The sequence below is a fragment of the Caretta caretta genome, chromosome 16 (assembly GCF_965140235.1).
Source record: "Caretta caretta isolate rCarCar2 chromosome 16, rCarCar1.hap1, whole genome shotgun sequence".
Classification (NCBI taxonomy): domain Eukaryota; kingdom Metazoa; phylum Chordata; order Testudines; family Cheloniidae; genus Caretta; species Caretta caretta.
This window is the reverse complement of record NC_134221.1, coordinates 18942779-19014867: the sequence shown is the minus strand read 5'-3', so window position 1 is coordinate 19014867 and position 72089 is coordinate 18942779. Positions and strand designations below refer to the sequence as shown.

Below are 72089 nucleotides of genomic sequence, written 5' to 3'. Positions count from 1 at the left end.
AGCTCATTTCAAGTCACTCACCAACCCCCACCTCCCATCCCCATAACCTCCCCTCCTCTATAAGAGATTGTTGATTGTAACATCCTTAAAACCTCATTGGAAAGGTGAAAATGGTCTCAGTGGCAGGTGCTGTGCAAATCACCCAGATTCATTACCCGACTAGGAGGGGGGTTTAGGAAGATGTCAGAGAATTTTTGAAGCACAGCGTTCAATGTGATCGGATTTGCAATGACTTTTTAAATGTGTTTTCTTGACATGCACGTTGGCATCTCTCTCTCTCCAACTTCCCTATGTGCCATTGATGGAAATGTCAGCTGCCATTTTTACTGCACTTGTTTGCCAAGCACAAAGCCTGGCTGTGGCACTTCTATGAGTGTTCATGCAACACAGACCCACAGAAATGCAAAACCCTGGGCGTGTTCCTTTTTCTGCAGAATTTACTACATCGTAGAGCCTCTTTCACTGGGACTGCCCTTTGCTTCTCTTAGCTGTGATGTATCTGCCGTGCCTTCTAGCAGCAGCAGGGAACGAAAGAGCACAGCGTCCAACTGTAGGTGCTGTACATGGTATTTGTAGCATATAGGATTTGGGTAGTTCCTCTCTAAAATAGTTTGTGAGCGCTCTAGTGGCTCTCACAGTTTTCTGTGCTCCAGAAGCCACCAGAACCCTGCCAGAGCAGCAGTGTAAGCAAGGCCCTAGGCCTTGCCTATTGTGTGAAGTTAGTAAATATGGTTATTCGGACCCAACTGCACCCCTTATGATTCCTTTGCATTATATTTACATGAAGAGCACGAGCTGCAACAGTGTTCAAGGGTGACTCCTCACCCCAGGGCAACGCTAACACTCTGCCTTCCTGTGACACCTTCCACACAAGAATCAAAGAGGAGCTCCCCGTAAACACCCGCAAACCAACCTCATTATCCTCCTCAAAGCACTTTTCTGGGATCCCTAGAGAAACGCCTGACAGCACTTGGGCTGCTGAGGTGTGCAGAGACCACTGGACATCATGCTGACCAATACGGCCTCATTGTTTCCTTGAATCAGCCATCTGGCTCTATCCATTTGTTGTCTCTTGTCCTATGGTCAGACTGCTAAGTTCTTTGGAGCAGGGCCCGTAGGGTTTGTAGGCACCATGGTAACACAAACAATAAAAAATGCAGAGTCCCCTGGGACAGATCTAGGTTGTAGCAGAACCAGATCATCTGATCCCCAAGTCTATCCTTTAGCAACTGCTAGGATACTTCCCTTCCAGGCTTCAGAAGGCACTGAAAGACCCATGAGTTAAAATTTACAGCAAGGCTAGGTTCTAGGTGGCACACATGGCTTGCAAGTCCTCCTTCCCCACAGCCAGGCTGCTCTACCCCTTCCTTCAGTCCTCTCAAAGCATGTATTTGACATTGTTTCCGCTGGGAGTGGGAAGTAAAGCTGTAGAGATGTAGTACACCCTGACACTATAACTAGCTAAATTCATGGTGAGGAAGGCCAGGTAAGCAGAGAAAGGGGGAGAGGGGGAAACTCTAGGTTCAGAGAGTTGATGCAAATGACCAAATCAAAGGGATTCTAGTAGCCAGAGCCAGTAAAAATACAGAGGTATTCTCCCTCCAGAATTTCACTACAAGAATGAAGTATCAGGGGATAGCCATGTTAGTCTGTATCCACAAAAACAACAAGGAGTCCAGTGGCACCTTAAAGATTAAAAGAATGAGAATAACAAGGATAAATCTGTCCCCAACAATTCCTCAAACTCAGAGAAAGCAGCTGTCCTCAGTGATCCCTCCTTTATAATGTCTGAGTCCTCTAATGATACCATTAACCCCAGCTGAGCTCATTCCCATCCTTCCTAATGGAGCAATTCTCTCCAGCTGAGTGCAGCATTCTCATTCCTTTCACTCTCTGTGCTGTGCTTGTTCAGGGATGGTAATTTTCCACCTGACCTTAACCTCTTCCTTACTGGCCACTGGCTTGGGATTAGACACCCTGTTATGGGTGGTGATAACTAGAGATGAGACTGAATCCACATGCCCAGATCTGAACCACCCTGCCTTGAATCCTGAGTACGTTCAGAGGCAGATTTGGATCTGAACATCAGGGCTGGCCCCATTTGTCTATAATGGACCAAAGCTAAACCCTGATCCAAACAGCCCTGATCTTTGGGGAAGTTCAGATCTAGATCTGCATCTAAACTTGGCTGCTCAGGCCTATCACTAAAAAATAACTCCATTCTGGAAAGGAATCTGCTCTGTTATTACATGACATTGGCAAGCAAACCTGATGGAGCGGAGGAGGATGGGAGAGAAGCAGCGTGCTCCCTTACAATGTGATGTTCTTCCAGAGAGAACTTCTCTGTAAATAGGTATGAAGTTCAGAGAGTAGTTTCTCCTCCCAAGCCTCCTGTCTGGATTTGGTAGTGGGAAAGTCCTGGTTCCACATCTTCTGGTTCGCGAAAGACCAGCTGGATTTGTCCCACCAGTTCTTATTGCAGCCCTGGGGCTCTGGCTATTCCCAGCTCTGCTACTGACTCCCTGTTGATCTTGGGCAAGTCACTTCACCACCTTTTCTGCCTTGGTTTCCTGGCCTGTAAAGTGAGGTTAAGAATATTTATCTGTCTCGAAAGGCTGTTTTGAGGATTAAGGGATGTGCTTTGGAATACAAAAGAGGTGCTAAGAATGAGAATGAAAAGGCTTGCACCATTTGTTGTCTCCTCTCCCGTCAAATCGAGAGTACGTCTGCTCAACTCTCCTTTACCCCACTGCACTATTCAGCACGTTTCAAATAATAAAAAAATGGCCACGTTTGAACTACATTCTAAATCTCTTTAATCACTTGCATCACGTCTGGTTTTAAAGAGGCAGTGTCAAGATAAAAGTTATATTTAAAATAAGAAAAAAGATTAACTCACGGCTACCCAGCATAACTATACAGAGGTTAGGGAGGACAGCTCCATGTGCCGATGACATTCTGCTATAGATCACAATACCAAGCTTCTCGCGAGCCGCAGTTTTTAATTTAATACAGGGATACAGGTTAGCTGCTTGATACAAAATAAGCAAGTCCAAGACTGAAGCCAGTACCATCAGAATAATAGCTGTGAGGCGTTAGCTCGTCTAACTTTGTCCTCCCATCCATAGGTGCCAAACTGCCTTAGAAAGCACAGCAGTCTTATTATCCTCATGTTACAGATGTAGCAACTGGCGCTCAGAGAAGTGACCTGTTTGGTCCAAAGTCAGCGGCGGGAGCTGGGAATAGAACTCCCATCTCGTCACTCCCAGGGCCGGGCCTTGGCCACTGGACAGCACTACCTCTTGAGTATGCAGGGAAACAGAGGTGGATTTTGAAGCCTTGGCATAATCAGACACTTGGACATAAAAGCCCAGATCCTGTAAGGTATATCGGCACCTAACTCCCATGGATTTCAATGCCTAAATACCTCTGAGCATCTGGGCTCACGTCTCTGTAGGAGAAAATTTACCTCTACGTTTGGACACGTTGAAAAAGAGGAGGTCGACAGCTTGTGCAACCTCCACCCATGGCAGGTTGAGCTGGAATCATTTAAAGCAATATTTGTGGGAAAGTTGCCCAAGCAAGGGGTGCAGGATGGAGACCCCGAGATATGCCTAGTGCAAGCCCTAACGGAGTAGTGATAACAGAGCACAGAAGCCTGTCAATAAGAGGCCTCAAATATCACCAGGTCACTCACCACTAAGGACCAGCATAAAGTCAATCTGCAGCCAGGGTGAAGAATTCAGGTTAGGTGGCATTTATATTTTTCATTTATGGCCTTTAAGAAACTGGCTGTGAATTCTCTCATGCCTCACCCTTGTACTCAAAGGCATGAGTTCAAAGGCTCAATGGCCAGTGGTTTAAGCTCTCTGGGAATGCCCCCGCTCCAACTGGAAATCTGGCACTCCCTCCGTCAGTGACCTTAGATGAGAAATTTACTCTCTGTGCCTCAGTTTCCCCACTTGTAAAGTGGGGATAATAATACAGACTGACTTCAGAAGTCTGTTGTGAGGATTCTTTCATGCTTCACCATGGAAATGGCTCATAATGTTGCTGAAAACATTCATCACTCACTCACGCGCAGTCTCTGGGGCCTTGTCTACACAGGGAGTCGTGCACTGCAAGCCAGGGTGTGAATATGCAGCGCACCAGCTTGCTGCGAAGTCGTTCACCGTAGGGATGCTGCTACAGCACAGTGAAGGAGCCAGGGTACAGCTTAGTGCACGATGCCCTCAGAGTGAAGAACACTAAGCCGCACTTTGGGACTTTTAGTGTGCTGAAGCAGGGTCCCTGGTGAGTTACTGCACAGCAAGCTGGTGGGCTGTACATACACACCCTGGCTTTCTGCACAGTAACCTGCCATGTAGACAAGCCCGCAGTCCTATCTCAGTCACTGTGTCCCTCCCCTCCTGGCTGACATACCCTGCTGCCCGTCAATCATTCATGGGGTTTCCCCCTGAGTTCTGCGTTATGGATTATCAATTATTTAAACCAAGTTGCACTTTCCTGAGCTTGTAACTAACCCAAGGGGCTGTCACCCTCTCATTAGGTATTTATTAAATCTAATTTAGTGCGCTGAGTCCAGGGCGCTAATGGGATTGCAGAAGCACTGAAGGCTCAGCGACTTCTGAATGACACACGTTGGTGGGCTTGATACGGGAGCTTCATCTTCTCTCCAGTTCGGGTTTTGTTTCATGAGGGTGAGAGATGGTGGATTTGGATCCTAGGAAAGATGAATCCCAACTATTAGCTGAACCTGTGAGGGAGCGAAAATCGGGTTAACCCCTACAGTTAGCAGCAGGTGTGTGAGGAGTGAAGCCTGCTCCCCAGTGTGGACATATACAAGGTCAGTTCTGTGCTGGTGTAAATGGAGTGCAACTGCATCAATGTCAATGCAGCGGTGCCTGTTTACACCATGAGAGAATTTGGAAGATCCTGATTCTTGTTTAATCCTGATTTGTTTAAATTTATTTGTTTAATTTGTTTAATCCTGATTCTTCTCATAGATACGGGGGTAAAGCAAGAGTGACTTCATCAACATTAATGGGCAACAGCAGTGTAGGAGCAGAATCAGGCCCGTAGCAAGCCTCCATATATGAGCAGGCTGGCTCACATAGCACTCGGTGTTACAGATTCCCATTTAGGGTGACCAGATAGCAACTGTGAAAAATGGGGACAGGGGGTGGAGGGTCATAGGAGGCCATAGAAAAAACAGCCACAAATATTGGGACTGTCCCTATAAAGTCGGGACATCTGGTCACCCTAGTCCCATTATTACATGCCTTCCGTAGGCCTGGAAGTTACCAACCATCTATTAATGGTGCAGTCAGCACCGTTTGTGAGAAGAGTAGGAGTACTTCCTCATGTCAGCAGGGTGTACAGCAGAGATGACTGTGCTATGTCTGACAGGAGGTCAGAGTCAGAGATGATAGGGTTGGCAATAATTGCTTCAGTAGCGTAGTCCATTTCGCTACATGCTAGCTATCCAAAGCCTCAACCCTACGTCAGGCTAGATTCACATTAGTGATGAAGCCTCAAGGAACTGCCTGGCAAATTAATCCATTGCCGTCTTACTCTGATTTAGAAGGGGTATTTGCTGCTGTCTAATCTAGTACTCCACATTTTCTAGTGGCAGGCACATTATTCCTTGTTATCCCCTCTCTTAAATAATTCTGCTGACTCTGTTTTTGTCATCACTGCTGCTCAGAGCCTGTTGTAGTGAGATCAAAAACTTGAGCAAGATTTACCAAAAAGTTCACGAACTTTTGGGCAATCTTAGGCTGAGTTTCAAGAGAACCTAGTCGAAGGGTGAAAGCCTGGCTACACTAAGGTCAATGGGAATTTTGCAATTGATTTCTATGGCCCCAGTTTTTACCCCAAGCCTCTAGTGAAACTGGTTTGATTCAAAGGATATGTCTACACCACAATTAAAAACCCACGGCCAGCCTGTGCCAGCTGACTCGGGCTCATGGGGCTGTTTAACTGCGGTGTAGACTGTCGGGCTCAGGCTGGAGTCCAGGATCTAGGACTCTGTGAACTTGGAGGGTCCCAGAGCTGGGGCTCTAGTCGGAGCCCGAACCAATGCAATTAAACACCCCCTTAGCCCGAGCCTGAGTCAGCTAGCACCTAGTTTTGCCTAAGTCTCAGTATGAGTCTTTGGATTTATTTGAATCCCTTGAAAAACAAAAGCAAACAAAATACCCATTATCCTCAGTGACTGGGTACCTCTTTGTTTCACAGGGCTACAACACCCCCTCAGTAGTTTATAGATGGTCATGATAACCATCTGTGTTTCATCTGCTAAAATGTAGAAGGTTCAGATTAGGGCTGGTTGAAAATATTCTGGGTTGACTCTTCTACGGCAAATTGGGATTTTGATTAAATAAAAGTGTCTCCCTGCCTCCAAAAATGTCATTTTTTTCCCTTGAGAAAACAACAACAACAAAACCAAAATGGGGGAGAAGGGAGCGGTTTTTGGGTTTGGGCTTTTTGATGAAAAATGGAAATTTTCCATGGGGGAGGGGTGGAAACCCATTTTCTAACCAGTTCTAGTTAGGATTCTCTTCTGTAACCAACAGCGAGGTGACATGGCTCGAATCTAGCATTGTAGGGAGGGAATTGGAAGGACAGAAAGGAGTGCTGAGTGCACGAAGGGCACAATAAGAAAGTGCCAGATGGGAGTTAATTTCATGGAGTACATGTATAGGTTGAAGAAAGGGTGACGGCCATTATTATATTCAGTTGGAGTGATATGAATGGTAAATGGTACCATGCATTCTTCCGATAGATACAAATACAGATCGCCCATAATCCAGAATATTTCTGATCATCCCTTTTTATCTCTTTGCTAAAATACCTTTATGGGTGAACTGTAGTGCCTGGAAAGTGAGAGTCTGATAGCTCTGAGCACACAGGTGCATAATGGAAACAGGCTTCCCTCACCACACGATTCTTTCAATACACCCCATCCTTGATCTGCATCAAACCCAGCCCTCTCCTGAGTTGTGAGCAGAGACTGATATTTCTGGCAAGGTGCACCGTGCCTTTGTGATGGGGGCAAAGATCCGCCAGGGACCGGTATGACACACAATGAATTAATTGGTTTCAGAGTAACAGCCGTGTTAGTCTGTATTCGCAAAAAGAAAAGGAGTACTTGTGGCGCCTTAGAGACTAACCAATTTATTAGCTGTAGCTCACGAAAGGTCATGCTCAAATAAATTGGTTAGTCTCTAAGGTGCCACTCCTTTTCTTTTAGTGAATTAATTCACTCTCATTCAGAAAGGACTCTACAGGCAAAGTTGCAGCCAGGCCCCTGGAAGCAAAATGCTAGCTCATTACTTCATTGCCACCTAGCCCTGATGGCCATTTTGGGACTGGCTGTTTTACAGAGGGAGTTGTATAGCAACGAGTGATTCCGATGGAGCAGATCCTCCTTCCATCCGGGTGTGATCTGCTGTCATTGGCTGCAGTGCTGTAGCATCCGACAGATCCTTATCAAAAAAAGCAACAGCTTTGTGAGCTGGAGCCAAACAGGGTGCTAAAAAACCAAACCACCCCCACCACCACCAAAAATGCTGCCCCGTCACACCCCAACGAGTGCAGGCTGCAGGCGAGGCAGGATCTACCTGATTAAAATGTTATTCTTCATGGTGCTACTCAGCTTGTGGAACTCAGAGTCCATTGAAAGGCTGTAAAATTTGGCTGACTGGAATTTTATGAGGTTTTGAGTGCAACAAACTGAGCCATTAACAGCTCCGCCATTAGAGTATTGAATAGTTTAAGCCTTATTAGGCTGAATTACTCTCCACCCTGGCACTTTGTGTACTGCATTGCATGGAAGGGAATAAGCTCCCACAGAGCAAAATGAGACAAAGGTCCCCATTGGCTGTGTCGGCTGTACACCTGTGTAACTGCACGGAAGTCTATGCGGTAAGCTGAGGAGAATCAGGTCCAATGCATGCTGTTCCCCAGCACTCCTTTGTTGAGCGTGAGGAGGTGTGATGGAAAAAAGTCAGCAGCAAAGGAAGCCAAATCCTTCAGAACCAGCCTTGTTATTGCTTTGCAAAAATCACCTAGGGAAATGATGAGTTTTATCTCCGGCATCAGGAGGGCTTGTGTGAACGGTGATTAAGATATCCACAAGGAGTATTGTCCTGCCTGTAATGAGTGGAACCAGGTACTTGATGTGCAAATAGCCAGAAGCTGTTTTGATTCAATCACACTGTAAAGGAAAAGTAGACTAATAATCATAATACGTTGCAATTTCTCGAAGGCCTTCCGAGGATCTCAAAGCTCTTAACGGACATTCGGGAATTAAACCCCGGCTCCCCTCTGTGCAGCACGTGTGTTATCCTTTTGCAGATGGAAAAATGGAGGTACAGATTATTATTAATTATTATTATGATTTGTATTATGGGAGCACCTAAACCAAGAATCGTGCCCCATCGTACAAGGGCAGATGTATAGTAAGAGATGCTCTTTGCCTTTGTGATCGTATGGTTTGTGCAGACAACACAGAAAAAAAATGGTATTATCTCAAATGTACAGGTCAGGAACTAAGGCCCAGAGAGATTAAGTGACTTGCCCAAGGTCACACAGGAAGTCGGAATCAAAGTTAGGAACAGAACAGCTCCCAATCCCATGCTTAACCATCCTTTGTCCCCTCCCCCATTACATCACAAATAGAAACGTTGGACCGAATTTAGCCCTGTTGTAATATAGCATGTAATTCACTCGCTGGAGTGCTCTGTCCAGTCTCTAGCGGTGGCTGGGCTGCAGGCAGAGGTTGATGAACCTGCTACAGCCTTGGCTAACACACTGGAGTCAGTGGAGCAACCCAAAGGGCAGAATTCAGCCCATTATGTATTTTGTTCAGGCTCAATGAAGACTTCAGATGAATCTTTTCAAGGACAGTCATTAAGTGCTGGGAGAGCTGGAGGAAAATCTGCTCGAGTAGGAATCTGTCTTTCAAAGGTAAAAAATTCTTCAAGTTCATGAGCTTTAATTAATTATTGGGGCGGGGGAAGTCTCTGCTGCCTTTAATAAAGGGATAACGTTGAGTCTAAGAAAGAACCGACCCGCTTTGTTTGATTTTGAAGTAGAAATGGAAAATATTTCAAAGATAAAATAAGAACCATCCCTTAAACTTCACCCAAAGTTCAAGCAGAAACTTATCAGTTTTAAAAAGTTCCATTCACTTCTCACACCCCGTTGTTTTTCTGCATTTCCAGGTCCCAGCTGAAAATGGAAGCACAGAGGCCCAGAAATCCCCAAGAAGCTGCTTTCTGCCTAGTTTTCCAGACTCAAGATTTTCAGGGGGATGCTGTTTTGAATGGAAACTCCTAATCTGCTGTAGTTCCATTTCATGCAACCAGGCATAATGTGAATGCTGTCATGGCACTATTATCCTGCACTGGCTGCCTTGCTCCCAGTCCCATGAACTAGACAAGGATCCTGCTCTGCTGGCTTCACATGTGTGTACATTTCAATTTGACCACTTCACATCTTGTAGATTTCAGTATAGCTGCCTCTTGGTTGAGACATATCCGATAGCTGCCCCCAGAGTTCAGAGTGAGTCTGCACTCAGGGGTGTAGATAAAGGGAGGTCTGAGATTGGCATGAGCCCCACTGCTTCATGAGTTCAGAGCCAAGAAAAGTCCAAATTCAGAGCCTAACAGGGGCCAAATTACCAGTGCTGGGAAGGGATTGATTGGTTTGGGAAGAAAGGTGATAAAATTCCCTGGCTTCCCCTCTGTGATTTTGAGTTCATTAGAACCTGAAACCAGAACGAAACACCATGGGATGCAAACCCCATGTGAACAGAAACCAAATGGAAGTTCACCTAGACACCCTGCAAACTAGAGCCGCTAACTCTCGCACAGCTCCAGGCAGAGCAAGTGGTGGGAGTCCGGCCACACTTTGTAGCGCTCCCTCACCAGAACAGCTCGCAGTGGGGATGCTGAATGATTCCCTGCAGCTCTAATCATTAACTTCAGTCAGGCCGGATGAAGCAAACCCAATTATAACGAACTCTGTATGATGCTCGGTGTTCTCAGGATAATGCCAATTAATGTGTGTGCATACACACAAGAGCTGGTTGTTCACTGCCTTATACTGTGCAGCTCATACATCTTCAGTGCAGGTGCACAGACATTTTACTATGCAACTGCTCTGGCTGCAATGCAACGCTGCACTCTTTCTACTCAATAAGCAATGAGGCCTGTGAGCTAAGATTGGTAAGGGATGGAGTGCCTCCTTGCTCCTTCAAAAACTGACACACTTGAGTGGGATCAGGCACCAGACTGGAACTAAAGAAACCTGGATTCTATTCCCAGCTAAGCCCTTGACCTGTTCTGTGAGCTTGAGAAGTCATCACATCTCTCTGTGCCTTTGTTTCTCCTTTGTCTGTCTTATCTATCGATTACACGGTTGGCTGAATATTTTCCATCAAAATGTGTGTTTGTTTTTTTAACATAAAGTAGCTTTTTTGGACAAAATGGAACTTTTTTGGAGAAAAATTGGACCAAACTTTTTTGGATTTTTCATTAAAAATCGAACATTTTTGGATTTTGGCAACTGCAGACTGATTCCTCTCCCCACCCCCCAAGTTTTCGAACTGAATATTTTTTGCTCACTGGTCACTGGAAACTGAAACATTCAGGTTTTGAGTCTCTTGACAACCCCCAAACAATTCAAAGAAAAATCTTCAACAAAAATGAAAAACCCCAAACCATTGATGTAAAAATTTTTTGTAGGGTGAAGAGAAAGACACCCGAGAAGCATTAGTACTTCTTTTGTAAGCTCTGCAGGGAAGGAACGCTCTCTCAGTATGAGGTAACATAGCACCTAGCAAAATGGGACCCTGATCTCAGTTGGAGCCCCTAGGCACTACTGTAATAAAATATGCATATGTGAATGAGAATACTCAGAGGTCTTTGTCCAGGCCCTGTATATACTGGGTCTTTGGGCCATTACTATAATGCAAATAACAGGTAGAAGTACTGCTTCTGCTGATCCCAGTCTTACCAACCCCAAACAACCCCTTGGGAGGTATCCCATGATAGGGATCATGTGTGATATTTTAATTAGATGGGGATCATGTGTGATATTTTAATTAGATTAGCACAATCTACCAGCCTTGCAGACTCAACAGGTGGGAGCAAAGAGCAGTCACTGTGCATTTGGCAATGGCTTATGGGTGGCCATGGACATTAGCACCTGTTGTACTGACAGAGGGGACATTGGCCAGGGATACAAAAGCATTATACACAGCTCAAGCAGGTGGGTCCTCTCTGGAATAGCTTCCTCCTCATGATGGTTGCTCTGTAAGAGTGAAATTCATCCCTGTGCAGGGGGCCAGTGAAAGACCTATGCAGCAGAGGTCTGCTCAGGCCTAAACCTGAGTGGATCGCAGCCAGTCCTGCCCCTGACCCGAGTTCCAGCGTGTGAAGTTGTTTCTATGCACGACCCAACCTCCTCCCCAAACATACATGCTTCAAACTAAGGGCTTAGCTACACAAACAGTTAGTTCATGGCAAGCTGGCGTGTGAATCTACTCCACAATGGGCTGCCATAGATAACTATCCATGCACATCCTTCTGATGTGTGCACTGACAGTTCATTCATGTGCTTGATTTAGTCCAGTTTCAAAAAGGACTAGATCAAAGTGCATTAACGAACAGTTAATGCGTGCATCAGCAGTCTCCACACAGACAGAAAGGCCTGGTCTACACTAGGAAATTAGGTCGGGATAAAAAAAAAATCCACACCTCCGAGCGATGTAGTTTAACTGACCTAGCCCCCAATGTAGACAGTGCTAGGCTGATGGGAGAACTCTTCCATTGACAAAGCTATTGCCTCTCCATGTAGGTGTCATCTTCACTGAAGTGCTACAGAGGTGCGGCTCTGCCACTGCATTGTTTTAAGTGTAGACAAGGCCCGAGTCCACAGCAGGATATTGCAGGGATGGGGGAGGTTCACCCCTCCACCCCCGCTGTCCGAATCCGAATCCTTCTGCTTTGCCACGCACATTGAGAAATGCAACACACTTATGATAGCTACAGTGAGCTTATAATGATGGGGGTGGAAGAGTCACCCTTGTTAGCTGTGCCATCTTCAAGGGGTTACTCACAATGTGATGCTATTGTCTTCTTAGCTTCCAACTCCAAGAAGAAAGCCCCTCTCCCAAGCCCATCATAGCTATGATGAGCAGAATTCTTATCCTTTGGGAACAGCAATGTGGAATAAAAGAAAAGAAAACACAATATGTCCTGATCATAATCATCTCAGCATGTTTTTTCTTGTTCAACTTTATAATTACCCAGGTTAAAAAAAAAGGAAGAGGTTGAAGAGTCCTGGAATTCATGAAAAATTGAGATTCATTTAATATTCAACAGCAAAGTTAACGTTCAACTGAAATATTAAACCATGACTGTGGCTTTTAATAATATCATTTCTTAAGGTAAACCGGGGGATCATGAGGTGTCCATCTTCTTGCAATAATTAAGTAATCCAAAAAGTCTTTACTGATCCATGACAAATATTATTTTTGTCCTGTGGGCGAGTTGGACTGGACAGGAAAAGTTATTACATCCCTCTTAACAGAAAACAAACTGCAGTAATTAATTTAAAAAACTATTTTATAAAATGTAATATAAGAAAACAATAGCGGTCACAGTTGATGGCTTGAGGACAGTCCTCCTCTGGTCAACTGTCCTTCTAGCCACACAGAAGTTCCTCTCACTGCTGTGGGCAGGAATACATAGGTCACGCCTAGCCAACTTGGTCAATTTAGGCTACCCAGCAATGTGTTCCTTCCACCAGTTCAACACATCCCTGTTCATTTTCTGCTCTGGCCTTCTGTGCTGTATACTGCTGCAGGTCACCATCTAACCCTCCATCATCACGTAGAGTGCCCCATTCATCAAAGCCAGGCAGTGCTTTTTTGGCAGCTGTTGGTAGATGGTCAATGACGTTGCTTTGCTTTATGGGGTCTGCTCTGCCTCCTTTGAAGTTTTTCATTAGCCCGAGCACTTCAGAGCAAACTTCCTTCACCTTCATGCTTGGACAGCATTTAGAGCTGATTAAATTGAGGCCAGAGAAATAGTGCTATCCCATGTAAGTCAGGCATTCCCACTTTTTTACAAGCCATTCATTGTGTGGTTGCTTGACAACTGCCTGCACTGGAGTATCTGAAGAAAGAAGCTGACAATGTCAGTTAAGTTTCTCCAACCATAGTATTAGTAAGTTCAGTGGTGGATACTTGTCTCCCTCCAGTTCCCTCTGAGCTTCATAAAAATGGCTGGAGGAATTACGCCAAACACTGTAGCATATCAGGGTGATGTTTTCCAACCTGTAGCTCTCCCCGCACCCTTCTGGGTTTTTTGTGCAGCTCGTGTAAATCTCCTGAACTGAATTCAGTGCCAGATACACAGGGCTGAACCTGGTTTCTGCCATTTGCACCACAGGTTTCGACAACTGTGATGCAAGGCCAGATTGTTTGATGAAATACGTGAAAGACTTATTATGTATAGTCTCCACAACATTGGGAGTTTTGCGAGCTAATTCTGTTGTATCAAGTCCATGTAGAAGAACAGTATTAGATACATGGTCTGACAATTTAGACATCTATCAAGCCTTATAGCAAAGACTATATTAGCTGCCGATCTGTCATCCACACTACTTTATTTAAATTAGTTGCAACAAACCCAAGTGTATTCACCAGCACCTTTAAAAGCTCATGCCTAATGTTTTTGCCAGTTTTTGCTTCTTCCAAAGGAACCACAGTGGTAGCTAAGATTCTGGCTCTACGTTTAAAAGCTTGGTGTGACGTAATAGCAAGTCACTGTCATATAGAGCATTTTATGGTAGCTGTCTGTCCACATATCAGTTGTCATCACCCCCACAAGCTCATCTTTCAGTACATCATCAAGCTGAGGAATTAGTTCTTGTCTTTTCTGTTCAACTAGATCACACCACCTCCTTGAAACTGTACTTGGGTGTGGTAACACACTACTTGCTGGTACTCGATCGTAGGTAGCACCCGCATTAATCAGCTCTTGCGAAAAAGTTATATGAAGCCCTTTCCAGAGACAATCTTAAAAGGACAAACATCTTTGCAACAGAGACTCACACGTTTGTCTGTCATTGGATTGTTTTATCTGCAGGTATGGTTTTTTTCAGTCTGCACAATAGAAATCACGCACAACTGAGTTGGCTCAACTACTACAGAGCAAATACATCCTTTTCCAGCGTGCTATTGCAGTGATGAATTTCCCATCTTTTTGCTGCCATATTTACGTAATGTTTTGCATTGCACACAGCCACATGGACTTTTATCACTGAATACAACGTCATCAATTTTCCAAACAAATGGATTTAGACTTACCCTTTCCAGAAATTGAAATATCCACGGCTAGACATTCTCCTATTGACAATTTCCTTTTAACAGCATCAGCCTTCATACATTTCATACAGAGAATCTCTGTGTCTTAGATATGTAGATTTTTCAGTAAACTAACCCACAATCCAAATTGCAGCAAACATATCTCACTCACTGCGTTTTTAAGGGCAACACCTCACTCACATGGGATGCGTAACAGACAGGCACAAAAGAAATTTGGACGAGGTCTTTAGGACCCATATGGCTGTGCACGCAGGAGAAAAAACATGAAAATGTACGGAAGGACTTGCTGGTTTACAGTTACAAACAATAGAACCATAGTCAGCCTCAGCCTCATCACACTCCGGACTTATCTACGTGAGCATTTAGTTTGCAGCAAGCTGGGGTGTGAATCTACTGCACTCGCCTGCCATGGACTAATTGTGCACCCTGATGTTGCCAGTAACATGCGCATGAACTGTTCCTTAATGGGCTTTCCTCTAGTTGTCTTGTTTCCAGTGGGACTAGATCAAAGCGCACGTCACTGACATCGATAGGGTGCACATGCACAAGGACAGTTAGTCCACACCAGGCTAGTGCAGAGAAGCTTCATACCCCAGCTTGTTGCAATCTAAATGTTCGTGTAGACAAACCTTGAGTGATAAGAGACTACCTGACACAAGCCAAGCCTGAATGCGTGCGAGGTACATTACCCTGACTCAAACCGGCTACTTGTGGTTGGGTCCGGATCAGGTTGCAAGCCTCTGCTGGGCGGTACTTAAGTCCCACTTAAGATCTATGTTGACAACTTGTCTTATGTGTAGGACGACCAGACAGCAAGTGTGAAAAAGCAGGACTTTTTTTTTCAGGGGACAGTGTGTATGTGTGTGTGGGGGATATAGTTGCATATATAAGACAAAACGCCTCATATTGGGACATCTGGTCACCCTACTTATGTGGTGCCTTTTTCTTGTCCCGGCCCCATGCTTGGGAGTGAACTTCACTATAAACAGCACAATGTCACCTAGCTCTTCTCTATCGTCAGTTCTGTGGCTGTTAACTGGCAGAACTGCCTGGTATAGTCCAACAGCACAGCCTTGCAGAGAGAGAACTTTCTCACAAGCTTTAAAGGCGGGCAGGTTTAAAACCAAGCAGAGTCTCCTTCCCACAGGAACAAATGTCCCCTTCTGAGCTAAAACAAAGCCAGCCTTTCTGAGTGGGTATGAAGCACAGCCTTCACAGAGGCTTCTGATGAGAGCTGGGCACAGAATGGAAAACTGTTTTTGTGAAGCCATTGATTGATGCTAACTAGTCATTTGATTTCACCCTTGCTCCCCGTTTGTGTTTCCATGAACATATATGTACGATTTTAGTCACACAAGCATTTGGGAACGAGCTTTTATTTACATGATTGTGGTTACTGGAATATTAATTAGCGTTATCGGAGGTAGACTAGTGTATTCAGAGAGGGAAGATAGTTTTACGGTTAAGTCACTTGCCCAGAATTCAGGAGATCCAGGTTCAGTTCCCAATTCTGCCACATATTCCCTGTGTAAGCTTGGGTGGGCTGCTAAATCTCTGGGTGCCTTGGTTCCTCATTGGAACCAAATCCTTGCTCCCACTCTTTCTCTGTTTTTAAGACTGTAAAGTCCTTGGGCCAGTGACTGTCTCCTACTATATGTCTGTTCATTGCTAAGCACAATGGGGGCCCTGATATCAGTTAGGGCTACTGCATATTTCAACAATATCTGAGCATACTCAATGAGCATACTCAAGTGTCTTTGCCCAGCTCTGCTATATATGGACTTCTCAAGGCCCCTTCCAGCCCTCCATTTCTATCTCTATTTCTATATTCATACAATTATTTGGTAGAAATATGAGAAGAGCAAACCAAATGCAAAATCTATTTTAAAATCTGAGGTCCATGTATATAGACAAATATAATGCTATGGGGTTTTTTTGAATGAAAGGGAAATGTTTTTAATGTCCAAGAATGTCCTCGGTGTGTACACATGTGTCTGTCTGCTCGGTCTCTGTCTCTTTCTAAAACACTCCTTCCCCACTTTTCTTGAGTGAGCCAGTGCTCCAACAATTTCATCAGGTGCTGCGGCTGTTTAAAAACATTAGATCATCCAGTCAAGGAACAGATACCACCCCATGTGGGTTAGGTGACCAATCAGAGAGACCAAATTCTGAACAGCCACAGCTCCCAAGGAGCACATGCTGCGAGCCCTCACTCATGAACTTATGGGGCAATTATGAATATAGAAGAAATTAATAAAAATCAGGGACTGATTCATAGACAGTGTGTCGGGTCGGGGAGGGGGAAGGCTAATCCTAGTGAATACATTGGCTACTCCTTTCAGTGAGAAACAAATAACGTCATCAATTTTAAGGCTAGATGGGATGATTAGATTATTTAGTCTGCATAACACAGCCCATAGAATCTCATCCAGTTAATCCTGTACTTAACCCAATAACATGCGTTTGACCAAAGCATCTCTTCCAGAAAGACATCTAGTCTTGATGTGAAGACAATAAGAGAGAGACAATCCATGGTACCTCATGTTAGTTTGTGCCAATGCTTAATCACCCTCACCGTTAAACATGTGTACTTAATTTCTTTATTGAATTTGTCTGGTTGTCTGCTACCAGCCACCTCTTTTTGTTCTGGCTTTTCCTTTAGTAGCCAGTGTTTTCTCCATCTACTGCTTGCTCGTTGCTAACTTCTGTTCTCCCCCACTTTGATTCTCAGGTAACTTCATACCTGATGGAATCTTCTCCAGGAACTCTACCACATTTCTCCTCTTCTTGAAAAGAGGATAGTTTTATTTCAAACTAACATCCTCTCCGCTGGTTCTACACCCCACAGCTGAAGCCTCAGGGCAAACTCAGTCCTAGTGTGAGTGGAAGCAACTCCAATGAAGTCAGTGGAGTTTCCATGGATCACACTAGGTCTGAACTTTGGCCTCTACACTTGAGCCCACAACCTTGAAGGAAGAGGCAAAAGCATTACAGAAACAAGCACTCAGAGACGCTGCTCACTCTGGGAGGTCTGTTTCCTGCAAAGATGCCAAAGCATCCCTATAATTGCAAATCATTTTTGCAGTGCTCAGAGTATAAAAGATGTTTAAGATGTCATCAGTGATTGATATATTTGCAAATTGCTACTTTCACTTGGGCTGGTAGCTGGAGCATTTTATTGCTTGTATTATTTTAGGTTATTTTATGAGTGACATATTTATGGCAGTGCTCCTTTAATCTTCATTAGCTAGTCCCGGGAGATGAGTGGTAGAAAAAGCCATGCTGAGCTGATCATTAATGGGCAGAGAATTCCGAGGAAGAGAAAAACTTCTGGACGGAGCTGCAGGTTCAAGGGTGGGGAAGACAGGAAGATTATGATGGGATTGGATGGATCAAGGGACATAACTGCCTGCTGGTTTGTCTCTCTAAAAGGAATGTTTGGGACTTAAAAGGCTTTAAAGATTAAGGTCTTGTTCTTCTCTCACAGACACCAGTGCACAGTAAATCAGCAGTAGTTGCAGCAGGGTAAAGTTTCTCTGAGTGGAAAATCAGGTCCTTGAGAGTTAAAAGGAAGAGGCCCGATTTGCTAAACTGCTGAGTAGCTCCTGCTTCTGAGTAGGATCTGAAGGATTGAAATCAAAGGGGCTTAGGCACCTAACTCCTATGAATTATCTGGACCGTAGACATTCGAAGGATCAAGGCTAAGGTTATGGTTACACATTGAGCTAGGGATGTGATTCCCAGCTAGGAGACACATTCATGCTAGCTCTGATCGAGCTAGTGTACTAGAGATAGAGCGTAGTCACAACAGAGTGACTGGCAGCGGGGCTAGCTGCCCCACGAATATACCTGTCTGAGACCCTAGGTGCCATGGCTAGGCTCAGTTTTTAGCATGCTAACTCAGTCAGCGCGTGAGTCTCACACACACACCCCCAGCTTGAAATGTAGACATCCCTAAGGTCTTTCGCCTGTTCCATTGACTTTAATAGAGAAAGGAAAGTATCCTAAAGAATAGCTCACAGGAGGTTGGGTGATCTTGTCATAGAGCAGGTCACTAGGGAGTCATGGTCCCTAACCCTGCCAATGCCTCACCATATGGCCTGGGCAAGTCATTTCACCCCTCTGATGCCTCAGTTTCCCCATCTGTAAAGTGAGAATATTAATATTTACCTCAGAGTAGTGTTGAGGTTTGGATAAGTGTTTGTGAAGGGCTTTGAGACACAGCTGCTACTAGAAGGGTAAAGTCTTGTTCAAGACTGGAAGTGCCAACACTGGGGAATATTTAACAACATTTACTTGAGGGGCTTGTTCTGGGAAGAGCTGGTCAACATTTTTTCAAAGTTGCAAATTTTGATAAAAGTTTGAAAGTGGAAGTTTCTAAATATGAAATTTTGAAATCCAGGAACAATTTCATTTGTTTTGTGAAAAGAATTCCCGCCTTTTCTTTAATAGAGCTAATTGATATTTTTTGAATTTTTAAATTTTTCAAAAAGGCAAAGATATTCAAAAAAAGTGGTTACACATTTTGGTCCCCATCACCCCCACCTTTTTCATCTTAGACCAGAAATAATTCCTGGATATTTTATTGCTCACTCCACACTCCTTATATGTTCATCCAGTCTCTTCTCCTCCTCTATCCCTCCATCTCTCAATTGTCCTCACTTAGGACCCTCCAGTTACTCCAGGATAAACCATACATAAGAGTCACTTCACAGTTTGTACAGTTAATCATGTGAGTCTTTGCAGGATCATGGCCTTGCTCTTTAAGGCATCTGCACATGATTTGGCTGAACATCACAGAATGTTTGGTAACTCAGTTTGGTGGACTCACCCTAGTATCTAGTGGACCTTGCTGTGCACTAATTAAACTACTCTGGAATCACTGGTTGTGCCTGTAGGAGACATGCAGGAGTCACTTTAGTAAAGGGTTTCAGGGGTAGGCGGAGATGGGTTTGCAGAATTAGGCATGAGAAATTTGCTAATCAGAATAGTGACCCGTGCCTCCCTTTCACAAACCGCATCAAAATCCACGCTAATTAAGAATCCAGCTATCTTTACTCCAGCTTGGGGACTACGTCAGGGCTACTTTCATGTACTCCCCATCCAGTTTAGAATGAACAATCAGCCCGCAGATAACAGAGGTGCCACAGAAATCCCTACCATGATGGCTAAACAGCAGCCTTGTACCGAAAGCCACTTTAGACCGCACAACCAAGCAAAATGCTCAGCATGAAATAAATAAAAAGCAGGAAATGTTCTGCCCTCATGGAGGACTGCCGTGCAATGGGCTCATTAGTGAGAAGTGCACTGAGCTAATTTGTTAATTTCTCCAGTTGCTGTTTCAAGAGAATTGCAAGTTTCTAACATTGCCTATGGAAAAAAAGAGAGAGAATTAAAATGCCAAAGTGCGCAAAGACTAATGAAGTGCTGTAATTCGTTGTGCGATTTCCGCCCCCCCGCCCCAACATTTCTTTAAGCTGCCAGTGAGAGTTTCATTGTTTCAGAATAACTAGATCTGGCACAAATACACAAGAGGGAGGGGGAAGAGTTGCCACAGCAATTAAAATCGATTTCCTCGCTCAGCTCAAGTTCCACACATTGGCACCTGGGTGGGCCCTTGGTGGATGAGAGCTTAAAAACATTGCTCTTAAAAAAACATTGAACTAGAACTCAAGAGAAGGGGATTCAATTCTCAGCTTTGGCCCAAACTGCCTATGTGACCTTGAGTAAATCCCTTAATCTCTTTGCCTGTCAGTTTTTCATGATAAAACCTATGCCTGTCTTGGCTATTTTGCTTGTAAGCGCATCAGATTAAGCACTGTCTGCACAATGCCTCCTTAATTATTATTTGTGGTGTGGGCAGCACCTGAAAGCCCCAGTTAGGGTACCACTGGGCTCGGCGCTGTCCACGCATGTAACAAAAACATCATTCCTTAAAATCTACCAAGTGCCATGGGGGCTGTAGTAGGGAAACCATTTGCCTGGCTCTCTCCTGAGGCCAGAGGTGTTTCCACAGTGGCCCTCCATCTGTCCCCTCTCTTCAGGGCCCCTTAGAAATGCCATACAGTCTCGCCCAGGGAAATTATCAGCCCCCCCCTTGAAACTGGGTCAGTAACCCAAAAGTAATTCAAAATAGTCCTCAGTGTCCCAGACACAAGGTCCATCATAGCAATTCCATAGTTCAGACCCATCTCCAATGCTGCTGTGCTGGCCTGGCCTGGCCTCCCTCTATCATCAGGAGCCCTGTTCTGAGAGGGAAGACGGCATATATATTGCTCTCCTTCTGAGAGCTCCTCCTGATTGGCTGGGAGAGAGAAGCCCTGCCCCACCCTGCACGACAGAGCTCTCAATCCCAGGCCCTTAAAGTAAGTGTCCTGAGATCTTCCCATCCCACTGCAAACTCCCTGGGACCACTTCCTGTCTTTCTTTTCAGCCAGTTCCCAACCCTACAACAGGGTCTTCTGGTTTCCCCTAGGCTTGAAAGGCCCATACTCCTCATTACAAGGGCCTAGTCATGGTTGGTCCAAGGTCCTGTTTGTTCTCTATCAGTACTGAAGATCCCATTGCATCTTTGTAAGGAAAGTGGCTTGCCCTATTGTCCCTGGTGAAAATATTTCTCTGCCCCCCACTGGAGCGCAGCACATTGTGTGCCCGTTGTCATCTTGGCTGTACCTCACCTCCCCAGTGCTGGCTGCATTCCAGCCTAGATTCATAGATTCCAAGGCCAGAAGTGACCATTGTGATAATCTAGTCTGACCTTCTGTGTAACACAGGCCATAGGACTTCCCTGAATTGAGCAGCAGGTGAAGGGATTCATATGTGCTTAGTTATACCAATGGTGTGTTACATCTATGCCACTTTTGGCATGAAAGAGCATCTTTAAAGGGAGGAGGGAAGGTAAGATTGCAGGCTTGCGAGTCAGCAGACTACATTCTATTTCCAGCTGAACCCCAGAGGGCCAGATTTTCAAAGGTGGTTAGGCTCCTGAAGATGCAGATAGATGATAGCGGGATTTTCAAAAACACCAGGGGCTTGAAACCAATGAAAGTTGGGAGCCTAAATACGTCTGAGACTCTGGGCCTAGGTGCCTTCGTAATTAACCACTGGAACAATTTGCCAAGGGTTGTAGTGGATTCTCTATCACTGGCAATTTTAAAATCACAATGGGATGGGTTTTTTTCAAAAAGATCTGCTCTAGAAATTATTTTGGGGAAGTTCTATGGTCTGTGTAATACAGGAAGTCAGATTTAGCATCAAAACCATTAAAGTTTGAGATCTATGAATGTGCCAGCATGTTTGCTTTCAGAATCAATGTCCATCTGGCAGATGGTGAGAAGGCATTTGCTTTTCTTTCTGTTTGCAAAAAGAAATAGATTTGCAAGCATAAAAAAGATTACATATCTGGGAAGCAAGAAAATTATTTTTCATTGTTGGCACATTGGCCATGCTTTCTGGGTCCACTCTTGCTAGGATGCAAACAGATTTCAGATCCCATGTAGACAGGTAACTCCCAAATTTACCAACTCAACTGTTGTAAATCAACATAGTTACACAGCTTCGCTGACTTCACGTCAGTGGAGCTATCCTGATTTATATTAGCTGGAGTTCAAGTGAATGGAATGACACCAATTTATACCCGCCTACTCCCTGTTAGTTAAAATGCCTTTGTGTGCCCTGTAATTCTTGGTGTCCCGTGAGACTTTCTCAGAGGGCCAGCTTTTCACAGCTCCTGTGCATGGGGCTTTCTTGTAGGAAAGTAGCCACCTTTATGTTAACCACGTTGGGCTGCTAGAAAAAATAAAAAGACCCTGGCTACCCTCCCAGTTAGCATCACTTCAACAGAACTCTCTGTCCCAGAGAAACAACAGTTACTTACACCTTTGCCTGATTTCTTACACACATTGGGCCACTAATAAGCTACAAACAAGATATAACGAAGCCTGGCATGCCCGTTAAAGCATCTACTGCTGCAGCCACCCCTGCCAGCACTCCATAGGTCGACAATAGACTTTTTCAGTCCTTTTATACAAGCCCAGCATGAAGGAACTCCAGGATCCCTTTATAAACAATGGGGCAAATTCTTCACTGAGTTATCCTCAGTGCAGTTCCATTGGCTTCACGGGAATAGCACAGGATGTAAGCCAATGCAGAACCCGGCACAGCATGTTGAGAGCCAGTGGAATTACACCAGCAGAAGCTGTGGCCCATTATCTTTCTAGAAATACCTACAAGGCACAGCATATGTATCATTTAAACACACAGCCCAGCAGGATAATAGCGCAGGATTTGCAACAGATCTGGTTGCAGACCCTCGGCAGGGTCATAAGTCTGCTACCTATCATTGGGATTGACTTTATCTGCCAACAACAAACAACAATAACATAGTGTCCCATCTAAATCTTGGTTGCTCCTTGGGTTCTGAGCTCATAGCAAGCAGCTCAACCTCTACCCTCTAGGTCCAGTAGCGGATTAATGATTTTGCCGCCCCCTAGGCCCTGAAATAATTGCTGCCCCCATATGAACTTGGTTTTAGTTTTTTTACAAATTCGCGCCGTCATTGGTGGTTTCAATCCGCGCTATGATTGGTAGAATCGCGGCGTCCATAGACGCCAACTCCGTGGGTGCCCCACCCCCCAGCTCACCTCTGCTCTATTCCAACTCCGCCTCCTCCCCTGAGCGCGCCGCCGAGTCCTGCTTCTCCCCACTCCCTGCCAGCGCTTGTGCGCGAAATAGCTTCGTGTGGCTGGGGGGGGGGGGGGGGAGGGGGAATGAGGGGAGGAATGCCATGTGCTTAGGGGTGGGGCCGGGGTGGGGATTTGGGGAAGGGGACCAATAGGGGTAGGGAGGGGGCGGAGTTGGGGCGGGGACTTTGGGGAAGGGGTGGAGTGGGGGCGGGGCCGGGCAGGGGGCACGAGCACCCACCAGTGCCGGGGGAAGTTGGCGCCTCTGGCTGCTATTATAAATTTGTCGCCCCTGCAAATTTGCCACCCTAGGCCTAGGCCTTGTTGGCCTAGGCAATAATACGCCACTATCTAGGTCACCACCCTCAACTCTAGTCCCTGCTCTGAACTGTGCTTCCTTCCTTCCTTTGTGTTCTCTCCAGGCTTGCTATTATTGGGGGGTTGAGGGGTGGGGTGTTACAAGGAGTTAGTTAAAAGCAATGTGCTGTCAGCCCAGAAGCATCAGAGCTGCCTAACCTGCAATTCTCTCCAGACTGGTGCTATGATTGGGGTTCTGCAGATTAATGAGGAAGATTTCAAGACAATGAAATTTCACAGCAAACGGAGCCCAGGCCACCTGTTTGAGGCAAGAGGGCTCTCCAAAGTGAAAAAGAGAAGCAGGATTTTTAAAGCGTGCAGCTCTCTTTGATATGTGACTCCCTTCCCCGTACAACTAACACTCTTAACGTTTAATGATCCTTACTGTTATCACTGCCTGATCAAACACAACTGATAAATGGGGAGCTGGCACTTTAAGGTTTTGCAGCTCCAGGAAAGAGCTTGTTGCTATGGTGATGCTATTTCTTTACCTCTTTTTTTTTTGGTTTGTTTTTTTTTTGACTTGGGGATGAACAGGCAGAGTCAAGCAGGCTGCCCGCAGAATTTATTAGCTCCAAAACGGGCCAGAGCTCAGGAATACATCAGAAATATTGCCATTCAGCGCAGCCTGAGCTGGTCCTAATATACAAGCATGCACTCACAAGCCATTTGTGTAAATCAGTCTATGGGCAAAGACTTTGGTAGTGTCTAACTCCAAAGCATTTCGCTTGACTGGACAGATCCATAGCGGTTCCCTTATGGAAAAGTCCTAACGGATTTAATAGACTGTGATGGGTGAGATAGAAAAAAGCCTAGATAGGAAGCGAGAGAGAGAGAGAGAGAGAGAATTTTTAAACCATCCTGTACAATTCAATAGCAGGATATAATTGTGTAAGATGGCTTAAAACTGGATAGCTGGGGCATCATTCTCTATGCTGTTCCATAGGCTTCGTAAGTGCCATTTCTACAGATGATTTCTGATTGACCCTGTTGATTTCACCCCTGTGCAGTTAGAATCATAGAATCATAGAATATCAGGGTTGGAAGGGACCCCAGAAGGTCATCTAGTCCAACCCCCTGCTTGAAGCAGGACCAATTCCCAGTTAAATCATCCCAGCCAGGGCTTTATCAAGCCTGACCTTAAAATGTTCTACAGACATTTCTCATCAGGTGATATGATATCTAATGGCATCCCATCAAACACATTGTTTCCTGTGACTTTGAAATTGAAGGCGAGAGGGAGAGCCAGCAGGTGCAGGTGCCACTCCCTACACCTATACAGAAGACAGGGGAGAGGATGCTGTCTCTGTGGCACAGTTCGCATGCTCCCCCACTTGCATGTGGCAGAAGGCCAGGGCTCAGGGGGGTTGATACAGGATGGGCAGATGCAAAGGAGAAGCTGGCCATCCCTGGATCTTTCCCTAGTCATCCAGCAGACCTGGTGGATTTTCTAGCAGGAGTTACTGATGCACAGCCCTCTGAGGCTGCTGCTGAGCAGCTTGAGGAGGATGGAGGTGCTGGCTCAGCTACTCCCATCATGTCTCTTGTACAAGTCATGTTGTCAGGCCTGGAGGTGCAGTTATCTCTTCATGGTGGTTCCAGCCAACCTGAATCTGGCGTACTCTCTTTCTTCTGAAAACTCAGGTTTAAGGGCCCACAGCTTTGCCCGCTTCCTGGAACCCAAAAGCTCAAACTCCACCCCCTGCAGGAGATATTTCTGGGAAAAGCGGTGAAGAGAATTCGGCTGAGTTTGCAGACCCCATCCCACTCGTTCTTCCACAGTGATCTAGCCCCCGGGGACCAGAGTATGTTTCACTCAGATTTAATCTGAAAACAGTCTCAAAGTTCCAGAAAGATCTCATGCTTTAAAAGTATTAGCAGAGAGCCAGGTGGGAAGAACGATCAAAAGGGAAGGTCCCATTAGTTAATTTACAGGCTTAGTTAATTAAATCAAAATGGGGAGGGGAGCATTAATGTCATAAAATGTGTTGGCTTGACCTTTTTAGATATGAGAGAGACGAGGTAGGTGAAGTAATATCTTCTATTGGACCAACTTTGGCTGGTGGAAGGTACAGGCTTTCGAGCTTCATAGAGCTCCACTTCCTTCATTTTCAGATCTTGGGGAAGGGGGTGGGAAGCTTTTTGAGTGGGACTGTGAGGAATCAGCAGCTGATTAGCAGCAGGCCAGTCCTTCACTTCTAATGGAACCTGCTGATTTATATTAATTTGATTGACTTTATTTGAGTCTCATTGACTTGGACTAAATCCCACTGAGCTCCATAATGCCTACGCTGCTCTGAACAAAGCTTAGTGGTTTACGTGGCATGTAATTGAATTGCTTGTCATTGAGTTGAATTGAATTTGGCCTATTGGATTCAGTAAACTGGTTTAATTTAATGGAGCGCAGGGAAGTACATTGTCCCCAATTTCTTTAACTGGAAAACACTAACTACAAAGGGATATCTATACTTGGGAGGGAAATCCTTTTTGAAAACGGGAGGATTTTAATGGATTCAATGGAAATTGATGGGCAACAATAAATGTCACATGATTGATCAGAAATGCACTGAAATGTACATAGCAGAATGCACTGACTTGTGATTATCATATTGCTATAACATTATTGGAAGAATTGGTGGTAGGTATAAAACTTTAGGAGACTGAGTATAAAACAGCTGACATTTATATTGCTAGGCAGCTGGGCTCAGATCCCTATGTATGCCACTTAATGTATGCTGCCTTTGTCTCCTCTCCCCATTTGCCTCTTGCAGCCACTTGTTGGCTTTTGTCATATGTTAAGAATATAAGTTCCTCAGTGCAGTGCCTGTCAATAGGGGCACTGGTGCCTGCATGGACCCTCTAGCTGATACCACAATACAAATAAAATAATGTGTCTCGATGGTGACACGTAACATGAACTACATTTAAATAACAATAACTACAACACTCATCCACCACCGTTCATCTGAAGGTCTCAACGTGCTTTGCAAACACTGAGCTAAATCTCTCAATGCCCCCAAAATGCTTCACTCCCGAAGTGCAACCACCTCAGGGCTGGAATGCCTCTGCTTTTTCACAACACACCGCAAAGCTGCACAACAGTTTAAGGGAGGATGTGAGGAAGAACCTTATGTCCTAAGCTAGTTAATTACAGGAACAAATTATGATTAATATTTTATGTCTTTATTGCTAAAATATTCCACCTCAGTGGGAGTAGGTGTCATGGGGTCTACGCAGCTGTAGGGTGCTTCCTCCTGGTGGCTCTGGGGATTAGCTCTTCACAGGTCCAGCATCCGCATCTGTCAGTTCCCCTCCCATCTCTCTTCCTCTGGGACTCGGGGTGCTCCTTCATGACTCAGCCCTCCAGCAGGTCACTAGAGTCTTCTCCTATCAAAGTCCCTCTATACAAAATGGCAGTCTTTCCTTCAACACCCTGACTGTGCCACTCCAATGGCTGATAGGGGAGCCTGGGCTGAGTTTTAGTCCAGGGATCCTGTCTCTAGCAGTGGTGGTTTATTCACTCCCAAACCATGTTGCTTTCCTTCTGGACTACTTCCTACATCTTCCCACTTCTCGGCGCTACCTTCTAGCTACCCCCCTCCCTAGATTTACCAGCCCAAACTCTCTGCTCCTAAGACGTAACTGCAGGCTACCGGGCACTATAGCCTCAAACATGCCTCCCTTCCCCCAGGGAGTCACTGCAGACTACTTCTCCTGCAGCCCCTTTCTTGCTGCCAGCTATTGCAGATTTGTGCCCATGCAGAGCAGTACCTGCAACGAATCTTCAGGCAGCATTTTCAGGACTGTCACTTCATTCCTTCCTTGCAGAAGGAGCCTGGCTGTGAACACTGAAGGAAGCAGGCAGCCAGCTTGCTGATAGATTTGGAAGTTGCCCCTCAGCAGATTTCCACAGCGCTGTTCTTCAGCACTGAATTTCACACAGTCCTGATTCCAATAGTCTCTCAGTCCGCATCTGCTGATAAGGATGCCAGCATGTCTGCTTCCGGATCTCACCAAACACCAGTCTGTCATTCACTTGGGTGCTTCTTTTACCATCTGGCAGCATAAGGGGGTCAGGCACATCTGTTGTGAGACATTTTTCCGTTATAATTCAGCTGCCCATTTGAAGACTATCTGAGCTGCTGTCACCTCTTCATTTTAGGCTGCTGGAGAGACTTAATTTTGCATTGCATCTCTCCTGCAAACGGTGGGCCAGATTCTGATCTCACTTACACCAGTCAACGGGCTTCAGGGAATTACTCGGGATTTACACCAGTGTGACTGAAATCGGAATCTGGCACATAGGGCCCTGGGGTAACCTGAAGGCAATGAAACTTATTTTCACCACCTGAATATCTGTCTCAAAGTCTCAAAATGTGCTACAGAGGTAAGTCAGACAAAAGATATTGGATACATTCCATAAAACAGTGGTGCAAAGACCTTGTGGGCTTGATTCTGGCCTCAGTGACATTACTGTATCTTAGAAGGAGCTCCAGACATCAGTTGAGTTACTCTGGTGATAGCCAGCGTAAATGATAGGAGAATTGAACCAACTGTGATCATTGTTGCTTGGAGTTCTTTAAGTCAAGGCACTGGAATACAATTCTGAAGTGCTTAGCTAAGAGCTTATTGATCTGCAATCCTGGCCTGAAAGCAGGAAGGATGAGAATTCATAAGGGGGCCTTAGTGTAAATCAGAACCAGGCCCTCTGTGTTTTTGACATTTTCTTCAGTGTTGGGTCCAAACATGTCAAAAAGTTGGCGGTGGCTGGAATCTGTATCTGAATCTAACTGTGCAACTGTACCCTGTCTTTTGAATGAGTTCATCTAAAACCTTGGCTCTGAACATAAGTGAATGTTGGGATGTTAAAACTCCAGGAGCCAAATTCTCTGTCATTGTAAATGGGAGTAGCACCCTTGACTTCAATGGAATCTCCCTAGCTCTTGAGCCAAATGTGGTGACTTGAGGCCATCTCCAGTACTTAGCAATAAAGCCCAAAATAAGAAACTCCCAAAATACAAATACAGCATATAAAGAAAACAATTCCAGAGGCTGTTGATCAAAATCTCTCCAATGACATCAGTAGTTTAAAATCTCATCCTTTTCCGAGGGACACCTGGAGAAGAGAAATGGAACATCTGGCAGTTGTCATTTAACATTCAGCCTTTCCTTCTCTTTTCTCAATTGTTCCAGCAAGGGAAGTGAGGAAAGAATTTGCTTAATTTGCTGGGAATCTGCCCAGTATTACTGCTTCTGATATTCCTCTTCCTCCCACTCTGAAATCCATAGGAAGATGGGGGCATGGGAGGATATTCAGTCTTCTCCATGTAGAAGAGAAGCAATGGAGTAAACCTGTGCCACACTGGGCTGTAGCAAGGAAATGACAGTCAGCTGTGCTCAAAATATGACATTGTTTTAAGAGTTCCTGATGTTTCTTTTATTAGCAAGCAGAAGAAGTTACAGTGGCTCTATGACTGTTCAATTAAAGTTCATGTTACTAATTTAGTAAAGAGGTAGCTGTAAGTACAGTGAACACTTCACACTGAACAGTGGTGGAACGTTTCTCCTGAGGAGCTCTGAGGAAGAAAAGGATTGATCCTCCAAAGTGCTGTTGAGTTCCTCCGAACTGCTATTGACTTGAATAACATCCCCGTGCGGTCAGTAAACCCAATAATTGACACAGTTTAAAGATGAGAAGATTTAGCTGCAGTGAGGTTGTTACTTGCTGAAGATCAGAGGGTGAATCAGTTGTAGAACCAGGAAAACAGCCAAGAAGTCGTGGTTTTGAGTGTCCTGGTTTTGCCCCCAGACAACACCCTCCCTATTACTTCTCCTATGATAAAAAGTACTATGGTGTCCCACTGTGACGGCTTTAATTCACTACATCCTACAATAGTGATAGTGCAAAGGTCTGGGCAATTCCAGGCTATTTCAGCATAGTGTGGTCGTGTTTCTTGATACCATGAAACCTTAATGAATGTGGTTTATCAGAGCTACATGACCATTAAGGGCCTGATTCCAATCTCAGGTACACCAGCTTCCATCAGTTTAGCTCAACTGACTTCTAAGAACCAGACAGTGCCAGATTTGCCACACTGGGCCAGATCCTCAGCTAGTGCGATTCTCTTAACTGTGTTGATGTCAAGGGGGCTACACTAGTTTACACCAGCTGAGACTCTGGCCCATTGAGTAGCACCTGATTCCAGGAATCATCCCACTGATATCAATGGAACTCAAAGTATTACTCACTTTGAGCTAGGCTGGTAGAATCCAGCCCTTTAGGCCCCGGTCCTGCCAAGATGTAGGTGGCTGCTTACCTTCAGGCACTGTGACTTCCATGGAATTTCTATGGAGCCTTATATGGTAAATTCCTTGGACAGAGACCGTGTTTCCCTGTGTGTTTGTACAGCACCCAGAAAAATGGGGACTTAATGCTGACGGGGGCCTTTGGGTGCTACAGCAGTACAAATATTAAATAATCCCTCTTAGCAGCAGCAATAAATACAGTGGCTTCTGAATTGCATTGGTGAAAGGAGTAGGTGTGGCAGGCCCTGAAAGCACACAGAAGTAAAATAAGCAGGGGGTTTAGTCGAGATGCTTGTTAATAAATGTCAGCACTCTTCAGTGAGTCAATTTGACTGATGCTTTCTTTATGAGGCATTGTCATTCTCAGTTTGTCTTGACCTTTACACAGTGTAATTTATTTCACCCTCACACAGCAAGTTTCTTTGTACCAAGCACACAGATGCACACCCAGACATACATCTCTTCCCTTCTGATCATCCCCTGTTGCTTACACTGCCAAGCGTTTGACTCTCTCCCCAGCACCAAAATTCTGGAAAAGAACCAGGAATGATGGGTCTTAAACAGGCACACATAAATAAATAACTAGCCTGTATTATTTATGATTATTGCTATCTGCCCTTTGCTGAATGTAGGCAAAGACAACCTCTCTTTTGTGTGTGTGTGTGTTGTTTTTGCTTTATTTTGTATTTGTTTCTTTCCTTATAAAACTCAAGTGACTAGGCCGGATCCGGTTTCCATAGCAACGCTCTCTCTTCAAGCAGCAGATGCTGGAAAAGGGGTTTGCAGTTTAATCCTCACGGAAATCTCCTGAGCAGAGATTGCTGGTATAAACTGATATATCGAGAGAGCACAGCAGCAGTGGCTGGCATAATTTAAATCCCATGTGCTTCTGTTTGCAGGAAGAACCTGCCTTTTCACCCTTTGGAAATGGCGGACACTGTAGCAAGAGCAGCCAATGTATCTTAAGGCCTCATCTTGCATTTGTACAGAGTTTTTCATCCTAGAGATTCCAAAGCTTTTTACCAAATGTACAAAGGAAAAAAAAAACACTCTGTGCTTGCCTCCTAGAATGGATTGTGGCAGCTGCTTCAAATCTCTCAACCCCTTCAGAGACAGTCAGCTGAGTTAGAACCCCAGAGCTTCAGCAGGAAAAGGCCAGACCTCTGTCACTAGAGCTAAAGGATTAACTCCATATGCTATTTAGAAGTAGAAGGTTCTTCTTGTCCATCATTGGACCAGTTATTTGTGGAGGATGTTCCCCCATGCACACACAGCAGCAACGCCCAACCATTTAGGACAAGAAGTGAAGCATGCTGAAACAACAAGGTAAGTGTACTTTGAAACAGTCATGTTAATATAGACATAATTGAAATACATTAATAAAAACATCACACTAACCCTCTTCTACACTCTTTGGGCCACTGAGTTACGTGAGTCTGCTGCCCAGTCAGGTCACACAGGTGCAGTGGCTTTAATTCCATTCCTGTTCTCTTGTTCCATCACGGATCACCCTTTTGCTCTTCATTTGTGTTTGTGTGTAGACAGAAAGACAGATAGATAATTTCAGCCCAATTTGTTTAACAAAGTTATGTCACAATGAAATAGGAGGTTTAGATTGGAAGCTAAAATTTAACTACAGCAGCACTAGTTGTTCAGCAATCCCTTAAAGAAAAATCCTATTGAATTTAATGGAAAGTGATAACTGTTCTATAGTTGTTTTTAAATTTAACAGACCTGTTTTAGACATAGCAGGATGTTTAATCTGATGGATTTAAATTCAATTTAATTAACTGAAACGGAGTCAATTCTCAACTCTTCAATGTGGAAGTCTGCAGGAAACCACTGTCTCCAGTCTGAACAAGTATCCATTAGTAATAGATTTGGTATTAATATCATTCATAATCATTTGCATTTGTAAAATCTTGGAAGCTTGATTCCCTGCACTAACCATTAGAACGGCTTCAAGAAAAGATCTGCTCTGCTCCATGTTTTACTTCATTGGAAGTTCACTATATAGTACTCCTTAGAGCTTAATTTAGTTTACCCAGGTTATTCAAAACTGAGCCAAGCCTCTTCGTGAGATCCAGAAGTTACTGGACCCTTTCTTAGAAACAATTTAAATTTGATTCAACTTGACAAGATCAAAACATGTTTTAGTGACACCAAGAATTTTTACAGTTATGAAAATGTTATCTTGGATGTCAGAAAATTCCTCTCCATACCACATGAGCTGAGTAAAACTTCTCCCTTTCCAAATTTACTCCAGTTCGATTGTACCCCTTTAAGACCTATAGTTAGACCATCACCCATTCCTTAAACACGTCTCACAGTGGGACAGAGAGATCAGAGAAATTCAAGAAGTTGAGACTGTAGAGTAATTGTTATCTCAGGTAGGAATGAGTAGGCAGTGGTTGTGGCCTCCTGATATAATGGGTCATGAATATTTACAGGGAAGTTCTAGGTCAGTATTTGAAATAATTTATGAAGAGTGCTGACCCTTTGTACTGTATGGCACCCATCCTTTTCCAGAAGCACCACTCCTGAATGTGCTGATATTGGCTGAATCCCATTCTGCCATTCAGCAGAAACCAGTGAGGAGACCCAGTGGTCAGACTGCATGTCTGTAAGAGTCATGCAGGGACAGTAATAGACAAACACTTAGCCTTTTGCTTTGCCTGACCCCCAAAATCCTACATATCCCACAACCCACAAACCTTGAGGAGAGGAGCTCCTTTGAGATCCCACTGAGGGAAGATGATGCCCCTGAGGTGTCATTTCCCGCTCCCCCTGGGACTGTGACACCTGAGCAAGGAACCCTCTATGGGCGGCAAGTATGACTGTATACAGTTTTTGTTTCTCAGGCAATGGTTCCAAAATACAACCTGACCTTGAAAAGGGTGACTATGCAAGCAGGCATAAGGCATGCTCAGTGCTGTAGCACTGAAATCACCCTGGATTCAGTTTTTCTTGCCAAGCCAGGGGTAAAAGACACAAGACATTTTGTCCATGCAGACTTCCAAAGATAAATGAAATTCAACAGATGGAGTAGAACAGAAATCTGAAGAAGTTGAGATAAATGACCACCCACACGCGTGTGCTACTCAGAAAGTTTGCAATTCATTGCAAAGCTTCATTTCTGTTTTGGTGTACTTGCGTTACATAAAGGGTGAATTTTATCTTGTGAATATACCATGGGAGAGGGGATCAGGACTCTTGGGTTCTGTTCCCAGCTCTGTCACTAATTTGCTGTGTTTCTTTGGACATGTCATACTTGTGGTCAATTTTTCCTAGAGGCTGCTCTCTCCGAACCCCAGATGACATCAATGAGAGCAACAAGGTGCTCAGGATTTCTGAAAAAAAATCAGGTCATTAATGGCTGTGCCTCAGCTTACCCTGGGTAAAGTCTTAACTGCCTTGTAATGCTTATGCATGTATTTAGATTTGTAAACCATTAAACAGACCCCACCATGTTTGTAAGGTGCAATGGTGGCCACAGACAAATGGCGTTATAGCAGTGGCAGACATTATTATAGAGAGGGAGAAACAAAAATACCTACCAGCTAGATGATGACATTACAGACACCTCATTCTTGCACAAATAGATGCCATCCTATATGGTTTTGCCATCCACGTGCACAGTCTCGTTTTGATTTTTATGAACTTTGGGGAGTCTCAGGTCAGATAAATGAGTGGTAGCTGCTAGAGAGAGGGAGTCCATTTCAAAATAACCTCAGCTTTGTTACTAATCACTCAAAAAGTGAGCAGACACACAATACTTCGATTGAATTAACAAAGCAAAACGGGCAAATCCAGTATCTCACAACATAACAGTCTTCACTGTAGGGGTGGTGAGGCGGGTCACGCTGTGGCGCCTGGCTTCTAAAGTCGTTCCAGACATCCTTTGTCTGTGCGTGAACTTCAGGTGAGGGCTAACAACCATTTCCCCTCTTGTACACAGATGGAGACGGATGACCCAGATGAGCAGTAGCTGTACATTTCTTACAGCATGTAGTGATGAATTATCTTGAGTCTATGTAGAATGGGTGACCTCTGCTGGAATGTAATAACCTGCTTGGATACATAACTGTTCGCTCTAGTAATTGGGCTAGTCAAACAGCTTCCTTAGTATGCAAGTGAGGAAGCCTCGCCGGTCAGCTGAAGGATTCAATTTCAAATTCGGTTGATAATCTGTTTGTAGGGCTGATTAATGATTATGGCATATGTGCATATACAAGCTGTATTGTTATATTATGCTTGATATTAAGGTGCAGATAGATAGATAGATAGATAGATAGATAGATAGATAGATAGATAGATAACTGTGGTAAACAGATACTCCCCGTTTGACCAGTGTAATATGGTGGCTGTTGGCAGTCTACCCTTTATATAGTCCTCATCTGGCATGACCATTATGTTCCTAATTATTATACAACAACCCACCATGACAACTACTGGGCAAATAACTATTCACATCTATTAGCAGTGAAGTGGGGAGTAGAAAACACTCATCATACTTGCATATGTCCATAGAAGGGACAGAGGCATTCAAGCGGACACTTAGAGTTCATTGGGTCAGCTGTGAGCTGCTTATTAGTACATCTCTTAGCTCTTGTTTTTGAACATCATGTAGCAAATGTGCAGCGCACATCCCGGAAAATTTCTAATTCCGATCAGTTCGCCTCTGCCTAGAAAATAATTGTCAGAGCTCAAATTGGCAGCACACAGTTTGTTCAGGAGAAGATGTGGCCTATTATTTTAAAATTTCTTCTGCCAGACCAGGCTTGTTTTGAAACTGGTAGGTAGAAGTGATGCATGATCCCAGAGCGATATGGGGAGGGCTCTTTCTAAGTGATATCCTTGTTAGATAAGTTACACCCACTTTAAGTTTCGCTCCATTCTTTCCTTTGCCTTTGTGTTTCTCTAGATTCTTCTGCTTGGCAGTGATCCAATGAGATAATGGTGAACAGTTCCATCACTCTTAGTGTCAATCATCCGTTGTCAAAATTATGAAAAGTATAATAAATCCCAGACCAGAAAAATGCTATATTTACATATAATTGTTTCATAAAAAGCACTGGGCTGTACAAACCCAGAACATCATCTTCCAAGGCATGGACTGCGGAGCTGGGGTGAGGGGAGCGGGACACTCGGGCCCTGGCCCATCACTTTTTGGCAGAGCGAAACCTGAGTGGTGCTCACGATTCTGTGCACCAGCTCACAATTCCACTCACCCAAATTTGGAGGTGGTGAGTGTAGGGACTTGTGGGCCGAGGGGTCAGGCTGGTGGAGTCAGGGCATCAGAGACCAGAAGAGGGCAAATCTATGCAAATCTATGCCTCCCCCACAACGCATACACACACACACACACACACACTTTAAATGGCATTCTGTGGCCCTTATTTCCAGCTCCTCTCCTTGTCCTTGCTGATGGTTTAACACTGATGGCACTTTCATCCCCTCCCTGTCAGATGAAGTCCCATTAGAGTGACATTCCAAGGCCACAGATGACTGTATTCAGGAAATGTACAGTAACCAGAAAAGGCAGGGGGAGGTGAAATCACGGGGGGATGGCTGGTTATTGCAATGACCACTATCCTCCTTTATCTTTCCCTTCCATCCCTTCTGCAGGGGGCCCTCACTGTGAGATCTGCCTCTTCCAGTCCGCAGATGGACAGATGCTATACTTCAGACTCATTAAATGCTAAACGATGGCAAGCGTTCAAAACTTAATTCTGATTTTGGTTTGAAGAAAATTGACCTGGAGAGAAAGTGGAGGCTTTTAAAGCATTAAAATACAGAACAGAGGCTCAGAGGGCCCCACCATGTATTTCACTTAGGGGAAGAGAAAAACAAACAAACTAACATGCCCTTCACTCTATAAGGCTTTATGGCTTAGTCAGCTTTCCCTTGATACTGCCCATTGAGTTATTGGGCTGGGAGTAGACAAGAGCTAGAGTACATTTAGTGCGGGTGGGAGAGTGCGGAGGATGTCGACATAATCATAAATCTGCAATAGCCTGTTGGCAGAATTAACCCTTAATTGGAAGAAGGATGGAGAAATCAAGTGGATGCAGCTTCACTTTAGCGACTAAGCAATCCTGTGGTAACTGACAGTGGCGTGGTTTTCACACGTATTTGCCGAGCCTTGTGGGGCAGCAACAGAAGCTTTTATCTTGAAATAATAATGACCCAGGAGAACAATGCAACCTCTTCCCCCATTGCATGCTGGGTAAATGTTGAGAGCAGGTAACTCCACTGGAGTGCAGTGAGATCAGGCTTGGCTGCCAGGAGGATCTGCATTAGGAACTCTCCTCGTGTTGGAAAAATTGTTCTTGGCTGATGGTGTTAGCTTGCTAATGCACGTTTAGGGATAATGCACATCCCAGCTCTTTGTGGCTGGATCAGGCAGCACACAAGTATGCTTTTGACTTGCTCATTGTGGCTTAAGGAACATATTTTAGATGCCAGGGCAAAATGACATTAGTTTTCAGTTCATGGTAGTGTTTCATCATGACTTTCCCTAAGGGGGGCATATTCTCTAGAGCTGGGCAAGAAACAGTTTTTCTGCCCTGTGACAATTCTCAAGATTCCAAAAAGGAGCCATGACTCAAATTGGGACAGAAAGTCACAATATCAAAAGTTTTCCACAAATCAAAAAAAATTTGCCTTTTTTTCAGGTCAGGCCAGTCGAAATGTTTTGTTTCTGTTTTGATCTTTTAATATAAATTAACTTAAATTTCAAAGGGGGAAGTCATTCCAGCCAAGAAGCAGAACTTTTTGTCAAAACGGGATGGTTCAACGATTTCAAAACTGGGTTTTTCTTTCCAAATTTTGTATTGAAATGGGAAAATTGTCAAAACCGAGCGCCTCCCACAGTAAGTTTGCATTTTGATGAATCTACATTTTCTGACACAAAACTTTTAGTTAAAAAATTCCTAACCAGCTCGAAGGGTCTGCTCCCTCAGGGCCCGAACCTGCGAGATGCTGGGAACCCTCAATTCCTGTTGGTTTCAATGGGAAGATAAGAATTTTCAGCCCAAGAGGAAGGCACTTGGCACCTGTATGGAGACATCATGAGCATGTTACCTGTTTTTCAGGTTCATATCTGTGCAACAGGTATGTGCATAATGCACTGGCCTGGGACTTAGGAGAATGGGGTTCAAGTCCAAGCTCTGCCACAGATAATAGAATCACAGAAGATTAGGGTTGGAAGAGACTTCAGGAGGTCATCTAGTCCAACCCCCTGCTCAAAGCAGGACCAGTCCCCAACTAAATCATCCCAGCCAGGGCTTTGTCAAGCTGGGCCTTAAAAACCTCTAAGGATGGAGATCCCATCACCTCGCGAGGTAACCCATTCCAGTGCTTCACCACCCTCCTAGTGACATAGTTTTCCCTAATTTCCAACCTAGACCTCCCCCACTGCAACTTGAGACCATTGCTCCTTGTTCTGCCATCTGCCACCACTGAGAACAGCCTGGCTCCATCCTCTTTGGAACCCCCCTTCGGGTAGTTGAAGGCTGCTATCAAATCCCCCGTCACTCTTCTCTTCTGCAGACTAAATAAGCCCAGTTCCCTCAGCCTCTCCTCATAAGTCATGTGCCCCAGCCCCCTAATAATTTCCGTTGCCCTCTGCTATACTCTCTCCAATTTGCCGACATCCTTTCTGTAGTGGGGGGCCCAAAACTGGACACAGTACTCCAGATGTGGCCTCACCAATACTGAATAGAGGGGAATAATTACTTCCCTTGATCTGCTGGCAATGCTCCTACTAATGCAGCCCAATATGCCGTTAACCTTCTTGGCAACAAGGGCACACTATTGACTCATATCCAGCTTCTCGTCCACTGTAATCTCCAGGTCCTTTTCTACAGAAGTGCCGCTTAGCTAGTCAGTCCCCAGCCTGTAGCAGTGCATGGGATTCTTCCGTCCTAATGCAGGACTCTGCACTTATCCTTGTTGAACCTCATCAGATTTCTTTTGGCCCAATCCTCCAATTTGTCTAGGTCACTCTGGACCCTATCCCTAATCTCCAGCATATCTACCTCTCCCTGCACCCATTTTAGTGTCATCCGTGAACTTGCTGAGGGTGCAATCCATTCCATCATCCAGATCATTAAAGAAGATGTTGAACAAAACTGGCCCCAGGATAGACCCCTGGGTCACTGCACTTGATACTGGCTGCCAACTAGACATAGAGCCGTTGATCACTGTCCATTGAGCTTGATGATCTAGCCAGCTTTCTATCCACCTTATAGTCCATTCATCCAATCCATACTTTTTTAACTTGCTGGCAAGAATACTGTGGGAGACTGTATCAAAACCTTCACTAAAGTCAAGATACATCATGTCCACTGCTATCCCCATATCCAGAGCCAGTTATCTCATCATAGAAGGCAATCAAGTAGGTCAGGCATGACTTGCCCTTGGTGAATCCATGTTGACTGTTCCTGATCACCTTCCTCTCCTCCAAGTGCTTCAAAATGGTTTCCTTGAGGACCTGCTCCATGATTTTTCCAGGGACTAAGGTGAGGCTGACCAGTCTATAGTTCCCTGGATTCTCCTTCTTCCCTTTTTTTGAACTATGGGCACTATATTTGCCTTTTTACAATTGCCTGGGACCTCCCCCAGTCGCCACAAGTTTTCAAAGATAATGGCCAATGGCTCTGCAATCACATCAGCCAACTCCCTCAGCACCCTCGGATGCATTAGATCCGGCCCCAGGAACATGTCCAGCTTTTCTAAATAGTCCTTAACCTGTTCTTTCACCACTGAGGGATGCTCACCTCCTGCCCGTACTGTGCTGCCCAGTGCAGCAGTCTGGGAGCTGACCTTGTCTGTGAAGATAGAGACAAAAAAAACATTGAGTACTTCAGCTTTTTCCACATCATCTGTCACTAGGTTGCCTCCCCCATTCAGTAAGGGTCCCACACTTTCCCTGACCGTCTTCTTGTTGCTAACATACCTGTAGAAACCCTTCACATCCCTTGCTATCTGCAACTCCAGTTGTGTTTTGGCCTTCCTGATTACACCCTTGCATGCTCGAGCAATATCTTTATACTCCTCCCTAGTCATCTGTCCAAGTTTCCACTTCCTGTAAGCTTCCTTTTTGTGTTTAAGCTCACCAAAGATTTCTCTGTTAAGTCAAGCTGGTCACCTGCTATATTTGATATTCTTTTTGCACATCGGGATGGTTTTTTAATGTGCCCTCGATAAGGCTTCTTTAAAATACAGCCAGATCTCCTGGACTCCTTTCCCCCTCATATTAGCCTCCCAGATGCTGAGTGTGACCTTGGGCAAGTCACTTAGTCCCTCTGTACTTCAGTTCCCCATCTGTAAAATGGAAATAATAGCACTGACCTACCTCACATGGCCCTCAGTGAAACTCAGCACTCTTGATGACATTCACTATGAGTTTCTGCGGCTTCATTCTGATCCAGAGTTCAAATTTCAAGAGATGCTAACCTGCAGCAAAATCAAAGAACTATTTGCAAGAACCCCTGAAAACAGTGTCACCAAAGTTGCTCTGTCAGCTTCATGGACAATTGCAAAGCCTATTTATTTTCTTATCACTCTGCTCTCTGGGCGCCTCTTCTTTCATTTGGCATGAAAAAAGTTACTTTTTTTTTAAGCCAGCAGGGTAGGTCTGTGAGTGAACTGTGCAGCTAACTAATGGAACTGTAACTTATAATTATTTATTACCAGAACTGGCTCAGTTCTCAATACATAATTCATTTTCTTTTCAGAGGTTGTAGCTCAGACCAGAGTTGAGTAGGAAAATAACTCCCCACTAAGATCTGAGGTATAATCCGGTTGTGAACGCTACACATTCAGAGGGGTTTAGAGAGTCCTCAGTGTACAGAGTCCTTTGCCCCATCTTGTTCCTATTTCATCGGGTGAAGAGGACTCCTTGGGTAGCAACTCTGTTCCTTTTATTCCTCTCCTGCGTATCTGTCTTCCCTGCCCTTCCCTTCAGGGATCTGGAGTTGAATAGCAGGGCACTGCTGTTATTCTGTAATGTTTGACATGCTACTGCATCAGCATCTGTTCACATCTTCATCGTTCTGGTTCTTTTCCTTGAGTAATTCAAACATGAAGCCAGATCCTCAGCTTGTGGGAACAGTGGAACTCCACGGCAGTCCATGGATTTATGCTGATGTCCACCAGCACAGGACCTGGTCCGTGGTTTTTAAAAATGAAGGGGGTGATTGAGTAGCATGGTTTATAAAGGGCTAATAAGTTATTAATAGAGGTCATCAGCATGAGCAGTTTGTGTTGCAGATGGTTTTAAGATCATCCTTAGAAGTTACGGTTGATGGTTATAAGCAACTTATTGGACTCTATAATGATCTATACTAATTGATGAACCATTTATTAAAACATCTATTAATTAACCCTTTATAGCCTGTTTATCGATGGAATCTTAATATAAAGCATGACCAAAACCTGAAATGACTTTTCTGACAATCCCCTTTCTGTAGTAGGGACGGATTATTTCCCCCATTTTACAGGTGGAAAACTGAGCCCCCCCTGAAGGATAAAGTAACTAGTCCAAGGCCACACAGGAAGTCTGTGGCAGAACCCAGAAATAGAACCATGTCTATTGATTCTCAGTCCACGGCCTCTAACCCAGGCGTCCATTCTTCGTTTCCTTCAATTGAGGCACAATCTGCATTTCATGAGTTAGTTTGGGCCAGTTGTGTTTTTAATCAGACTAGTTCACCCCCGCTTCCTGTTTTCTTACTGCAGATGTTGCATTCCATCAAGATTAATGGGAGCTAAGTGTATACCAAGCCCCATGGTGCGTAAGGCCAAACCATTTTTAGATGTGCTTCCAGAGTATGAAAACGCACCAGCCTTACAGTTGTATTTACTGGGTTTTAACCATTTTCTTCTCCAACATTATTTCTCATTAAATATTGGGACGGTTTGCACAGACTGTGTAGGGATGTGTTAGTGAGAGGAGAGGGGTTTAAAAGAGATGGATAGAAATGAAATCCTACATGGAAAGTAATAAGACACCTATGATTTATTTCACTCTCCATATAAGGTAATTATGTACCTACACAGTCTTAGAATGTGTATTTCTTTCCTCCAACAGACCAGAACAGCCTCTTTGGTTCCAGTCTAGCAAATAAATATGTATTTATGTACTTTATTAAGATAGGTATTACTTATCCAGAAGACTGGAATAACTCTTCCATTCTACTATTTTGGGTAGAACTGCATTTACATTTGTTTGATGTGTGTATTACAGGCTGGGGAGAGCATTGCAGTTTTGCAACTCTCTAAACAGCACTATCATGAGCCAAACTAGCATGTTTGTGTGTAGACACATGAGCATACACACCCACACAGAACATCACATTGGGGAGGAGATAGCTATGTGATAAATAAAGCTGATTATTAAAAAAAAAACAGGGCTGGGGAAATCACACACATTTTCTCCAAAAATTGTCTCTTTTTCACACAACGGGAAAATTCAAAATTTCAAACAAAACACATTTTTAACAGTAAGGGTGACTGGAACAAACTCCAAGGGAACTGGTGAATTCTCCATCTCTTGATGTCTTCAAATGAAGACCTGCCTGGAAGGTATGCTTTAGCTCAATACAAGGGTCACTGGATGAAATGTAATGACTTGTGTGGCAATGCACCCCTTTTGTCACATCAAGACAGCATTTCTCCCTCTGGCGCCGTGGGGGGCTGAGGGAAATCAGTCCTGCTCTGGAGGTTTCATTCTTGGTCCTGCTTTGAGCAGGGGATTGGACTAGATGAGCTTCTGAGGTCTCTTCCAACCCTAATCTTCTATGATTCTTAATGTTGGTTTATTTATCATATTTAAGGGTAGGCCCTGGGGACCAAGAACAAAAACAAACAGACAAAATAATACTTTTCCTAACTTCTGCTGGAGGATTGCATCCTCCTATGCTGGCTACTAGCCACCCACTCTGGTCCCAGCTATGCTGGGAACTAAGGCCTCCTCCTCAGACAGAAATAAACCCAAGATTTCCCTGCTAGCAACAAGCAGCTCTTTATCTAGAACAGTGGTTCTCAACTGTGGTCCACCGTTTGTTCAGGGAAAGCCCCTGGTGCACCGGGCCGGTTTGTTTACCTGCCGCGTCCACAGGTTCAGCCGATCGTGGCTCCCACTGGCCGCGGTTCGCCACTCTAGGCCAATGGGGGGTGCGGGACATGGCGCGGGCCAAGGGACATGCTGGCCACCCTTCCTGCAGCCCCCATTGGCCTGGAGCGGTGAACCATGGCCAGTGGGAGCCGCGATCGGCCGAACCTGCGGATGCGGCAGGTAAACAAACCAGCCTGGTGCACCAGGGGCTTTCCCTGAACAAACGGTGGACCACAGTGGAGAACCACTGATCTAGAAGAAGCCTTCCCCCCTTGCTGCACCCAACCCTTTGGCAGTCTGCTCCTCCTCTAGCTCCTGGAAGAGGTTTTTAAAGGTTGCAGGCTGCCCTTTATGGGACTCAGGTGTCCATGTTTAACCTGAGGTAACCTCTTTCAGTTCATAGGAGAAAGGGCTTTAACCATTCGACGACTGATATACCTGCCATTTTAGAACCCTTTTAGAATGGTCAGGTCTGACTTTGTCACACTTGTGATATACAAGAGGTCAGACTAGCTGCTCTAATGATCCCTTCGAGCCTGGCAATCTATGTATCCATAATGATACTTGGAACTTTCCACCACTAGATCACCAGTTCAAGTCCAGTCTCAGGTGGCAATGAGCAAAAGTTGTTCCTACTTGCTGGTTGTTCGGTGGCCTATCCTAGTGTTTTATACCAATGCCCATCACCATAGTTTCTGGGCACCTTCCATGTAAAATCAATAACAACAAAGTGTGATTCGAGTGTGGTTGGTCTCTGTCCAGTTCCCAGGGGACAAGTGTCCACATCACAGAAATCAGCACCATTTGGCAATCATGCTGGCAGATATAGGAGAGATGCCTTGACATGCATACGCCTAGGAGGCTCACCTTCCCTTTAACGCTTAGTTTTAGTCCTTCCACACCAGCGTCGGAACAGTCTGGGGAATACAGACAATACAGCACCTTTCAGTTCAATTGTGTATGACAGAAACCCTACAACACGCCGTGCAAAGTGAGCATTGGAAACGGTCCAGAGGAGAGCAACAAAAATGGTAAAAGGTTTAGAAAAACCTGATCTATGAAGAAAGGTTTAAAAAACTGGGCTTGTTTAGTCTTGAGGAAAGAAAACTGAAGGGGGGTTACCTGAAAATAATCTTCAGATATTTTAAGGGAAGTTATAACAAGGGTGGTGATCAATTGTTCTCCATGTCCACTGAAGGCAGGACAAGAAGCAATGGGCTTACTCTGCAGCAAGGGGCATTTAGGTTAGATATTAGGAAAAACTTTCTACCTACGAGGGCAGTTAAGCTCTGGAACAGGCTTCCAAGGGAGGTTGTGGAATCCCCATCATTGGAGATTTTTAAGAACATGTTGGACAAACCCCTGTCAGGAATGGTCTAGGTTTAGTTGGCCCTGTCTCAGGGCAGGCACCTGGACTTGATGACTTCTCGAGATCCCTACCAGCCCTACATTTCTATGAGTCTATGATTTATAATCCACACACTAGAAAACAGGGAGCAAACAGAGAACTGAACAAAAATCAGTTCATGTGAAAGAAGCCCACAAGAATGGAAGAGGTCCCTAGGAGCAAAGGACATACCTCATTAGATTATCCTTTTTCTTCTGACATGTCTTATGTAAATTAAAGAGTAGTCACCTGCCCCTGAGTTTTGTTCTAAACCAACCAGGCTCATTGAAAGGTGTACGAAGCTTTGCATAGTACTAATACTTTGCATACCTGTCGCCTTTCACCAGAGGTTCTCACAGCGCTTTACAAACATAAATTAATTAAGCTGCACAGCACCTCTCTGTGATTATGCCCCTTTTACAGGAGGGGAAACTGAGGCAGAGACGTGATCCACCCCCCCCCCCCAGTCACAGTGGCATAGCTGGTAATGGAACCCTGAGAGCTATGAACAAAGCCGTTCATTTATCTTGTTTATCAAGCAGCAGATCAGGGCTTGATGCTGCACTGTTGAAGTCCGTACGTACTATCCCATTGACTTCAATGACACAGGAATAGGCATTTTGCTACCACTGCAGTTGTAAGCTCCTTGGGGTGGGGACTATCTTTTTGTTCTATGTTTGTACAGCACCTAGCACAATGGGGTTCCTGATCCATGCCTAGGCCTCCCTAGGTGTTATTTCAATACAAACAAACAAACAATAGTAATAATGTTCCTTCTTAAAATTAGTCCAGGAATTTTCTACCCAAATAAATAAATAAATAAATAAATAAAGGAGGGGGGGGAGGCAGATTTCTGATCTTGTTCCCCATGATTTGAAGCAATGTAACCCTTTAGGAATTGGGAAGGATTTTTATTCTGTACCTGCCTACTTGTACATTCCTTGTTTGTACTGGACTGTCAGCAAGGAACAGTTTCTAGATTACATTAGGGATGATGCACTAGTGTGGAAACATTGTACAGATTAAATCTTGTCTCACTGTGGCTTCACATCATCGCTGTATATGGCTTAGTTGAATGATAAGATTTGAAAGCTGGCAAGATAGCGCTTGCTGGATCAGTAATGTTCATTAAGATAAAATCAAAGACATTCTCTCTCTCTCTCTCTCTCTTTTCCACAGGGCACATAATATAAAAATAAATGAATAAATATAGCTATTGAGCAATTCACAAGAGAGGATCCTTAGCTTTGAAATCATGGTTTCCAGTCTTTTTTATCAAGAAAGAAAGAAAGAAAGAAAGAAAGAAAGAAAGAAAGAAAGAAAGAAAGAAAGAAAAACTTAACAGCATCAACCCGGCTGAGCTTAATTCCAATGCTTTGACAGTGCTGGCTTCTTGAGGGATAAAGAAATGAAAGAAAAAAGGGAAGAAAAGCAAAATAATTGAAAGGAGTAATTCAGTTCAGGAGGAATTATTATCCTAATGATTTATGGCTTCATTAATGACTTTGATTGAACTAATGATTTTTTTTTTGTACTTATGCAGAATTAGGGCTGCTGGCTGTAAGGTTATTGGATGTCAACGCCAAGGAGACTCATTTGTCTCCATTTAAATACTTAATGATCTCTCTCTCTCTTTCACCACATCGATCAATGGGATCTCGGGTTCTTTCTTCACTTTATGCCTCGCATGTATTGACGTGGAGCTCTGGGGCGGCAATGGAAAAGTAAACGTTGACGTGAGTTGACAAAAGTGACAATGGGCTATAATCATCAATGGGTTATAACTGATGGCGTAATGGCTGCCTGCTAGGACCCGTTCCATGGCCAGAGCAACATCTGGACATAAGCCAAACATTCAAGTTGCTATCTAATTCATGACACCCTTAACTATACAAAGAGGAGGCAGAATAGCAACTCCTCCCCCCATCCTACAGCACCCTTTCTCCTTCCCTCCTCTCTGCATGCTGGTTTGCTAGGGCTGACATTTTGCATGCTGCCTTTCCTATCTCAGCTGCAGTAGTTTCATTATCTCCTGCAGAGCTGCATTAGCCAGGATTCTCATGGGCTCCAGCGCACTGACCACAGTGACATTTCAAAGGATGCCCCCCTGTTCCTCGTGCTTCAGGATCATCTCCACTGACTACACAAGGCACCTTTAGGATTGGATTCTGCCTCCCCTATTTACAGGGAGCGCCCTTACTCCACAAGCAGGTCTACTGAGACTGCACCATGCAGTGGATATGGCACCCAACCCATAAGCCGTGAGTTGCATTCCTGGCTCTGCCAATGATTTGCTGTGTGACTGTGGGCCAGTCACTTTGCAGCTCAATGCCTCAGTTTCCCCATCATTAAGCTATGGCTAACGAGACACAACTTCCTTTGTATAATAGTTTGAGGTTGACAAATGAGAAGAACTTGTGGGCAAGGCACTACTCCGCATGAGTGAGTGTGGGAAAGTGCTATGGAGATGGGACAATTAATAGCAGAGGAGCTGCCCCTAGGTCTTGACCAAGGCTATAACACGGTGCCCTAACAGAAGCACAGAACTACATGTTCACGCTAGCAACAAGCATCCTTGTTAGAGTTCAGCGCCCCTAACTGGCCCGAGAACTGTGCTAACCCAGCACTATACTTGTGACAGGGACGGGCCCCTCTAATGCGCTCTGATGAACAAATATGGACCCTCACGTAATGGTTCATCACAAGAAAATCTCTTCAAGAGGATGTTATATTCTAGCCCTGTTTAGACGTCCATTTTGATATAGTCATTCACACGTCAGTGAGACTGCTTCTCCCAGCTCCGCTAGGACCCTGTGCTTTCGAAAAGGAGCCCCATGTTATTTCAGAATGAGACTGGATTTTCTCCTTATTTGCATCCCCGGAGGCTGCTGGATTTTTTTGTTTTTGTTTTTGTCCCCCCTCCCCCCCCTTAATGCAGTAAGACCCTGATGGCTATTACAGTCAGCAGCTAGTCCAACTGAGAGGCTGATGATACAGCTATATTGAGATGCTAGCTTATAAACTCTGCTATGCAGAGAGCTAATGAACACCCCCCCTCTGCACACACACACACACACACAGAGCAGCAGTTCATGGAGGACACACATTGACTTGAAAACGTCCCAAATGTAAAACTCCTAAGGGACTGGGGCTTTTGGATAAGCAAACCAACTATAAATTTATTATCTGTCAGTGATTCAAGGTTAGGCAAAACCATTACCTGACTCAGGCAAATGTCCTCTAACTGTCTTCAATTAATTGCCCTGCTAAAGGTCAGGCCCTACTAATTGGCCTCGGAATTGCGCTATGCCTTAAGTGGAACGTCCCTTTCATGAGTTGTCAGGAATGGCTGGTGAACTGGCCATTATGGTCTTGGTAGCTTGTACCTCTGGTAGGGCCTGACTCTTAGCTGGTGTAAATCAGAATTAATGCTCACTGACATCTACTGAGAAGTTGGCCCCCATTTCTTTTTTCAAAGCTTAACATTTACTTTCAACCAGACAAGAGTTGAGTGCATTGGTAGCTTATTGCCTAATGGACAGAGCACTGGGTTGGGACTCAATAAAACCTTAGATCTGAACTAAGCCATGGCCCTGTTGCCATGGGATATAATTGCACAGATTATCTGCAAACAAATTTAAGATTTGTTGTTGATTTGCTGGAGCTGCATCAATTTGCAAGGACAAAGTCAACTAATATAACTCATTCATTTCTAAAATGTAGTTTATTTGTATGCCCCTTCTTCAGGCGGGAAACTCCAAATATGGGTTCATATGCAAATATGTTATAAATACAACAGTTGCCATAATATTTCTTGAATGATTTTGGTTTTGTTTGTTTTCTCTCTAGTACAATTTTCAAGGCTTGCAAAATCCATAAAGTATAATGGGAGCAGACCAAATTCCTGGACCCAAACACCCAAGAACTCTGGGGAATCCAGATTCAGATCCAAATTTCCTGGCTCAATTTTAACGCTATAACTGGTCAGCACAAAACCCTAAGTGTGAATACACCAACATTTCAGATCTAGTTCTAACTTATTAATGACTTTGGGTCAGTTTTAAATATTAGAGAGAGGGAGGGAGGGAGGGAGAGTATTTTCAGATGGACATGAATATTTTAAAAATATTTGCAATACCCTTGATCAAACATTTAACAAATTTGTGAAAAGGTCACGGGGAAAAGAGATAGGTTCCTTCTGCCTGTTCAAGAAGTCTTTGGATGTGCTATATTATAACTTCTTCAGAGCTGCCTATTATCTAGGGACTATTGCCTATTTCCAATACCGAATCTCCATCCATTGGAGTAGAAGCCAAGGGATTGTGTATTCAGGACAAATCCACAGGCAGAGAACCGAGGCTGCGCACTTGGAGCAATACATTAGAATAATAATGAAAATACCAGCTCTTATATCATACTTTTCAGCAGTAGATTTCAAGTGCTTTATACTATTAACATCCCTACTTAAACAGATAGGGAAACCAAGTCACAGATCAGTGATGTGACTTGCCCGAGGTGACCCAGCAACCGAGCCAGGAATAGAACCCAGCTCTCCTGGTGTAGCATTGTATCTACTAGACAACACACTGGCTCCACACAGATCTGGGGAACACATGATTGTGCAGTATAGAGGCTATAGTGGCTGGTGAGTTACACAGCTAATCCCTGAAACAAGGCAGCTGCCTGTTTGGAATGTTAGTCTGAATCTCACACAACTGACTAGTAGGTAGAAAGCAGGTAAGGAGGTCAAATGTGAGGGATAAGTAAATGCACCGTTTGCCTGACTAAGACATCACCTTCTCACGTATGGCATATTTTCACACCTACCTGTGCCAATTGCAGTGGTAGCTTCCACCCACAGGCTTTTAAAAAAAAAATTCTAGAACTGGGAGGGTGAGCTGGGAGTATTGTAGCAGGAAATACACCCCTGCTCCCTATGTGTGCATAGATTTTGGGTACGGGCCTGCTGCCACACAGCTCTGTAGGTTTTTAGAAGATATTGAGAAACGTAGTCAGCGGTCTCTAAAGTGTTGTGTCAACTACAGTTATTTCTTGTTGAAGAGACGAGTTTATTTTTCATGTAATATATATGAAGAGGGCGATCTGAAGTCATGGGGTTGTTGCTTTTTAAATCATCTGCTCTTAATGTGAAATTGCTACCTTATTCTGAGTGTTGTGCTGCAACAGAACTAGTAATTTTGATCAGTGTGCTCATATAAAATGACAAGCGAGTGTATCATAAGACACACTTCATTTGATCTGTTAAATGTCAAACAATATACAGAAAATTTTACCTTAATAAAGCCATAGAACTACATTTCAAGTCAGCTCCCAGGAATGAAGTGTGTTTAAAGCGCAGGAAAAGGACTGGAAGAACCTGGAGCCAATGCAAGCTGTGATGGTCCTTAAAAATAAACAGACAACAACTTCATCATCATCGCTGACTTGTAGGAGGAAAAGGGTGTTTTAACGGGGAGAGGAAGGATGGGCTTATGAGTAAGATCGTGGATGGAATGTGGATGCAACTCCTGGCTCTGCGATAGACTCTCTTATGGGACTGTGGACCAGACTCTGGATCTTGCTACGTCTCAGCTCTTCATTAGTAAAATGAGATTTTTTCACAGGCTGCTCAGAGGCTGAAATTTGTTATCATGGCATGTTCCTTGGAAAGGACAGGTAAAAGTCTCTCCACAGACAATTTGTAAACTGAAAGTGAGGGGTAACAATTCAAGCATTTCACCGAGCTTTGGCAAAGTCAAGTCTTTCAAAAGTGCCCTGAGATTCCTGGCACACAAAAAGTGCTATACTAACCCAAATTCCGTTCTGCTCTACTTCCCTTTGGCGTAAGATACATTGCAATGTAGAACATTTTGCATCTGGCTGAGTTACCTGTGTGACATGGAGAAGACAACACAGTCTGCTTCATTTGTAACGATAAAGTATTGACTGCCAGAGCATCCTGCTCTTCCCAGGGAACACAACATATCCGCTTACATTTTAGTGCATTTTTCAATTAAAACAACCTGCCCTTTTGCCACTGGTCTCAACGGACCCTTGGAACTGCTTCTGCACTTAGCATTGCATGTAATTATCACCTCGCTGTCTCAGAAAACATTTTTTAATATACTTAGCAGCACCTCCTTCTTCCTTGCGAGCCAGCACTTCCTAGGGGCGTAGGATGGAAATGATTCAAATCTGACGGGAGCAATACATCATGAGCGATCTTTTTTATGTCCTCTCTGTTTGAAGCTTCAGACATGAATGGCAATACAGCTCCAGGGTTAGGAGGGCCTACCTGGGCCTCGGCACACACTTTGTGACACTGCACCTCATATTCTCCACAGTGATATTATTATGAGATGAGTATGGCATAATTCCGATGTATTTTATGCAAGATAGGTCATGTGAGATATCATTGGAAAGGTTATGAGTTACTGAATATGATTATTCTATTTGTATGAATGTATCATTTTTGTATCTGAAGTTAGGAATATTGACTATGTATCTGTGGTGCAAATGAGTTTACATATGGGCAATGCTCACTAGGCAGAAAGCACTTAGTCTAGATGGCTGGCTGGGAAGGGCCATTAGAGAAAACAATAGGCCTTAGAAGAAGTTTATCTCCCACCGGGGTGGGGGCTTCCTGAGGACGCTACAAACAGCCTCTGACTCCTGGCTGCTATGACACTACAGGTCACTTGGTGCTGGATTCCATCTTGGGATAGCAGTGTTTTTCTGCTGACTGGCATGGGAACCAAGCTTTGAAAGAAAGGGTTCCTGCCACATGCAAAAACTATATTAAGGCAGAGGAGTGACATCATCATAGAATCATAGGGTTGGAAGAGACCTCAGGAGGTCATCTAGTCCAACCCCCTGCTCAAAGCAGGACCAACCCTAACTTAATCATCCCTGCCAGGGCTTTGTCAAGCTGGGCCTTAAAAACCTCTAAGGATGGAGCTTCCACCACCTCCCTAGAGTAACCCATTCCAGCGCTTCACCACCCTCCTACAGAGGGTTCTTCACTGACTCCCTGCTTAAAGAGACTGTTGGAAACACCTGAGGAACAAGGACTGAACTGGGGGAAAGTGCTAGACCCAGTCTAAAGGGGTTTTTAGCCTGTGAAAGGAACACCTGGGGTTTTTAAGTGATAAGTTGGCCCCTTAAGAATCTCTGCAGCCTGCTTGAACCATCATTTAGGGTGAGAATTTGCTACTCATATCCAATCTCTTTGGTATATTAAGCTTAGTTTGTGTGTTTTGTTTGTTTGCTAGGTAATCTGCTTTGATCCGTTTGCTGTCCCTTAAATCACTTAAAATCTATCTTTTGTAGTTAATAAACTTATTTTTGCTTTGTCTAAAACCAGTGTGTGGGAGTCATAACTTGGGGCAGAAAACTGTTGCCTATCCTTCTCCACATTGAGGGAGGGGGCAAATTTCATGAGTTTATGCTGTAGAGATCTCTGTGCAGCGCAAGACAGTATAATATTGGGTTTACACTCCAGGGTGGTGGGGGGTGCACTTGAGTAGCGAGGCAGTTCCTGTGCTGTAGCCTCCCCATGCAGAGCTGATCACTGCATCTGTATGTACTGCAGCTGGGCATGTCCCTACCTGAATGTGTGCTGGAGCCTGGGAGAGGGCTTGGCAGGCTGGTCACAGCAGTACAGTGTAAAGGGAGCCCAGGCTGGTGAGTCAAGGTGGGTTCAGTGGTACCTCAGTTCCAAGTGGCACCTTGGGGTAGGGAACCCATCACACACTCCTCTGGCAATTCAATCATAACAACTTTACCTTGTACGGCTCTTGCAGGGCTTTGCATCCAGAAGGATCCCAAAGAACCTTGAAGGACATTGAGCCAAAGGCATCCAAGTCAACGGAGTCATAGCAGGGATGAATTTGGGACAGAGAGACAAAGGACTAGACTACACCATTTCAGCATAGCTCTGTACTGGGGCTGGGGCAGGAGCTCAACTGCTGCAGAGGAAAAACCACTGCTTTTTGATCCTAGGTACCCAAGCGATATTCTCCTTCCCACTCTTGACCAAGGCTATACCTACTCTCGGCCCCTCCCTGCCCCCTTTCAGGCATCATGTGCTACTGGAGGGAGTAATTATGGTGGAGTCTCTGCTTTCCCCTGTGCAAAGGAAATGCACTTCTACCTGCTCTTCAGTAGGCTCTTTTCTTCCCATTCCCCACACTGCACACCAACTCAAGGACTGGGAAGACTCTAGCTTTATGCTACTCATCCAAGGCCACAGAGGAAAGCTGTACTGGAAGGAGAATTAGACCTCCTGCATCCCTGGCTCCCTTGCTTCATGCATTAGACCACACTGCCTTTTCCCTGTCAGCTGTGGCTTCCCCCATGTAGCTTTTTAAGGTCTTCAAAGGCAAACACCCTCCTTTGTGGATCCCAGGGTTTCTAGAACTCCTGAGAGCTGGGGACATTCCCCACGCTACCTGCCCAGCCCTGATACCAAAAGAAAATAATAATCCCAGCTAATAGTGCCAGAGCCGCTAAAGGCCCCTCTCTTGGCTCTCAGTGTTGGCAGAGCCTTGTCATATCAGGAAATGCTTCTGCGGCTCAATCCCACAGCAAGCTGCACTATCTGGTAATTACTGGTACTAAACCTGTATTGATTTTGGTGTAAGCAGGATTTGGCCTGGTTTTGCTACTTCCTTAGCTAGGAGAGGACTCAATGCAGACAGAACCCTTCTGAGTATATTTTTTTCTGATACAGGCCCAAAGCCAAAGTAAAGGGATTATTTTTCTTAATAAACAAATCTCCCTTTCCCCTTTCTTACAGCCAACACATCTGCTCCTCTGGCAAAGCACTTAAACCAGAGAGAAATCGCTTTTACCATATGACCCACGGTCCTTTCTGTATATGTTGATTTGTATGTTTCATATGTTCTTTGGATTATGCTAGTCAGGCTCCTTGCCTAGATGTGATAATAATACCATTCTTTATTACTAAATGCTGTTAACCTTTTGCTCTTATTTGTCTTATAAATTCCCATGTGCTACGGATATATCTTTTGTTATCAGAGAGTGAATCCCGTAGGACTGCTATCAAACACAGCTTCTGAATACAGGCAGGGTGGAGGGAGAGATGTCTTATCTACCAGGCCTCTGTAGTGGTAATGAGCAGCTGTGTTAAGTCTTAAGTCCAGGAGGTTAATGCCTGAAGCTTTTAAAAAAGAAAAGACCTGGTTTAATAAGCAAGCAAGAGCCCAACTTGAGTCTGGAGAGGCAAGGTTGAAAGAAGACAAATTGATTGATTTGTATTTGCATTTGCCGTGATCTAGTGTGCAAGGTTCAAAGAGCTGAGAGTCTAGCTTTCTGCTTCTTTCTGTAGTGTTTTATGGTCACGGCTAGAGCTGTGCAACGTGGTCTACTGAAGCGCACAAAATCAGCTTTGGTTTGGACCAGACCGACACATGTTAACCACCAGGGGCTTGTTTGAACGTGTGATGCTTTTTATGCTACCCAGATATGCACAAACTGACGTGATACCGCATTACTCACTTCATTCCTGGGTGCTGCCCCACTCAGAAAAGTGAGAACAACAGTGGTCCTTTATCCCAGATCTATGCACCATTCGCAACTGTTCGTTTAGCAGGCTTGCTCTTCCAGAGGCAAAAGTGCCCCAGACACATGAGAGAAGATGCGCCACAATGTGGTGTTATGTTGTAACTAGTGCACCCGAGCACCACGACAGCAGTTGTCAGCAGTTTGTCCCTTGGAGCACATTCTGCCAGAGCCCCTCCTCATTTGCCATTTGTCTCACCCTCTTATCTCCAAAAGAAAAGGAGGACTTGTGGCACCTTAGAGACTAACCAATTTATTTGAGCCTAAGCTTTCGTGAGCTACAGCTCACTTCATCGGATGCATACTGTGGAAAGTGTAGAAGATCTTTTTATACACACAAAGCATGCTACACTTTCCACAGTATGCATCCGATGAAGTGAGCTGTAGCTCACGAAAGCTTATGCTCAAATAAATTGGTTAGTCTCTAAGGTGCCACAAGTCCTCCTTTTCTTTTTGCGAATACAGACTAACACGGCTGTTACTCTGAAACCTCTTATCTCTGTGACCCAGCCACTCTAACAGAGACCTGGCAACTGTTGCTCTGGTTTTGCAGTCAGCAAACTCCTTTGCATCATCCTCCTCTCCAGATGGTTTCTATCTTCATCTACAAAGTGACAAAACCAGAAGAGTTTCAAACAGTACTGTCTGCAATTAACCAAGAACTGTTCTAGGAGTCGAAATGTTAACCCTGTACAGAGGTCCAGCCCAAGGTTTATGCACCACTTAAGACCCATGTAAACCCTATTTTGAGGACATAGGTGTATTTCATTCCTACTTCTTCCCTATTACTAAGCTGGGCACTTCCCAAATGTTCTCTGTTTATAACATCTCTGTGTTATGGGATAAGAGGTTTCAGTGGGCAGCTTCCTTTCACTGCTCTGAACCCAACATCCAATTTGACTTAAGTCACAAGTGGAGTGGATCAAATGACTAATGATGGGTTATATAAACCAATGATCTGACTCTGAACCAAGCTGATGGAAAGTAATCTGTCATCAATACATACATAAGTTTTTCTCAGCTCTTTCTTAAGGTTTTCCCTTATGTTTCCACGTAGGACAGACACACAAAAAAAACAATCGGAGAGCCATACTTTGTACTTTAACAGTACCTCCTGTGGGTGATCTCAAATAGAGCAGGTCATCATTTTTCTCATTTAAACATTTTTCCAAACAAAAGAGTGTTTTGCCCAAAATTTTCATTTCAGTTTAAATTTTCATTTTTTCAACTTAAAAACAACAACCCTGAAAGATTTCCAGGTTGTTTTTTTTTAATTTCCCCCTTCGTTCTATTTTTTCCTTTCCCTTTTCCAATGGAGAAAAGGGAGAGAAAGAGAAAAGAAAACAATAACCAAACAAAATAGTCCCCGCAAAACTTTAGTTTTTGTTTAATCAAGAAACAAAAATTGATTAACAAATTTCAAATGAACTAAATTTTTTTCATTTTGTTTGAGTATTTTTGTGTGTGCAGAAAATATAGACTGGTTTTCAATCAGCTCTAATCTCCAAGCCCTTCCCAAACACTAGTGAATTCAGCATCCTTACTGCCACATCATGCTTCCCAGCACATGGCTTATTATCACTATCGTACAGATGGCTCAGCTGAGGCATAGGAAGGTTAAGAAGTTGCCCAAGGACACAGCAAGTCTGTGGCAGAGCTAGGAACAGAACCAAGATTTATTGATGCCCACGTTCTTGTGCTTTAACCACAATGGCATGTCTTGAATGCGCCGCACATTTTGGGCGAGAGTACAGGATCCGTGCCCCGCAAGGTAAGAGATGGGGTAAGCATCGCTCTTGCTTCAACTGCAAGTCCACTGCCGTTTAGATGGAGATGTGTGTCTTGCATCAGATAAGAGGCCATTTTGACCCAGTGACCTTAACAAGAGAATAGATCTTGGCACTTGGTTGGCACATCACAACATGCAAGAAACTAACCCCTTTGCCATCCCTCAGTATTGTCTGGGCATATGGAATGGAGCAGCTTTTCAGTGATTAAAACTGATACTTCCTTAAAAACAATGACATGGTTTCAACTTTGCAAATCACGGCTTTAGGGAGAGGGATGCAGGAATAAAATTAACTCACAGAGAGGAATAAACAAGTGGGACAGATGTAAATATTATATAACCCGCATTTCCTAAAATATCACCGCTTGGCTCCAGGATTCGGCTGCAGAAGAGGAGCAGAGCAAGGAGGCTGATAGAAAACAAACAACAGACAAATAGTGATTAATCATTCCTGGCACTAATATAGCACCTTGCATGCCATGATCTCAAGGTGCTTTGCAAACATTCAGCATCACATCACATCACCACTGTAAGGTTCATATGTAAGTGTATCTAAGGCAGGGTAACTAAGGCACAAGGAGAATATGACCTGAATTTTCAGAGTGGCCTCTAATTTGTAATTCCTCCATTTTCAGGTTTAGAGCCCCTATGACTGGATTTTTCAGAGGTTCTGAGCACCTCTAGCTCCCACTGCCTTAAATTGAAATAGGTCCTGAGAGCTTTGGAGAGTCAGTAGGAGGGGCCAGAGCAGATCCTCATCTTCTTTGAAGCCAACAGAGCTAGACAGATATACAGGAGTTGAGGATCTAGCCCTAGGTGTCTTACAATGGGCAACCAAAAAACAGACACCCAAAATCAGCAGCAGTTCCAAGCCACCTTGGAATTTTTTTTTTTGCCTAAGTGACTTGGCCCAGTGTTGCCCAGAACGTTTCAGCCATCAGCTCTGCTTACTAGCCGACCTTTTTTTCAAATTGATCCACATAACAGCAGGGTTAATGATGGGAATGAAATGTTATTTTATGTCTGTCTGTTTCTGCAGCATGTGCTATGGAACACCATTTTCACTGCGGATATGAATATCTAATCTGAGATATCTGACACACAGATGCAATATTCTTGATCGGATATGTAGCTGTATAACTGTATTGTGTACATTTCCATATAAGAACGAGCATGCAGTGACTATGATATTTGCAGGCAGACTCTTCTATCACAGAACAGGGCATGTGGTTGCTCTCCAGGTTCTGGATTTGAAAGGCTTGGGACTTTCAGTGTTGCCCAGAAAGCAACATGCAATTAACATGCCAATAACATGCAATTTCCCAATGGACATCTCTCATGCATCAGCCTTCTAGACAATGCTGTCAGTCAGTGCCAGCGTCGGGATTATAGCTGTGCTGGAAAATAGCAGACCAAAAATAAATAAATAAATCAATCAGTTTTTTTTTTTTAATTTCAAGTTATTGGCAGAATCCTGTGGATGTTGGTCCCTGTCTTATAATGTTTTATTAGTCAAATAGCTGGCAGGTAAGTTCCCATCATTAAAGTCAGGCAAAACACCTGTTTCTCAAATCCTACTCACACCTTTAGACTGTATACTCTATGTACTCAGGTCAAAAGTTTTATGAGCTAGGGTACGTCTACACTGCATGCTAAACCCAGGTTCTGACTCAGGTTTGAACCCAAGCCTCCCTTCTGTCCTCACATACATCAGTCTGACTCGGGTCAGCAAACACTCAGGATCCAGATCCTAGGACCCTGCTATGGGAGTGGATCAGAGTCCAAGTCCCACTGTGAGTCAGGTCCAAGCCCTGTCATTTTGCAGGGTGGACGCAGATCAAGTCAAATACCTGAGTCAGAAGGTCTGTGTAGGGCAGTATGGACGTGTTAGTATGGCTGTGAGATACAGGTCCAGCCATTGTAAGCCTAGGTACAGGGCTTGTCTACACTACAAAATTAAATCTACTTTATCTAATTCGACCTCGAGCCTCCGAATTGATCCACCATGCTCATTGTCTCGATGGAGTGTGTCCTCACTGGTAAAGCATCGTGGGTAGCTCTCCCAAACTCCAACTTACTGCAGGGTGTTTTGGGAAGTTTGTTCAATGCCTCATGGGACCAAAACATTGTCGCAGGGAAGAATGGGAACATTGCATCGGCATCCCATGATGCACTGTCCTCCCTCCATCATATCAACCGCACACAACCCAGTGGTTTTTGCTCCTTAAAACCACCACGCACACATCATAACCCCAGAAGCATGGAGCCTGCTCAGTTGTGCACTTTTACTGTGAGCATCTCAAACACCTCGCACCTTCTCCTGCAGTATTTCCGGAGCTGAAGTAGGGTCCTGAAGTAGGGTCCTGAAGTAGGGTCCTGCTGCAAGCCACTGAAAAAAAAACAATTCACAGTTGCTGTTGGCAGTCACAGTGCAGCTGCAATCTGTTGAGCACCATTTCTGGTCCCATGAAACAAGCACTGACTGGTGTGACCGCATCATTCTGCAGGTATGGGATGATGAGCAGTGGCTGCAAAACTTTTGAATGCGGAAGGCCACCTTCCAGGAACTTTGTGCAGAGCTTTCCCCTGCCCTGCAGTCCAGAAACACAAAAATGAGAGCTGCTCTGAGAGTGGAGAAGCGAGTGGCGATTGCTATTTGGAAGCTTGGAACGCAGTTATGGTCAGTGGGGAATCAATTTGGAATAGGTAAATCAACCCTGGGAGCTGCTGTGCTCCAAGTGTGCAGGACCATTCATTGACTTCTGCTGTGAATGGTAGTGAGTCTGGGAAATGTGCAGGACATAGTGGATGGTTTTGCTGCAGTGGGGTTCCCTAACTGTGGTGGGGCAATAGATGGCATGTTTATCTCCATCTTGGCAGCAGACCACCTTGCCAAAGAGTACATAGACTGAAACGGATGCTTTTCAATGGTGTTGCAAGCTCTGGTGGATCACAGCGGGCATTTCACCGACATCAACGCAGGATGACGCGCGCATCTTTAGGAACTCGGGTCTGTTCAAAAAGCTGCAATCCGGGACTTTCTTTCCAGACCACACAGTGAACATTGACAACATTGAGATGCCTCTAGTTATCCTGGGCGACCCAGCCTACTCCTTGCTCCCATGGCTCATGAAGCTATACACTGGCTGTTTGGACAGGAGGAAGGAACGGTTCAACTATAGGCTCAGCAAGTTCAGAATGGGGGTTGAATATGCCTTTGGTCATTTAAAAGGGCGCTGGAGAAGTTTACTAACAAGGTTGGACCTTAGTGAAGAGACCATCCCCATGGTTATAGCTGCCTGCTGTGTGCTCCATAATATCTGTGAAAAAAAGGGGGGAAATTTTCCTCAGGGGTAGGCAGTTGAGGCAGATCACATGGCAGCCATTTTTGAGCAGCCAGACACCAGTGCAATAAGAAGAGCACAGCAAAGGGCACTGCGTATCTGTGAGGCTTTGAAAAGCCATTTCAATAATGAGTCACAGTAATGTGAGCTGCTTGTCTGCATTGTGCTTTCCCAAAGCTTCACCTGGCTTGTGTCACTGTCCCTGTAAAGCCAACCCCCCACCTAAGCCCACTGCTTCTACTCAATAAAGAACATTTATTTCTTGAATCCATTTACTTTATTTAACAAACATAAATAAAGAGGGAGAACAGAAAAAAAGTCAGCCTTGGGGAAAAGGGGTTGTAAAGTTGGAACGGGAGAAACATTTTCAGCTGTGTAATATAACACCGCATTCTAGACCATCAAAGATCTGTGAATGGGTGCCTCCCATTCCTGGTACCCTCCCCCTGAGTTAAGTGAAAGGGATAATGGACTTTTCGCCCACGCCTCATGTAACTCTTGGGGAAGGGTGATTCTGCACCAGGAGATGCTGGCTGGCTGCCCACCAGAGTCTGCAGAGGGACTCTACCCTCTTGCTTCTGTTCCTGCAGTTCAACCAGATGCCTCATCATGTCTGATTGGTGCCTCATAATCCGAAGCATCTCATCCTGCACCGCACACTCATGCTTATGGGAAGTTTTTGTGCTCTCCACATCCATGTCTAACTTCTCAGACAGTGAAATCATCCACGCTCTCAGCTCTGTGTCAGCTGTTCCGGAGGCATTCATTATCTTGGTGAACATGTCCTGCGTTCTCTTTCTTCTCCTTCTAATCAGCGAAAGCCTACTTTCAGGTGTTCATGACATGCCAAAGGACACATTTCCAGCTGTCAGTCAAGGGAAAAAAGAAAGGGACCATTGTATATGGATAAAATGTTTCCATATCAAGGCTATTTTCATTTAAAAAAAAACTTATTACACTAGGTGCAAGCCATAACATAATCAGAATCCGTAACCATTCACTGAGCCGTTTTGCTGTTCCAGGCAAGGTGAGTAGCCACTCCACCCCCAAGTCATGGATGACCACACTTTTAATGAAGTTTATGGCAGGCTCAAATCAGGAGCAGAAGTAGCTAGTCAAACAATTGCCCCTCCCCGTAGCATCACCGGAAGCTGTTTACAAACGGAGCTGTGGGGAACGTTTTCACTCCCAAATTGCGGAATCTCACATGTAGGGCCCTATTCCCCTATCAGCCACTTAAACTACTTGCCGACCCATGCCGAGTACAGTAAAAGTACACTAGCGGCTGCATGGTTTAGCAATCCAGAAAGGGGGGAGGTGGGGTGGGTCTACATGCTCTTTTTTTTCTTGTAAGAGCATTTTTAATGAGAACTTCCCCTGTTTCCCCTTGGAGACCCTATGTGGTATCAGTGTCCTGAGGGTAACAGAGGTGGAAAGGAAGGAGATGCTGCAAGCATCTGGGTATAGACCTGGTCTTTATGCTGCTATGCTGTGCACCGCAATGATGCCAGCAGAATTAATTCAGGAGTTGCATGGGAAAGTGTCCTACCATGGTGGAAGAAATAAGACTGCCCTCCCCAGAAACCTTCTGCAAAGAATTGCAGAGTACCTCCATGAAAGTTTCCTGGAGATATTCATGGAGGATTCCCAGGCTATCCCAGTCCACATAAACAGTCTTTTCTGGGGGCCACCCTCTGTGTAGCTGGAGCGGCCTCTTGTAAGCAGAGAACCACAGTGCCTTGCTTTTTCTTCACAGTAAACATGCAATACCACCGAATGTGTGTGTCTGCTAAAGTTTAACTGGACTTTGATTGTAACTGTATACTCACTAGAGGTGCCTTCCTCAGCATCGCAGTTGGCCACTGTGATGTCCTGTGAGCCACAGGACTCCAGGGTTAAAAATATTTCCTGGCTCTTGGGGAGAATGGATCCACCGCTTGCCTGCCTCCCATTCTCCTCCTCCGCCTCATCCACCATATCGTCACCCCTGTTGTCCCTAGACTCACACACCTGTGAGGTGTCCACGTTGCTTGTGGGGGTGCTGGTAGGGTAACCCCCGAGAACTGCATGCAGCTCGTTGTAGAACCGGCATGTGTGGGGTTCAGCGTCAGAAAGACTGTTCGCCTCCCTTGGCTTCTGGTACGCTTGCCCAAGTTCTTCTATTTTCACAAGGCACTGCTGGGTGTCCCTCATGTCGCCCTTCTCCCCCATTCCATGAGCGATCTTGGCACAGATGTCATCATTTCTTCTGCTGGATCGGCGCTCTGCCTGCACAGGCTCTTCTCCCCACACAGCGATGAAATCCACCACCTCCTGTGCAGACCAGGCTGGAGCGCGTTTGGGCCGTGGAGTCTCCGAGATCAGCTGTGCTCAAGCTGGCATGCTCCCAGTCCTGATCAAACAGGAAATGGGAAATCAAAAGTTCCCAAGGCTCTAGCAGGGGAGGGGCTGTTTCCTGTGCAGCGCTGCGGAGTTGAGAACGATCTCCAGAGCGGTCACAGGTGAGCATTGTGGGACACCCACCTGGAGGCCAATTAAATCAAATTACACAACGCTGCGTCTGCACTACCTCGCAGTCGTCCATGAAAACAGAATTACGTGCTGCGCCTCTCGCGGAGGTGGATTACAGAACTCGACATTAGAGACGACTTAAGTCGACGTAAAGGACCCTGTAGCGTAGACACATACATTAACAGGTCGATTTAAGGCGGCTTCCTTCGACCTAACTCTGTAGTGTAGACCAGGCCTCAGGCTTGGAAATATGGAGTCCACAAGCCTCTCAAGCTGCAATATTCATGGCCAGCTTAGATGGTAGCAGGGAAAAAAGATACAGGGCTCAACTCTGAGCTCAAGAGCTCCCTGCCTTAGCAGTGCAAAGCACCTGGACAGCTGCCCTAAGGGAGCAAGTGAGGATTCTTCTGCGGGATCTGTGCCATTCGCTTCCCCAGCCTCCTGCAGGGCATGGGGGGAGGGGGATGGCCGCGTCGCATGGACTGCACACACAGCAAATGGACATCAGTTGTGGTTAGTGTTGCCACCTCTGAGGTACAAAGAAACAGGACATCTGGGACGATCCCGAGCCCATCAAACTGGGCAGTTGGCAGTGAGCACTGAGACCTCTAACAGATTTCTGGGACAGCTACCTCAAAAAAGGGGTGATCTTGGGAAAACCTGGTCAGGTGGCACCCCTCGTTGGGGTGAAAAGTAGAGTGCTAAAATAGTCGTTTTGACTAGCCCAAGGTGTTACTAAACACTGCACAGATCAAGAAATATGAGTGGGATTTTCCAAAGTACCTAAGAGACCTAGACACCTAAAAGTGAAAGTGTGTGGGAGCTGGGTGCATAACTCTCATAGGCACCTAACTTTCTAACCATTTGATAATCCCTGTGCGTGTCTCTCTCTATATCTTTGTCTGTGGAAATGTTAACCTGACACTTCCCACGTTTGAAGTCACGCTAGGAGGAGATAGCCCAACCGATGACTCACAGCTCCTTTGCCCATCACCGCGTTACCTGCCATCACAGTGAGCGCTATGACTAGCCCACACCAGGAGTGACACATCAGAGGGAAATGTAAATGTTTTCTGTTAGGTTTTTCTTTCTGAGGCCTCCAGCAAATTTATTTTTGTTTCTGTTTGAAAACAAAACCAAACTCGAGTTTTGGTGATAGTGAAAGTAGGTGGGTTGGATCTGAGGGATCACAGCAGTGTAGGGGAAATTACTTCCCTTCTTATTGTAGCATGGGCATGGGTTGAATGGCACAAAACCTGGAATCGGGCATCAATCATATTCTTTTTAATTTGTAGAATCTCCTTAGTGCTGGGGATAGAGTTATAGTCATAGAGTTTCAGGCCAGAAGGGACCACCAGCTCACCTTCTCTGACCTCCTGTATATCACAGGCTACTAACATGACCCTCACCCACACGCAACCCAACCACCAAAATGCAATCGAACAATTATGTGCCACAGGCAGAGAATAGGAGGGACTGAGGAGCACCCATACCTGATAGCTCTGCAGTGACAGGGAAATTATTAAGTCAGATACACCCAAGTGATCCTGGCAAGTGACCTGCACCTACATGCTGCAGAAAAAGGCAAAATCCCACAAGGTCCCAGCCAACCTGACTGGGGGAAAAATTCCTTCCCCAATCCAAATATAGTGCTCAGTTGGATCATGAGCATGTGTGCAAGACCCACCACCAAACACCTGAGGCAGAGAATGCTCAGTACCACCTCAGAGCACTGTCCTACCGTGTCCAAGGTCCCAGTGCCAGAGGACGGGGTGCCCAATTTATATACCAAGCACGCGGGCTGGCAGCACCAGCTTCCCCTACACTGGTCCCAGGTTAAAGGATTCAACCTTGACCTGTAGATATACGAGAGGGCCTCTTCTGTTGCTGGTCTCCTCTGGGATTTTCAGCAAGGATGCCAACTAGCTGCCCACTCTGGTGTAGCTCCTTTCCACTAGGAATTATATTGAAGCCACAGATATATTTCCCATTGGCGGTGTGTCCACACGAGATTTATGCATTACTTACAATGGGTGGAGAACTGGTGGAGAACACAGTTTAGCTGCGAGTGTAGACAGGTCCAATCCTTGTTTACCATCATTTTAGAAACAATGGCTGACCTAGGAGCAGCCCAGGACAGCAGTGTCGGATATGTTACCAAATACAGTTTAGCCACATTTTGCATCTAAGCTGTGGTCCCTGCTAGGGCACCCACTGCTGAATCCCATTGTTGCAACAAGTCAATGTCAAGGCCATTGGTCACCAAAGATCCATAAAACAGCCACAGCTTCTGGTGACCGGTGACACGGGCTAATGAGCTAGATGGGTGGAAGATTCTGTAGCGCACGACAAATCCTCCCACGCAACCAACCTCCTCCCTTTCCTAGTGGTACCACTCTCTCAGTGGCTGAGCTGTTACGAGCTAAGGTGGGAAATGTTTAGAAGATTTCCCTAGAGCAGGCAGGGCATATGAGGATAAGCAGACACTAGCAGAAGGAAGGGACAATGCAACACAGCACAACCTAGGGAGCCTCACCTACGTGTTAAAAAAATGTTCATATAAACATTCAATCAAATCATACAACCTTTGTGTTCAGTAAATAACCCCCTGTGCCACCCCTTTCCAAGTGGGATTAGCCACGCTGGCTGGACATGTGATCAATACATTAGAAGATTAGCTCTGGCACTTCTGCATGGAGTGAATTCTTGACATTTCTGATCAAAAGCCTTTAGTTAATTTGGGAGACACCAAGGGGGAACTTGCTGACAGCAATTGATTAACTATGCTTAAAGTCTGATTTCTTTAGCGGGAAGGGGACTCTCTCACTGGAATAGGTATGTTCTCAGCTGCCCTGGTGACATCAAAAGGGGTCTGGTCCCACCTGCTACATTCTTTCAATCCAACTTCAGTCCAATACACACAGAAATACCAAGCTATCTTCTTCCTGTTGAATTGTAGCAGTACCAGCAAACTGAACACTGGGAGGCTAGAGAAGAGGATGGTTCACGGTTGGGGGCCTGGCCTGGGACTGTGAGGTCCTAGTTCAAGTCTGCCCCAGACCTTCTGTGTGATCTTGGGCAAGTCACTTCGTCTCTCCATGCCCCATGTGTACAATGGAGATAATAGTACTGGTCTACCCCACAGGGGTGTTATGGGGATAAATACATTAAGATTATGAGGTGCTCAGACACAGCAGTAAGGGGGGGCCATATTCGAATTTAAGATGAATAAAAGCCCACAAAAATCTTTCACCTGTTTAAAAATTAAAATGGATGGATCAGGGGATTGGCAAATGGATACAGAGCCTTTAGGTCACTAGTCTGAAGTGACTGACACTCGTTACCCATCCAATGAAATGAGTTTGATGGTCTCATGCCAGTTCCTGTGGATGATGGATCACAAAATCCACCACCATAATTGGTGCTAACTGGCAACCTAGTTGGCAATCCCAGCAGAGGAGCCTCAATCAGAGTGGGATTGGGGATATGAAGACTGAGCTGCCTTCCCCTGCCCCGAGCTCAGAGCTGAGACTCAGTGAGAGGGCCTTGTAATGGAAGCTTGCACTGCCCTTGCCCAGGCTGTCCCTACCCCATGGGGAAGAATCCTTCAGGCAAGAGGTCAGCAATCTAGCCGCTTTCACTAGCACTGTATTCACACACACCTATCATGTGAATGAACTTGTCTTATATTTTGGGTCTGTCCCTTCCATCACGCACAATACTCAAACCTGCCAACCCTCCATAACCAAGTACTGGGTTGCTAGTACCCAATGCATCTCAGAGGCAATAGGAAAGATCAGTGACTAGGCAGGAGACAATTAAAATGTCTTTGTCCACCATTCTCAGAAGCAGAGAGAATAGTTCATCCACCAGCCAGCACTATACAGATGCAGATCTAAATGCACTGTATATATTTGGGATGAGCAGGAGACATTTTGGTCAAAACAAGAAGCAACTCAAATCCCTGATTACAAGCATCAGCTGAATTCCTTCCTTTGCAAATCTGGTTCAGATAGCATTTCCCCAGTCTGGTATTTTTCTATTCTTCATGCCCCTTAATTCTTATAGAGAGATTATGGATCCTATTCAACCATGGTATATATCTCCATTGATACCAGGAACAAATCTGGCCTTGTGTGTTTCACAAGACCTTGGTATGGATCACATCATGTGACCCTATGTATTTAAAAAAAAATTAGACCCAGATACACAAGGGAACCACTTAAACCAGATTTCAATTTCATGTTCAACATAGGTTTCAGAGTAGCAGCTGTGTTAGTCTGTATTCGCAAAAAGAAAAGGAGTACTTCTGGCACCTTAGAGACTAACCAATTTATTTGAGCATGAGCTTTCGTGAGCTACAGCTCACTTCATCGGATGCATATAATCTCAGCATGCAAAATGGGCCAAGGACCATGTCCCCAAAATGCAGGCTTTCTACTCGGCGCTAGGGCTTTTTGGTTTAATATTGAAGGGAAGCTGAAATCAAAAGAATAAAAAGAAGTTAATGACTAGAGAGAGCATAATTTTTTTGCAAACCTGTTCCAATTTCCTTTGAAGTTTCAGCCAAAGATTTTTATAGTACGGATTCCTTTTTTTTCCCTTGTAAAAGTCTTAGTCTCTACACACCAGTTTGCTACTGTACTTCTTCATAAATGTATGCCGTCTCATCAACACCACATTAAACCAACATTTCGAATTCAAACCAAGTACACGAGCGGATAAATGTAGCAGTGATGCTAGGAATCAGAGAGCAGGATGTGGGATTTAGGCGGAGATGATTTATGAGACCCAAGCAGAAACAATCAAAGGCAGCAGTTCACTCCTCTGCAGTGCACTCCTGGCCCCGTGTGTCCCCATTTGCATTTTATTGCCGAAGGTTTGATTTTGAAACTTAATTCTCACCTGACTGAAAAATAGCTACGACAGGAGACAAAAGTCATTTTCTTTTTCGTTCACAGACGAATGAACTAATGAGGAAATGGCCTTAGAAGTCTGGGATCCCTCCCCCCACCAACAGAGTTTGTCTGATTGCTTTTCCAATATGTTTGGATAGTGCCCAGCCCAATGGGGTGCTGATCTGATTGGTCCCGGTGGGCTATTTGGTAATGTAAATATCACTGCAACTACATTTTAACATGCAGTTTTCTGTTTCACAGCCACCATTGTGTTACCGCAGGTGGTACAATTTGTGTGGCTGTGGGTCCCAATCATTGGTGCTTCTGGGTTTTCTAGACTATGCTCCCCAAAGGGATGGGTTTGCACTTGAGGCACTGATCTAGGGCAAAGAATATCAAAGATCAGTTCCTCCAGAGTTCCTGGCTCTGCTGCCGATTTCCTGGGGCAAGTCACTTTTTCTCTCTGTGTCTCAGTTCTCCAGTTGTAAAACGGGAATAAAGGTACTTCCTGACTCACTGAGGTTGAGGGGAGATATGATTGCTCTCTATAAATATATCAGAGGGATAAATACTGGAGAGGGAGAGGAATTATTTAAGCTCAGTACCAATATGGACACAAGAACAAATGGATATAAACTGGCCACCAGGAAATTTAGACTAGAAATTAGATGAAGGTTTCTAACCATCAGAGGAGTGAAGTTTTGGAATAGCCTTCCAAGGGAAGCAGTGGGGGCAAAAGATCTATCTGGCTTTAAGATTAAACTCGATAAGTTTATGGAGGAGATGGTATGATGGGATAATATGGCTTTGGTAATTAAATATTCATGGTAAATAGGACCAATAGCCTGTGATGGGATATTAGATGGGGTGGGATCCGAGTTACCCAGGAAAGAATTTTCTGTAGTATCTGGCTGATGAATCTTGCCCATATGCTCAGGGTTTACCTGATCGCCATATTTGGGGTTGGGAAGGAATTTTCCTCCAGGGCAGATTGGAAGAGGCCCTGTAGGTTTTTCGCCTTCCTCCGTAGCATGGGGCACGGGTCACTTGCTGGAGGATTCTCTGCTCCTTGAAGTCTTTAAACTACGATTTGAGGACTTCAATAGCACAGATATAGGTGTGAGGTTTTTTGCAGGAGTGGTGGGTGAAATTCTGTGGCCTGCGCTGTGCAGGAGGTCAGACTAGATGATCATAATGGTCCCTTCTGACCTAAATATCTATGAATCTATGAGGTGTTGTGAGGATAAATGCATTAATGGTTGGGAGTCACTCCAAGACCATGCTGATGGTACCTGAGACGTGGCCATTTAGTTAGACTCTAGCGCACTGCCATTCATCGTTCGTCTCCCACGAAGTTGGCCACACTTGCAAGTGACGTGGCTGGGCCAAAAGAGCATTTGTACCACAGCATCAGGTATTCTTCATAAATTACCACTGAAATGCACTCTGCCTCCCAAGCTGCTGGTCCTATAGTGCGTCCCCTGAGCGCTTGAGGAAGAGGAAGGGGAAGCTAAACTGGAATGACCCTCTGGTTTTCCAGGGAGCAGGGAGCATCCTGTACCTGGGCAGAATGACCAATGACTTAGGGTGAAATTCTCCCTCATGCAGAGGGCCAGCACAGAGCTTATGTCCTGTGTAAGTCCTCAATATAGAACTTAAATAGTGCCTAGACTTTGTGCCAGGGTGGGTTTCATCCCACGGGAACAGTACATAGACAGAGAGAATAACTCAGAAGCAGAAATCTGTTCGTATAAATGATTCAGTAAATAATGAATGCAGATTAGCAAAGCTAAGTGGGTAGAGTCACCGGATGATTTATTCACAAGGAATCAGGGGTTTTGATCAGTTCTAGCAGTGACCATAAAATCCCTTGATGAGTTCAGAGAGGTGTAGTCTGCCTAATTATTTCCCATCTGTGAAGCTCAACAGCATCATGTGCTTATTTCTCTAGAACACAAACAGGGCTACCAGGGGAGATCTTTGAGGGTGCAGCAGGAACTGGACAGGGCAAACAGCCAGCAACAAGGTCAGTCAGAGGGACAGCCAGTTACAGGCAACATGGCTGGCATTGCAAAGGGCAGGGTGTGAAGGTCTTTGCAGAGTTCCTTTGTCCAGTCAGGCCACAGCTGAATCTATCAGGGTTTTGCACGCACCTACAAAGGGAAGCGCCTTCCTTGTCACAAAGGGTGAGCTCTGCCCTCCTGCAGAAGTGTATGCAGAGAAAGAGTCCCACTTCAAATAGGGCTGGGGTGGGGTACTGGCCCGAACTGGCTCTCTGCACAAGGGTGACTTGAACCTTGTGGAAGCAGTCCTCACTCAGCACCCAGAAGGGTACCAGGCCCCATCACTTTTTCTATTAATGGTATTCCAAGGGGTGCAAATACGGAGACGCAGCCTCCCACCAGACACTGTTCCGTACCCACTGGAGCCGGAATGGAGTCAGACAGTGTTACACCAGCCAGTTATTCAGAGATGATTCCACCCCCACTCCGTCTGTTCCTTCCTTGCAACCAACCACCGGCCCATTAATCTTTTTCCTTTGCCAGCATGAAGAATCAGAGCGCATCTCTGATCCATTTTCTTTCCAAGAAGATCCATTTGCTTGGGATGGGTATTAAAGCTGCCCACCGCCCCTTTCAGTTCCATGGAAAGTTCCTTTGATGTGTATGTTTGCTCCTCTGCCTTCTTTATTAAGGATGGTTTTAAAAGAGCAGACAAGTTAAAGCAGGAGTAAATCCTCATCGCTCCACTTTGGCCATTGCTTCTTTACTCAGCTCACCTGTTAGAGGACTCGCTTTCAGAATGGGAGCTTTTGTTATGGGGCGTACTCACTCACCCTCACCTAGATTGCCTGCCTTGCAGAGCTGCAAGGAGGACAGGTTAGTTCAGCCAGCAACAGAGATTTAATATCTCTCCAAACCTTTTCTTATGTGGGCAAGTCATTGCTGCTCTTCCCCTGTGTATACAATGATTTCTCTTCCCGCTTTGCGCCCTGTGCCCAGTGACTGTAAGAACTCTACCAGGTGATTGGTAGCATTCTACATCCACGGGGGCAGATCCTGGCCCATTCTGCAGCCTTTTTACCTGGCTCACTCTTCCAGGCACAGGGATGCAAAGGGACCAGGCTGCCATAATTGGGCCTAGGGAAACCCAGGCCAACATAGACCAAAGGTAGTCAGCTGTACACTACCCCTTCCTGTCCCTTATAGCATAGGGGTAATTGTGAGTATATGCTTAGAGTAGCGGGGCATGGCCAGCAATCCTCAACTGGCATAATCTGTTTGTCAGAGAGTGGAGATGGATGGCAGGAGAGAGATCACTTGATCATTACCTGTTAGGTTCACTCCCCCTGGGGCACCTGGCATTGGCCACTGTTGGCAGACAGGATACTGGGCTGGATGGACCTTTGGTCTGACCCAGTATGGCCATTCTTATGTTCTTATAATTTATACCATAGATTGAACAAATTCTAGCAATCCTGGGGACTGGGGGAATACAAGTGAGGTCATGCAGTACAATCACCGTTGTCACCTTTGTGCTGGGTCCTGCACTGAGCCACAGGGAGATTTCTCTCTCTCCTGTCTCCTGCCTGAGTTCTCAAAGTATTCTTAGGTAGTTCTCATACTAAGAAGCCCAAGATGTTAGGGAAACATGCTTTAATCTTTCAATTAAGTTCAAAGGTCTGTCGGACTTCTGGAGGTAGCCTTCAAAACTTGTCCTAAATGGTTGGATCATGCCCCAGCCTAAACTCTCATGAGATATTATGGTCCCCTGCAATCTTACAGCTCAGCACTATGTCTGAGTCTCTCTTTCTTCCCTCTGGGCACAGTCTTGCTGCATGTAGAAAGCAGCCTGCTTTCCTTCACAGCGCTGGATTTAGCTTCTAGACTTAATTATTTGGGAGCCCATAAGTTCTTCAGACATCCAGTGTCACCCCAGGTCTGATTTGTCTTAAAATAGCCCCTGAGATCTTCAGTAAGGTTAACATTAGCTTTTTGCTTGAGTCGAGAACTAGCTCCACCATCCTTTTGTCTGAATCTTAAGAGCCCCTCAGAAGAGCAGACCACACTTCAGATGTCAGCAGAGCATTTACAGTAAATTTTATCCTTGTAGAACTGCAGGATTTGTCGGTTTCCACCACCCTAACAGGGCTAATAAAATGACCATCTCTGGGTGGGTTAGCCCTTGTATTCTTGAGGCCTACAAGGCCAAGGGGCTTGCAGCTTCTCCCGCTGTCAGAAGTCATTCTACAAGCTTCTTGAGTAGAATACAGATTAGATTCATACCTGGAAGACTGGAAAAGGCTGCAGCGGCTCGGGATTGCTTAAACACATTTATACCAGGCTTGTAGTTAAACATTCAAGGTCTGATCCTCAGCAGATCTAAATCAGCATAGTTCCACTGACTCGCTGAGATTTTATGGCCACATGCTGCAGTGCACAAGATCTGACCAATGGAATACATTAGAAGAGCCTGAAACTGCAAATGAATAGGTGTGCATATCATCCCGCAAACCTTGCACAAGTAAGCAGGACTTCAGTGAGCTCACGTGTATGAGTCAGGGTTGCAATGGGGCCCCGTCCCTTTCAGGCAGAAAGAAACCAGTGAAGCATTTCACCCACTCCCAAAATGCAGCCAGCTCTGGTATGGAACCTAGAAGCTGTTTAGTAACATTTTAGGACTGGAAGTGAAGAGGAATATTGCATCCAATTGAAATGACAGGGAAGGTCTAAGTCAGTGGAATTGAACTACCCAAGCTGGAATTTGGCCAGAAGGTCAGGTCTGTCACCATTGAAGTGGCCATTGATGGGTATCACCGTGTGTGTGAGTCCTATGTGGCTATTAACAGTCCGGATCTTGGCTCTGCCTCTCATCTGAAAAGATGGCGTGTCAAGCAGCAGCGTGTGCGCTAATGGCATGGTGGTACACTGGAGTGCTGAGCTGAGGGGAAGATGAACCACCAACACCACCCTCCACATCGTTCTAATGCCTGGTCTGCACTTAACACGTAGGCCAAACTTTTTTGGTGTGATGTAATTAGGTTGACTTGACCCCTCTGTAGAGACAACTAGGTGGATGCATTAATTCTTTCGTCAACCTGGAGCCTGCCTCTCGGAGAGGTGGATTATCCACATTGACGTAGGAAGCGTCTACCGTGGCATAGCTGCATACCATGGTTGTGCCGCTGTAGTGTAGACATGCCCTAAGTGTAACTTGGAGGGGTTCCCAGTCCAGGTCCTGACCAGGCCCAATGCTGCTCTGTTCATGAGAGCTGACAGGCTCGCTCCTTTACGGTTGCAGGCCAGGCGTGTAGGGCTTTCGGAGACGCTTTAATTAACCAAACAAAACCCTCGTTTGGTCAAAACATCAAGAACTTGCTGATGTGACATTTTGGGTTGAGTGCTGGGGAGAGTAATCATGTTTGAAACGACCAGAAAACAGGAAATGCCAGGAAAATGTGATTATGGAAATGTGTCAAAATGAGAAGGCGGCTGCTTGCCACCCGGACTGCATAGGAAATGAAAAGGGAAGACATTCCCTCTCTTTGGGTGGTTGAACATAATGTGATCTTATCCCTTTATCAGTCAGATGGTCCTGCCTGGAGATCACAGTCCTTTGTTTATTGAGAATGAAATTCATCCCGGGAAGAGAGTCAGCACAAAGGCTCTTCACCACTTATATCCTATTTTGGGGACTTAAGTGGAAGGGCTAGAGTGGCACATAAGCCTTGTTCTGCTCAGGGGTGAAATCTACCCACACAGAACAGGGGATGGCAGTACAAGGTTCCTCCATGCCACCCTGCCAATGTCTAATGGATAGGGCAGGGGACTGGGAATCCGGAGGACTCCTGGAATCAAAAGATGCTCCATGTGAATTTGTGAAACTAAATTGCTTTCTACCTCCGTTTTCCTATCTGTAAAACGGGGACACCTATCAGACAGGAGTGTTATGGACTTAATTCCTTAGTGCTTTGAGATCCTCTGATGACGGGAACATAGAAATGCAAAGTATTGTTATCAATAGGGCACAAACCCCTGGGACCCACACTGTAAGTTAGTGGACAGTACGAGAAGTTAAAGCTGGCAGGTGTATAATTTATTCCCCCTCCAGCTAGTGACAGTACTGCGTGGGAGATAGCTACTTTGCTGGAGCGTGGATGGAGGGCACTAGAGATGTGTACAGAGGTCCTAAGATCCACTCAGTCTGGCTGGGACTTTCATATCAATGGTTGGGCTGTCTATGTTTCTTGGGCCACGCCTTCTGCTCGGTCCATCTCACAGTGGGAAGAAATGCAGCAGCTTTTCCACAGCCACCCTCCAGGGTGTTTAACCCAGATTCAGACACAGGCTGGTTGGCTCTAACCCTTTCAAATACATTGCACGATCCATTCCTGGTGCAGAGTGTTTTTCACCTCGTGGCATGTTAGATTGCTGAGCTGAGCAGAAGGGACAGAGTTTGTTTGTATTTCACCCCACTTCCAACCTCTTCTCATCCAGGATCTGACTCTAATATTTTTTCTTCAAGCTCTTTCATGCTTCTGCATGCATTTCAGCCAACTTCTCTCCACCTGCAAAGAAAGGCCTTGCCAAAAAGGAAATAACTCCCCCCCATTCCCATTTCCCATGTCAATCTAATTTCAACAATTTGAAACTCAGTTATTTTAAAAAATGCAATGATTTTTTTTTTTTGCACTTGACTTTCTCTG

The 72089-nt window shown here is 44.9% G+C and overlaps 1 long non-coding RNA gene across 1 annotated transcript; it reads left to right on the top strand.

Moving 5' to 3' along the window:
- Positions 1–30555: 30555 nt before the first annotated feature.
- On the top strand, positions 30556–45016 carry LOC142069437 (uncharacterized). The gene is made up of 2 exons (XR_012665259.1): positions 30556–31074; positions 44439–45016. It is a non-coding gene; the product is annotated as an uncharacterized LOC142069437 (long non-coding RNA).
- The last annotated feature ends 27073 nt before the right edge of the window (positions 45017–72089 follow it).